This window comes from Loxodonta africana, chromosome 21 (genome assembly GCF_030014295.1).
Source record: "Loxodonta africana isolate mLoxAfr1 chromosome 21, mLoxAfr1.hap2, whole genome shotgun sequence".
NCBI classification, from domain to species: domain Eukaryota; kingdom Metazoa; phylum Chordata; class Mammalia; order Proboscidea; family Elephantidae; genus Loxodonta; species Loxodonta africana.
In genome coordinates, this window is record NC_087362.1 from 17,620,071 (window position 1) to 17,692,159 (window position 72,089).

At 42.5% G+C, this 72,089-nt stretch overlaps 1 protein-coding gene across 1 annotated transcript; it reads left to right on the top strand.

The window, feature by feature from the left end:
- The first annotated feature begins 6,183 nt into the window (after window positions 1-6,183).
- MFAP3L (microfibril associated protein 3 like) lies at window positions 6,184-59,535 on the top strand. The gene is made up of 4 exons (XM_064273576.1): window positions 6,184-6,257; window positions 16,306-16,454; window positions 38,768-39,193; window positions 53,080-59,535. Exons 3-4 carry the CDS (start codon window positions 38,896-38,898, stop codon window positions 54,009-54,011), a joined length of 1,230 nt encoding a protein of 409 aa, XP_064129646.1. The 5' UTR covers window positions 6,184-6,257; window positions 16,306-16,454; window positions 38,768-38,895; the 3' UTR covers window positions 54,012-59,535.
- The last annotated feature ends 12,554 nt before the right edge of the window (window positions 59,536-72,089 follow it).

Here is a 72,089-nt window from a genome sequence, read left to right on the forward strand (position 1 = left end):
ATGGTTTGTTGTTGTTGCTAGTTGTGACTTATGGATTGAATTGGGTCCCCCAAAATACGTGTTGTATATCCTAACCCGTATACCTGTGGTTGGGGCCCTGGTAGCTCAGCAGTTAAGAGTTTGGCTGCCAACCAAAAGGTAAGTAGTTTGAATCTACCAGCTGCTCCTTGGAAACCCTACGGGGGCAGTTCTACCCTGTCCTATAGGGTTGCTAGGAGTCAGAATCGACTCAACACCAACAGGTTTTTTTTTTATATATATATACCTGTGGTTATAATGTTATTTTGGAATAGGTTTTGTTCATTAAATTAATGAGACAGTATTAGTATAGGGTGTATCTTAAATCAATCTCTTTTGAGATATAAAAGAGCAGACCAAGCAAGCAATCAAGCCAGCAAGCACAGATGGATGAAGATAGATGTCACACCCCATGAGGTCTCCAAAGAACCAAGAAACAGAAGCTGAAAAGAAACAAGGACCTTCACCCAGAGCCAAGAGAAAATCTTCCCCTAGAGCCAGTGCCCTAAATTTGGACTTCTAGCCTCCTAAACTGTGACAAAATTAATTTCTGTCTGTTAAAGCCACCCACTTGTGGTATTCTGTTACAGAAGCACTAAATAACTAAAACAGTGACCTTATGCATAACAGAGAAAAACATTGCCCAGTCCTGTGCCGTCTTCATGACCATTGGTATGTTTGAGTCCATTGTTGCAGCTGTTGTGCCAATCCATCTCATTGAGGGCTTCTTCTGCCTTTGCTGGCCCTCCACTGTAGCTAACACAATGTCCTTCTCCAGTGATTGGTTCCTCCTGATGATGCATCCAAAGTAAGCTAGTCAAAGTCTCAGAATCCAAAGTCTCCGCCATCCTTCCAACAGTTTGGCTTGCATGCTGCTGTGATGCTGGAAGCTATGCCAAAACCCAAACCAAACCCGTTGCCGTTGAGTCAATTCCAACCCATCGTGACCCTATAGGACAGAGTAGAACTGCCCCATAGAGTTTCCAAGGAGCGCCTGGTAGATTCGAACTGCTGACCTTTTGGTTAGCACCCGTAGCACTTAACCACTGCGCCACCAGAGTTTCTGGAAGCTATGCCAGTAGTATTTAAATACCAACAGGTTCACTCATTGTGGACAGGATTCAGTGGAGCTTACAGACTAGGAAGCGAGGCCTGGTGATCTACTTCCCAAAATTAACTATGAAAATGCTATGAACCACAGACTATTGCCCAAACTACTTGGTACGAGTGCAGCATTAAAGAAGAAATCATCTTGGGGAGGTCAGAGGAGACTTCACAACTTATGTGGCCCGAGCTGGGTCTTGAAGATTTAAGACTTTACCAAGTGAGCAAGGAGAAATTAGAGACAGAACTTACAGGTGTGGGGGCATGGAGGTGTTAATTCACATGGCAAGTAGTTTGGATTGATTAGGATATGGAAGGAAACCCTGGTGGCGTAGTGGTTAAATGCTATGGCTGCTAACCAAAAGGTTGGCAGTTCGAATCCACCAGGTGCTCCTTGGAAACCCTATGGGGCAGTTCTACCCTGTCTGATAGGGACGTTATGAGTCAGAATCAACTCAACGGCAACGGGTTTTTTTTCGGTGGGTTAGGATATGGAATACAAGGGGGACACTTCTCTGATTGGGAAGATGATGTTGCGCAGTGTAGGTGGCGATGCAGGGGGAGGGTCCATAGTCAGAGATACAAAGGCAAAACGGACAGTGCCAAGTGACTACCTAGATGTTGGAGAAAACCAGATGAATGAGTCTAGGATACCATCCAGATTTGTACATAGGTGGCTGACAACATGGAGGTTCCCATAACCAAGCTAAGAAATACAGATAGAGGAGCAGCTGTTGCTCATGAGTTCTGTTTGGGACTAGTTGAGTCCACATTTCCTAAGGGATATACTAGTTAAGATAATGGGTCGATTATATATAAGGGGCTGAATTCAGAAAGATGAGGAGAGGAAGATATGGTTTGGGGAAAAATGATATTCTAAAAATTAACAACTACTATGGAAAAATGGAAAATCCTGGTGGCATAGTAGTTAAGTGCTATAGCTGCTAACCAAAAGGTTGGCAGTTCAAATCCACCAGGTGCTCCTTGGAAACTCTGGGGCAGTTCTACCCTGTCCTATAGGGTTGAAATCGACTGGACAGCAAGAGGTTTTTGGTTTTTATGGACAAATAGGTCCCTGGGAGCAAACAGTTTGCTCTTGGCTACTAACCAAAAGGTTGGCAGTTTGAACTTGCCCATCAGCACCATGAAGGGCAGAACAGGTGATCTGTTTCTATAAAGATTACAGCCAAGAAAATCCAGTGGAGCACAGTTTGACTCTGTAACACATGGGATCGCCATGACTCAACAGCAACAAGTTTGGTTTTTTGTTTTATGGACAAATAGTACAGCATACATACTGAGCAAACAGAACAGGTGCCTGGTCAACCAGAAAGTATTCCAGCAATAAACAACACAGCCATATGGGGGAACAGTGGCTGAATACCACCCTTGGTACTGACAATCATCAGAGTGAACAAGTGCTCTCAGGGAAAGCAGAAGAGAAGAGGCCACAGGAAGAGAACTTAGAGAAGGAGGGTGAGAAGGCATAGTCAGAAAGGTAGAACCTATAAAGTCTCCTATTGTAGAAGACTAAAGAGCAGAAAAGCTTTAGACAGCATGAGTGGCAATATGGGCTGTTGAAGAGAGTTTAACCATTCTTTCCCAGGCTAGAACTTTTGTGAGTGTGGATGTCTACAGGAACCTGGGTAAGTTCAAGAGCACTGCTCAAGAGGTACCAGCAATGACGGCTGAAGGCACCCCAGCCAGCACAAGTTTAGATTCTAGGGAAAGCACCTAAACAAACTTCTTCCCAGGAGTGACCTTTCACTAGAGACGATGTCTTCAACTATGCTGAAGCCGAACTGGGATGGGCAAAGGTTGAAATGAAGAGAACCCTTCCTGAGGGTATTCCCACATACCAAGCCTCAGGTGGGCAGCTGATCTAACTGCTCATCTTCCCCTTACTCAGAGAGAAAATAGACAACCATTCCGCTCATGTGCCTGGGCTCAATGAAAAGCTCTCTCTCAGTTCTTGAGTTTATTAATCTGAAGTCTATAAAAATCTTTCCCTGTAATCCTTCTCTTGGCGAAGAATATTGAGTATACCACGGACTGCCAAAAAAACGAACAAATCTGTCTTGGAAGAAGTACAACCAGAATGCTCCTTAGAAGCAAGGACTGTGAGACTTTGTCTCACGTACTTTGGACATGTTATCAAGACAGACTGTTACCAGAATAAGGTTCTTGCCTCTCACTGGTCAAGAATGAGCAGGTAAGGCACGTAGAGTTTTCCACACGAGCAAAGCTTTATTGAAGAGGCTTGCAAGCGGAGATGAGGAGGGCCTAAAGCAACACTAACCTTTGTCTCACAGAACAAAAGACTAGCCTGGGTTTTTAAAAGTTCTTCAGTGGGAAAAGATTCATGTTTATTCAGAGGCATAGGTGGGGATATGTTAACGATGTGCCCGCAGCAGCTTTCCAAGAAGGCCCCTGTCCCGGAGACCTCTGGGATTCGTAGCAGGACTTGGAATGGGGTGTCCTGCCTGCACAGTCTCCTGGCTGCTGCTGCAGCCCCTCACTGCCCCTGGTAGAAGGTCACACAGCCGTCACAGGTGGATGTTCTGTGCAAGTTCCTGGGGCTGGTTTTCTCCAGCTGCTCTTGAAAGACAGCTTTAAAGAAGTTTGCAGGCTATTTTCTGATACCTTGCCCCATTAGTCTGGGGAATGGCTTTGTTTCTGCACCCTGGCCCATTTCTTGTTACTTTGTTTGCAGATTTGCGGGGCCCTCTGTTCCCTGTCTTTACTACCAGTCCCTGGAGAAGGACGTCATGCTTGGTAAAGTACAGGGTCAGCAGAAAAGAGGAAGACCCTCAATGAGACTGATTGACACAGTGCCTGCAACAGTGGGTTCAAGCATAACCACCACTGTGAGCATGGTGCAGGACCTGGCAGTGTTTCGTTCTGTAGTACATAAGATCCCTATGAGTCCGAACGAACTCGATGGCACCTAACAACAACAATCCTTCTCCATTTCTGCAATCTTTGTAAAAGAGGATTAAAAGCAAGTCCCCCACACAAAGTGTTTCTAAGATAGCACGAGAGCATTTTTACAGGTCACGTGACGATTTAAAAAGGAAGGGGACCGGAAAAGAGTCTAAGAGTGAATGCAGAATTGCCCTAGAAAAAGGGGGAATATAATACTGCGGAATTATTTGAGAGTGAGCACAGAGTTCATCTTCTGTTGAGGAAAAAAAAAGGCTAAAATGTAGTGATCTAGTGCAAGTGTAGAGAATGTTTATTGAATACTTGAAAGACAGAAGGCTTAGGCTTCTTGAAAAAAAAAGGGCTGAGATTTCTTGGAACAAAACGTCCTATTATTCCAGGTGCCATAAAACTAATTTTAAAATATGGTTTCTAATTTCAGTCTCTAGGAAAAATCGGCTTTGATTCGTTTGTAAACCAGAATCCTCCACTGCAAAATGGCCCTCTGCATGAGTAACCTGTTCACGTGTGGAAGCTATCACGCACCTCTAGAGCCCTGCTTCCACCCCGCTCCAGACCTTCAACGTCGCGATGAGTTGGTGAGCACAGTTACATCAACCTTGGACAACCTGAAGCAGCCGCGTGTGGCAGCCTGGCACTGCCCGGAGCATGCTCAGTGGGGTCTTGACCCACTTTTACGGGTCGGAGCTCGGGGCGAGAGGTCGTGGACGCTACTTCGGTTAGTTTGCCATAGAAGGAGAGAAGGAGAAAAACTGGGAGTTGCTTAAAGCCTCCCCTCTCCTTGACAGCAATTCCTGACCAGGCGGCGGAATATGCCCAGTCTGGCTGCACGAGCCACTAGGAACGTCAGTCTGTAAAAATCCACTTTTCCGAGTTTTCAGAGCAACCAAGGGGGAAGAGGGAGGTGCTGGAGCGAGAGGGACGGGGCGGGGCACAGGGGGCGTGACCAGGGGCGTGGTTTGAGTGAGGGGCGGGGCGAAGGCAGGGGGCGCGGTCAGGGGCGGGGCGAGAGGAGGAGCCGATCCAGCCCCAGAAATTGACCAGCTCCCCGAAGTGTGAAAAAAGGCCGCTTTCAATATTTTTTTTTTTCATCGCAGAACGTGCTGCCAAACTTCTGCAGGTGCCTTTCTATAGTTTTAGAATAATCTTTTTTTTTCCTCTTTGTTTGTTAAAAGAGCAACATATCGTTCACTGAAGCCCTGGTGGTGTAGGGGTTTAGAGCTACGGCTGCTGACCAAACCGTTGGCGGTTCGAATCCACCAGCTGCTCCTTGGAAACCCTATGGGGCAGTTCTACTCTGTCCCATAGGGTCGCTAAGGAGTCGGGATAGACTGGATGGCAACGGGTTAACGGGTTATATTGTTCGTTAGAATTTGGAAACTACAAATAATCTAAAAAGAAAATAGCCCCCCCCCCCGGGGTTCCACCACGTAGAAGCAGCCAGTGAACGTACTTCTGTGTTTCCTTCCATCCCCTCTAGCTGTGGGCTTCACTTTAAAACGTCGTTTAGATTTAACACCGGCGTCCCGGGAACGGCCTGAGAAGCTTTTAATTGCAAGGCGGCTTGACAAGCTGCCTGGGAGACCGGGTAGGTTTGGGGTCGGAAGGTTGGCGAGAACTTTGTTTCCCGTCCCAGGGTGGGACCCTTAGAAGTCTTCTCCCGGGTGCCCTCGAAGGCGACGCTCAGAAAAGTTGCGGCAGCAGCCCCGCGAGCACCCTGCCTACCGACCCTCTGCAGCCACGCCGCCCGGGCAGGACGTCTGCGCCGAGCGCCCCGCCCACCCCGCCGGGAATACCTGGGCTGCTCGCGGCCCCGGCGGCGTGACGGACGGAGACCCCCTGCACCGGCCCCGCCCCGCCCCTGCGGACGATCCTGGCGCTCCTACTGGCTCGCCCTGGCCGCCCGCCCCGCCCCGCCCCGCCCTCGGCTGCCGCGAAAACCCGGTGGTAACTCCGGCCCGGGCCCCGCGCCTCCGCGCCGCCCGGCGGTCGCACTGGGCATGCTCGGCAGCGGCCGGCTCCAGCCCCGGTAGGTGGGAAGCTCCGCGCTCCCGGCCGCCCGTGGCGCAGCCCGCATCGCTGCGAGCACCCGCAGTAGCTGCTGTCGGGCCCCGAGCGCGGCGGTGCGGTAGCTCGCAGCTGGCCATGGCGAGGGGCGCACGGCAGCCACCTGAGTGGCGCGGCGGCGTCAGGTTAGCTGGGGCGCCCCATGAGCCAGGGCGGCGGGTCGCGGGCGGTGGGAGCCCGGCACCGAGCCGGCGGCCGAGTCTCTGCCGCCGGCGGTGCCTGGGCAGGGGCGGAGAGCTCTGGCCGCGGAACTTCGGGGCGTTGGGCTGGCAGAGGGGGCTGCGCGCTGGGAGGCGCCCGAGGTCCCTGCAGCGGTTCCTGGGGGGTCGCTGGATGCTGGGTGATCCGCGCGGGGCGGGACCCGGGCCGGTGGTTTGGGAATGGCTGCGTCCCGGGCTCGTGCCGTAACCTCTGGAAGGCGGAAAGCCTGTTGTCCCCCGCGCGCTGCGGGGGATCCTCCAGGTCTCCGGCGCGCCCGACGTTCCCCCACCCCCACCCCCTCGAGCAGCGGCGGGGGCCTTCGCTAACCTCCGATCGCTAGCATCCTCGTGCCTCAGTTTCCCTTGGGCAAGGGGAAGTGTCGCGGGGAGGATGTGCTGATGTGGGGGCCGAAGGCCGTGGGTGCGGGTGTAGCGTCGGGAGCCAGGAGGGCACCACGTCCTGATGCCGCAGGAGTGCTGAAAGCTGTGGTGCCGCGCGCCGCCGCCTCCAACTCCAGCTCTCAGAGTTTGTCGCATTTGACTCTATAGCAAGTTGACATCAAATTGCTTCCTGGCTTGGAACGGGAAAACATGCTTCATGGGCTTAAAAGACAAAGTAATTGCAGAGCCGATTTATTTTAATCCCCAGCATTAACCTGCCCCCTCCAAAAAAAAAAAAAAACTTGAGCTTGCATGCAAGTTGCAAGATTTAAAAAACAAGGTGGCAAAAAAGAAGAAATGTTTTCAAGATCATTATCTGCTCCCACTGTAGAAATTAACCTATTTAAGGTTGAATTGGTACTGTTTTTTAAGGGTACTTGAACAGAAAAGTTTGGCTTCTGTACCAAAAAAAAAAAAAAACCCTTGCCATCGAGTCGATTCCGACTCATAGCGATTGTATAGGACGGAGTAGAACTGCCCCATAGGGTTTAAGCAGTCTTTATTTTGTGTTATCTTAGTTTTATATTAAAAGCTTGGAAATCTAGCACTGCAGAAGCCTAATGTTTTTTGTAAAGTTTTCTCACTTTGTTTCTAGATGAAACACATTTTTTTCTCAGTTGCTACTATGTTGAACATAGTAAAATTGTTCAGGATGAAATGCAAGATGGAAGAAGATTGATTTTCAGAAGAGAATTTAAGTTAGAACAATGTAGTTCTACTGGCATTTTACTTACACAGAAAATTCAGTTTGTAGGTCCCACTGGGGTTTCTACTATGGATTCTACCTAAAACATTTAGCACTGCTACCACTGTTAGAATTATTGGATCTAATAGGGGCAAGAAAAACAATCTGTGTTCTAGTGGGAACTGGTTCTGTGTCTTACTGAAGCTAAATTCTTAAACGTCTGTTTCTGTAAGTACCACTTAGTGGGTTCAATTGTTTTATTTATTAAGCTTATTACAAAACTTCTTGTTTGCATTCTTAATAGAGCTTAATAAACGCATTGACTTTTCATTGGATTGTGAATAGCTTTTAATGTTTGTTCTTGCTTGTTAGCTCTAGCTCCAGTTCCAGATACATGGATGATTTCCCCAAGTGGCTTCTATCCTGTGGTCATATATAACTAAGATCTAATAATAGAAAAGGCTTGAAATGTCCAGACAACACGAACAACATGGTCACTATTTCTACAAATTAGACCTTATAACCTTCATTTTAGCCAGATAGTTTGGTTGGTAATCTTCATTGTTTCTAAATGTATTTTCAAATATGTTCACAGAAAAAAAATTGAACTTTGTAAAATCCAACACAAATGTTGGGAAATTGTCCTCCCCTCTTCTGTAGGGGAGGGAGTCCTGGTGGTGCAGTGGTTAAGAGCTTGGCTGCTAAACAAAATGCTGGCAGTGTAAATCCACCAGGTGCTCCTTGGAAACCCTGTGGGGCAGTTCTACTCTGTCCTGTAGGGTTGCTATGAGTTGGAATCAACTCAATGGCAATGGGTTCTTCTACACGGAAGCGGATGGTGTTAAATGCATCGAGTTTAAGATCTGCTGTGAGGTGCTGTACGTATGTACAACTTCTGTCTCTTGTGAAGACTGCAGTCCCAAGTGGAATTCCATCAAGCCTCTTCTCAGCTTTGAGTTCTTGACTTAGAGGAAGCAGCTAGGCCTGTTTCCCTTTTGTAATGTGAAGTTTAACGTAGACCAACAGGCCCCCCTCTGGATTAAAAAAAAACTGTTTTCTGAGTGTTAGGAAAAGACAGTGGAGTTTAACAAAAGCCATATTTAAACACCGCTCTTGATTTCAAGAAGTCCACATTCTTCTAGGAAACCCTGGCGGCATAATGGTTAAGTGCCACAGCTGCTAACCAAAAGGTCGGCAGTTTGACTCTGCTGGGCACTCTTTGGAATTTGGTTTGGTTTTTTCTTTTTTTGGCATTCTTCTAACTTAACCTAAAACTAACAAAACCAACAGGATTTAAGTTGCTAATGAAGAAAAAAGAATAGCAAAGTACACTTAATATTCAAATTGGGAAACAGGCAGTAATCTCCTTTGAACTTTCTGTTGGGTTTTTGTAGCTGAGTGGCTAGACACATATTTTTTAGTTTTATTTTCTTGTCTTTAGATTTATATACTGTATGGTGTTGTAAGTGACATGAGAAATTCATAGCAAGTTCTTACCTTTAAAAGTATATCTTCCCCCATTCACGTGATCTCGATTTATTCAGCTCCTCTCTTGGCTGGCCGTGTATTTGAGCCTATTTAAACACTGCTTAATTTGGACTGTTTAATTATTTATTGATCTGAGTGCAGGGACTCAGATACTGGAATAATACCAAATCAATATTGTGGCAGAGTTGCTTTTAACTTCCAACACAGCTGAGTCAGATTTGTGAGGCCCGTGTCACTTTTTTGGAATTCATAAATCATACACATAATGTCACTTCCCCAGCCTGACCAAGTGCATGGGCCAGGCGGTATGCGCTTTCCTAGCCGGGCTCAGAAGGGTGATGAAACTTTGTCAACGTTTTGTGATCCGTGGTGAATGACGTTAAAGTTAGAAATAGATGCAAACGGCTGGTTTTAAGGTTGCTGTATATAATGCAGAATCCCTGGTGGCGTAGTGGTTAAGTGCTGTGGCTGCTAACCAAAGGGTTGGCAGTTCAAGTCCGCCAGGTGCTCCTTGGGAACTCTATGGGGCAGTTCTACTCTGTCCTATAGGGTCGCTAGGAGTCGGAATCGACTCCACAGCACTGGGTTTGGTTTTTTTTTGGTTTGGTATATAATGTCTCCCTAGCTACTGCTGCTAACCAAAAGGTCTGCAGTTTGAATCCACCAGGCGCTCCTTGGAAACTCTGGGGCAGTTCTACTCTGTCCTGTAGGGTGGCAGTAAGTCGGAATCGACCCGACGGCAACAGGTTTGGTTTGGTTTTTGTTTCTATAATTGCTAGAGGATTAAGATGTTTGATTGATTATGTGATACTAACCACTTAAGAGCTGCCAGAAAGTTTCTTTAAGTTATACTCAAAGTAGAAGTCCTGTGAATTTATTGGTCTTGCCTCAGCCTCCACTTGAGGCCTGTACTTATTAAAATATCACATTCTTTTTTTTTCCCACGAACTTTAATGGTTAGGCCTCTGGGGCTGCAAAAATGAATAAGACAGAGTGACTCACGACCTAGTCAGAGAGATGTGCTTCAGGACAAAAAATTGGAGTACCAGGTAGTGCTGCGGGAGGGGGAGTCCTATGTACACTGGGCTGAGGAGACAGACAGGAAGGAGCCCCTGAGGCTGGAGGAGGAGGCAGTGGGCAGCCTCATGGAAGAGGTACCATTTCTGTGGGATTTTAACATGTGCCTGAGGAATGGGTAGGACTCGTCTCGGCAGTGAAGTGGATGCCCCAGCTCGAAGGAGCAGCATCATCGTGGTAGGCAGAATAGTAACACCCCCAAAGATGTCCACTTCTTAGTCCCTGGAAACCGAATATGTTACCTTACGTGGCAAAAGGGACTTTGTAGATGTGATCAAGTTGAGGATTTTGTGATGGGGAGATTGTCTGGGATCATGTAGGTGGGCGCAGTGTAACCACAACGACCCTTTTAAAAAGGTCAGTGTCAGAGTGATGTGATGTGAGAATGGTGTGGCTGGCCATTGCTGACCTTGAAGATGGGAGGGGGCCACAAGCCAAAGAATGCTGGCAGCCGCTAACCAAAACCAAACCAAACCCAGTGCCGTCGAGTCGATTCCAACTCATAGCGACCCTATAGGACAGAGCAGAACTGTCCCATAGAGTTTCCAAGGAGCCCCTGGCGGATTTGAACTGCTGACCCTTTGGTTAGCAGCCGTGGCACTTAACCACCACGCCACCAGGGTTTCCTGGCAGCCTCTAGAGGCTGGAAAAGGCAGGGAACCAGCTTCTCCTCTAGGGCCTCCAGAAGAAACTCAGCCTGCCAGCACTTTTTCAGCTCAATAGAATGTGTTGACTTTTACAGAACTGTAAATTTGTGTTGTTTCAAGCCACTCAGTTTATGGTAACTTGTGGCAGTGGCAATACAAAGTTAATACAACCATATATAAACATAGAATTTGGTGTTGAGGGCGTAGTTGGCAGGGGAAGGAGAAGAAGGATGAAGGGGTCCTTTCACTGTGATGAACTGGATGTTATACCAGTCATGCCAGGGAGCCCTGGTGGTGCAGTGGTTAAGCACTCTGCTAACCAAATGTTGGCAGTTCAAATCCACCAGCTGCTCCATGGGAAAAAGGCCCGGCGATCTGCTCCCATAAAGACTGCAGCCTAGGAAACACTATGGGACAGTCCTACTATGTCTAATAGGGTCACTAGGAGTCGGAATCGACTTGACAACACACAGCAACAGCAAAAGATATTATGCCAGAGAGCTTGGACTTTAGTCTATTGTAGGTAGACAATGAGAAAACAGATAAGGATTATTAAATGGGAACATGACCTGAATAGATTGCTGCCAGATTTATCTTTCTAAAAAGCAAAAAACCAAACCCACTGCCGTCAAGTCAATTCCAACTTATAGCGACTCTCTCTGTAGGACAGAGTAGAGCTGCCCCGTAGAGTTTCGAAGGAGCGCCTGGCGGATTCGAACTGCCAACCTTTTGGTTAGCAGCCGTACTACTTAACCACTATGCCACCAGGCTTTCCTCTAAAATGCAAAGTATAGCTAAACCCCAAGTTTCCTAGAGCAGTTTGACAAAGGGTGTCTAGTCAGAGGTGGTCAGCAAGTTAATTGTTGTGAGATGCTGTTGAGTCGATTCTGACTCATAGCGACCCTATGTACAACAGAGGTCTGGAATCTCTATTGTTACATGTTATAATTCAGTTCTCTGTCTTGATCTGACATGACAGCATTTGTATGTGTGTGTGAAATTAACATCTTAAGAAAACTTTTATTCACAATTAGAAGTAACACCAGGCAGTAGAAGGACCAAGAAAGTAAAACAGAAGGGCAGAGTCCCCGTTTGACTACTTTGATTCTGCTTGCTTGTTGTCTGCTTGCACGCCGTCTGCATACCATGCAGACATGAGCAGGGAGCTGGGACAGCTGAAATGTCCATTGGGAATGATGAGGTCTCACCTGGGCCAACTCTGACCGCTTGGCAGTGGCCGCTTGCAGTGCCTGGGGACTTCTACTGGCTCAGCCGAGAAAGTGCCACAATCAGTTAGCACTCTCTGGCAAGGGCTCTGTATTTGGTGAGATGGGAACTGCCATAATGCTAGATGGCCTAACTTCCTTGTTCAACTATAAGTAATACAGTTGTTATTTCCAGACGTTTCCATGTAGTTTGTTTTATGTGCAAGGCCCCAATACCTGTCTTGTAAGAGCTTAAGTCCGGTTAAGTTGACATCTCCGTGTGTCTGGAAAATGCAGACTGAAGAAATCTTCCACCTTGGTGTTAAAACAGTGGCTCTGTCTTGAAACTGAACTATATGTAAGAAAAAATGAGTAAGAGAAAAACCAACTTTTCAGACAGCCTGGCAGAGGAAGCCCTGGACTAGCAAAATCTGATATTTGAAATTCTGGAAACAAGAGCAGTAAGTCTTAAGATTTATCTTAATAAGTTAGACAAAACTGGATCTTATATCCACGTAGTATTGTTTCCCTTACATAACTTCATAAGATTTTTGTTGAAACTTCCTTATATACAATGCAATAATTATTTTTCCACTGTAAAGGACTAGCTCAGTGTCAACCATTCCCTCTTTCTTGAACCTTTTCTGCCTTGGCCTCTGGGATTCTGTACCTTTAGTTCTCCTTGTGCTCTTTGGACTCCTCTTTCTTAGTTTCTTTAAGAGTCTGTCGTCTCTTTTCCCTCAATTCTAGTCTTGGTGTTCTCAAGTTGCGGCCCACTGTGCTCTCCCTGGGGACGTATTTTTCTTCTTGACTGTGTCAGTGACGCACACACCAGTGTCTCCAAATCTGTATCTTTAGACCAACCTCCTTCAGGTCCATATTCCATCCACTCATTTAATTCATCAGTTCAGTCAGCAAATATTGAGAACCTGAGAGCTTACAGTCGAATGGAGGGCCAGATGTGCAGACAATTACAATGAAAATATGTGCTGTGGGTAAAGATAAAGGAGCCCTGGTGGTGCAGTGGTTAAGCACTTGGCTGCTAACCAAAAGGTCAGTGGTTTAAACCTACCACCTGCTCCTTGGGAGAAAGATGTGGCAGTCTGCTTCTGTAAAGATTACAACCTTGGTGTCTTGGTTATCTAGTGCTGCTTTAACAGAAATATCACAAGTGGATGGCTTTAACAAGGAGTAATTTATTTTCTCATAGTCTAGTAGGCTAGAAGTCCAAATTCAGGGCATCAACTCCAGAGGAAGGCTTTCTCTGTCAGCTCTGGAGGAAGGTCCTTGTCATCAATCTTCCCCTGGTCCAGGAGCTTCTCCACACAGGAACCCTGGGTCCAAAGGATGCACTCTGGTCCTGCTGCTGCTTTCTTGGTGGTATGAGATCCCCATGTCTCTTTGCTCACTTCTCTCTCTCATATCTCAAAAGAGATGGGCTTAAGACACAATCTAATCTTGTAGATCTCATCAGCATAACTGACACTAATCCATCTCATTAACATCAATCATAGTGATTAGATTTACATCACATAGGAAAGTCACATCAGATGACAAAATGGTGGACAATCACATAGTACTGGGAATCATGGCCTAGCCAAATTGGTACACATATTTTGGGGGGATGCAATTCAATGCATGACATTCCACTCTTTGGCCCCCCAAAATTCATGTCTTTGCCGCAAGTAAAATATATTCACCCCATCATATCATAGCAGAAGTCTTAAATCAACTCCAAGCCCAAAATCTAAAAATTCTTCCTCGTCTGTGAAATCTAGAATACAAGTTATCTACTTCCAAAGTACAATGGTAGAACAGACACAAGCTAGACATTTCCATTACAAATGGGAGAAATTGGAGGGAAAGAAGGGATAACAGGCACAAAGTAAGTCAGCAGAACACATTACATTAGCCGTCAAGGCCTTGAAAACAATCATCTGTTCTCTGAGACCATTATATAATGGCTGGCCCTGCCCTTCAGACTCTAGGTATTGGCCACACTCTCTGGATTGTTTGTGGAGTCCACCTTGGCCCTGGGCTTCAGCTCTGCCTTCTAGCCCACTGGAACGGCAGCTCTGGTTCTTCGACTTTAGGTGCACCATTGTCTTAGTCTATCTGAGTGGTGACTACACCCTTAGAAACAACAGAGGCCATGGCTCCACCCTTTGAGACCCCAGAGGTTGTGGCCATACCTCCTGTGTTCCTTGTTTCTTCAGCTTCTGCTTCTTGGTTCTTTGGCCTCTAGGTCCTCACTGCCCAAATCTGCCCTACTGGGGCAAGTGTTCCAGAGCTTTGTAGCTCTACCGCTAAGTGCCTGGAGGCACCTCACCTTACTAGTAAACTTCTGCTGGAAGGCACTCAGCTCTCTTGCTCCATGGGTCAGCAAGCCTAGCTCCTCCGATAAGTGCCCGGAGACACCCGACTCTGCCAGGAAGCCTCCTGCGCACAGGCAATGAACTCTCTCACTCTGTGGGCTGGCTGGCTCCGGCACTCTCTGGCGCTGGTCTCCTGGTTCTGCTGCTTCCAGTTCTCTTCTACTGTTGGTTCTCTGCTGCTGATTCTCACCATCTGCACCTTCTGTCTCCAGTGTAGCAGCTCTCTGTATTTCCTTTTGAGTCCTCTATCTATTCAGTTTCAAAACCGCTTCCACATTTTCGGTATCTGTTAGAGCAGCACCCCGCTCTCCTGGTACCAAGTTCTGTTTTGGCTATCTAGTGCTGCTTTGACAGAAGTACCACAAGTGGATGGCTTTAACAAAGAGAAATTTATTCTCCACAGTCTAGTAGGCTAGAAGTAAAAATTCAGGGTGTCAGCTCCGGGGGAAGGCTTTCTCTGTCAGGTCTGGAGGAAGGTCTTTGTCATCAATCTTCCCTTGATCTAGGAGCTTCTCCATGCAGGAACCCCAGGTGCAAAGGACACAACCTGCTCCCGGTGCTGCTTTCTTAGTGGTATGAGTTCCCCCTGTCTCTCTGCTCACTTCTCTCCTTTATATCTCAAAAGAGATTGGCTTAAGATACGATCTAATCTTGTAGATCTGATCAACACAACTGCCACTAGTCTATCTCATTAACATCATAGTGACAGAATTTATAATGTATAGGAAAATCACATCAGATGATAAAATGGTGGACAATCACTGAATACTGGGAGTCATGGCCTATCCAAATTGATAGACATATTTTCGGAGGACACAATTCAATCCATGACACTTGGAAACCCTATGAGGCAGTTCTGCTCTGTCCTATAGGGTTGCTATGAGTCGGAACCGACTTGACAGGAATGGTTTAGTTTTAGGTTGGGTAAAGATAAGTGAGAAAAGGGGTGTCTGGGGCTACCTGGGGAAGTCCAGGAGGGCTTCTTGGTGGAGACAACTTTCAAACCTAGATATGAAAGCTAAGTAGTGGTTTGCCAGATACGTAAGATAAGAAAGGCAGCAGAGCCAGAGGCACAGAGGTGCTGTGGAGAACAACAAGGAGTTTTAGGAAAAGATACATGATATCTGGGGGGGGGAGGGGGCCCCAGAAATTAGGAGATGTAAGTCCTGCTGAGGAACTTTGTTTTATACCATTGGCAAAAAGAAGACATGGAGTATGTTTTAGGTCAGGTCTTTTAGAGTCAGCTGACTTTAGCAACCGCATAGTGTGTGGATGGGAGGCAAGCAAGGCTAGAGGCAGATCAACCAGAAGGCAGCATCCTAGAGTGGTGCCAGTTAGAGATGATGTGAGCACATGAACCAGGGACTTGGTAGCGGGACATTTAGTACTGAGTTCTGGGTGGCATGAACAGTTAAGCACTGGACTACGAGCAGAAAGCTTGGTGGTTGGAACCTACTTAGGTGCTTCAGAAGACAGGCCTGGCAGTCTGCTTCCAAAAGGTCAAAACCTTGAAAACCCCGTGGAAGAGTTCTATCCGGCACACATGGGGTCTCCGTGAGTTGAAATCGACTCTAACCACAACATCATCACTAGGACAGGTCCCTGGGTGGCACAAACCCTAGAGGTTGATGGTTCCAACCTACCCAGCGGTGCCACTGAGGAAGGGCCTGGCGATCTGTTTCCATAAAGTGTACAGCCAAGAAAACTCCTTGGAATGTTCTGCTCTGTAGCAAATGGGGTCACCATGAGTCAGAATCGACTCGATGGCAATAGCTTTGGTCTTTTTGGTTGTTGCTAGGGCTCGGTGAATTAACTAAATCTGGGCAGGGAAGGAAAGGGGGGCGTTTTAGGCAATTCTTACATAATTGAATTACCTGTGTCAGGTGCTGCAGAAATTCTGAATGCAAGCCACCTTGTGGCATTGCAGGTTTCAAGCTGTTCTCAGGTGCTCTCCTGCTGAGGGCAGGACTTTGCAGCACCAGAAGGGACTTCAAGCAGGGGAGGAGCAGTAAGGCCCAAACACACAGAGAGTAAATCGAAACTTTATCATCGCAGGGCTCAGGCATTATAAGAAAGGCAGAGAAGAAAGAAGGAACTCATTCCCTGATGGTTCTCCAGCCTCTCAGTAGAAGCAGTTGGGCTTGCCAACGAGATGGCAAGAAAATTGGTGTCTGGGGAGTCTTTCCTAACCCTGGATTCAGAAGGTAAGTGATTCCAAAATTGGACTGCAGTTGACTTTTTGTAATCAGTGGGAAAGAGGAGGCTTGCTCAGCAGATATTTAAATATAATTCCAGGCCTTTCCTTCTACTGAGGATTTGAGATGGCTAATGGCAGGACTCGAGGGCAACGGGTATGGTAATGGCAGGAGAAGGAGAAGGGCAAGGTTTGCTCCTTGAGGAAGTAAATGGGTTAGAGTAAAGTACTCTGAAATTATCCATTGAGGGGCCCACCCACTTCAGACGGGGCTGGAGGCCACAGGCTGGGGCTAATTTGAATTATTTTCATCTGTTCATTTAAGCAGTATATCTCCTAGACAAGATGGGACATGTCTGTACTCATGTCTCTGCCTTCCTGTAGCCTCTTGAAACTAGTGAGGGCTCTGTAATATCTGTGGCAGTGGGGACCATGCCAAGGAGGCCAGCCAATTCTTCTCTTCCCCAGAGGCCAGGCTCCCCTATAAGGAAGTAGATTGATATATAATGACTGTGTTTTCTTACAAATGTAAAACTCGTTCTCCCTGGTCCTGGGCAGGGGATAGAATTTGAGTGAAGGTTGCATTAGTGTTTGGCTCCACCCACCTTCACCCAGGACTTCCTTGTGGGTATTTACGTGCCAGGATAGCCAACAGCTGCCAGTAGCTTGAACTGCTAGCAACCATTGAGTTTTCCAGCTTCTCAACGGCTATTGGTGATCTCATTCTGTAAATGTCTGTTTACCGTCTGAAGCCGAGCACTGGGCTATATCGCCCTACTGCCTGCTTTTGTCCCTTTCCCACCCTGTCCTCCTGTTGTTCTTGTTGGCAGTCCCAAGGTGAAAGGAAGGCTTTTTCGTTTTTTCTTGAAGATTTGGACAACCCTAGATTGCTTGATCTCTGATCGAGCCCAGTTCAAGTTAGACTTCCCAAAGGCAACCTGCTTTTCTCAATTTTAAAACGCTTTTGAGGAACTTGAAATTCATTTCCAGGAAAGATTAGAGGATCACCAATCCTTTGTCTTGTTGAGGGCTGAGCATTTCTTCCTGTATGTATGAACCCAGGTCCTGCAATGGGCCCTTGATCCCTTCTTGCCTTCTTAGGGCATCTCATCCCTACCTCCAGGTTATGGCCGTCTTCCCTTCTTTCACTTGGGTGTTAGTTTTTTTCTCTAAATAATGGACCATCTTCCCCAGAAGTCCTCTTCATCATTTCTGCTAAGAGGCCCAGGGTCCCAGAGTTCTTGACATGGACATGCACGGCAGATCCACGGAAGGAGCCTCACTAAAGCATTCCCACGTAGATTTGTATTTTTAATTGGCATGCCGAGTTTATTTCCACCCTTGCTTTTCTAAGCTAAGCTATCACTTCTGCTGGGAAAGCTTTCCAGTCCTCTTTACTCATCTTTCAGGACTTGGCCAACCCCAGGGAACATTCTGTGACCTTTCCAGCTTGCCCTTCTCTGAATTTCAGTGGCATTTACCTAGTTTAGTACCTAATTATATACCTTGTCTTGGATGCTGGTATCACCAAGATTCTGAAGTACGTTTAGGGTAAAGGTTTAGTCTTAAACTTGGTTAACCCCCACAGCAATTGTATTGAACAGGTAACAGTGGCCTCATAAATACTTTGAATTCAGTTTAACTGATGTGGCTGGCTCCTAATGGTTTTTATCACTTAGACAAATCTGACTGCCCAGCTGAGAAATCATTGTGAACACCTGGGAAGTGCACACACACAGCATAGCAGTACCCTTTCCCATCAAAGAAGAGAGAAAAGCAAAGCTCCTTCCTGTGAAAAAACCATTGAATCCATATTTCAGCTTTCCTCTCATGTTTTCATTAATATCATCTTTCATATTGTCACAATGGAGAACATCTAACTTTGGTGCAAGACTGACGTAAGGACGTGCATTAAAATCAGAAAGTTACTCAGATCCAACCACATTTTGAAAAGCATTGCTTTTATGTACAAAATTTCTAAATAACAGTTACCTGGACGTTTATGACAGTTTAGATATCGATGGCATTTAGAAAGTTTGCCCAGGCTGTGTCATTTCACGCATCGATAACTATATAAAGGTTACCTGAGCCCTGGGCCATAAGTCAGAAGACATGGGGTCCGCCAGGGTCCCTTGCACTCATGGGCTGGTGGCTTGGCCTCCCAGTCCTTCACCGTAATGTGCACAGAACCACGCAGACCCTCCATGTCAGAGGGTGGTGGTGAGGCTCGGATGTGATCATGCCTGGAGGGAGTTTTGTAAATGGTAAACGCTGGTGAATATAAGGAAGGTTATTGCCACTATCTTATTAAGAATTAAATCAAGTACAGTTGGAATTGCAGGATCTCTACTGATCTGTTTTTTCAGTAAAATCTAGTTTTCAGTGAAAGAGGCTATAAAAGCATGACCCATGTGGGATTCAGAAGTGTTCCTTAGGCAGCTCCACTTTATGATAATGGTGTGGGTAAAGGAGGAAAAAGCTTATTTAAATACCCTCTCCAGTTATCAAGCACATTTTTTTAAGTAGATGAAATTTTATTCCTGTGAAAGAAGAAACCGGGGGTGATCAGTTCCTGTGCTGTGAATATGAATGGCCTTAATCAAACAACCAGACAGACAGGGAGCGAGGGATTGTTCCTCATTTTGAATTATAAATTAAGTGGGTGATTGCTTTTCATTTCAACAGTAATAATAAAAAAAAAAAAAAAAAACCCATTGCCATTGAGTCGATTCCGACTCACAGAGACCCTGTAGGACAGAGTAGAACTGCCCCATAGAGTTTCTAAGGAGCACCTGGTAGATTCAAACTGCTACCCTTTTGGTTAGCAACCATATCTCTTAACCACTATGCCACCAGGGTTTCCCCAACAATAATAAGAATGTATATTTCAGGCATGATAAACATTACTTGCTTCAGGCAACAGCCCAGAGTTTTCCAACAGATCAGATTTCTGCAGCTTTTGCTTCCTCTTCCAGGTGACATTGAGTCCCTGCTCTCAAGAAAACCTGTTGCCCTCGAGTGGATTCTGACTCATAGCGACCCTATAGGACAGAGTAGAACTGCCCCGTAGAGTTTCCAAGGAGCGCCTGGTGGATTCGAACTGCCAACCTTTTGTTAGCAGCTGTAGCACCTAACCACTATACCACCAGGGTTTCTATGTCTAATTTAAAGGTATAAAAATACTGTAGAGTGTAGTGGTGCTTCACTGGTAGAATTCTCGCCTTCCATACAGGAGATTGGGGTTAAATTCCCTGCCAGTGCACCTCATGCAAGACCACCACCCTTCTGTCAGTGGTGCCATGTTGCCGTGATGCTGAACAGGTTTCAGTGGAGCTTCCAGACGAAGATAGACTAGGAAGAAAGGCCTGAGGATCTACTTCTGAAATTAAGCCAATGAAAGCCCTGTGGATCGCAGATGTCTGTCATTGTGCCTCGGTTTGCCATGGCAGCTAACAGGAACAACAAAAGTAATATAAATTCACTTGGTAGATATCGGAGTGCTTATTGTGAGCAAAACATTTTTCTAGATACTGGGGATATAACAGTGAACAATGGCAACAACAGAAGCCAAGCCCTCAGGCACTCACATTTAGTAGGGACAGACACAATACATAAATATATAGTAGTCAATGCTATGAAGGAAAAGGCAGGGTAAGGGGGGGAATGAAGAATGGCGGGGGGTGGTGACCACCAGATCAAGGAAGGTCTTGCTGAAAAGTTGATATTTGAACAGAGGCCTTAGCCAGGAAGTTTGGGAGTGAGCCTTGCAGGTATCTGGGGACTCATTCCAGACAGAGGGTATAGTAAACGCAAGGGTTCCGTGTGCCTGGTGTTTGCCAGGAGTATTGCCAGTAATTCCACTGTGGCTGGTGGGGAGTGAGGGAGAGGTAGAGAGGTTGGAAACAATGAAGTCTGCGAGGCAGCCAGGGGCCAAATCTCAGAGGCCATGTGTGGTAAGGCCGGCTTCAGCTTCTACACTGAGTCAGGTTAGAACTGCCGGACAATGTATGTTGCAACCATTGAAGAGTTTTGGTGTTTTAATTATCTTTGAGATATTCCCTGAGCACAAAGTGTTACTAATCAGAGGGGGGGAGGGAGGGAGGAAGGGAAGGGAAGCTAAGCATAGCAAAGCAAGGAGAAAAAAAAAAAAAATGAATGCTGCTGAGTCCTGGTGGTGTAGTGGTTAAGCTCTCAGCTGCTAACCAAAAGGTCAACTGTTTGAACCCACCAGCCACTCTGTGGGAGAAAGATGTGGCAGAATGCTTCTGTAAAGATTGACAGCCTTGGAAGCCCCATGGGGGCAGTTCGACTCTGTTCTATAGGGTCGCTATGAGTTGAAATCTACTCTACGGTTTGGCGGAGTTAAGCCCAGTCAACAAATATTTGAGCATCAACTGCATTTTGTTATGGTGAAATTTTGTTAATGATAAAAATTAATCCCCAAATTGCTCGTGTAGGCCTAGGGCTTCTCTGTAGTGAATTATCAAGTAAAATGAAGATTTCAGGACCCAAAGTGGGGCAGTGGTGTGCCTCCGTCAGCCTCTCAGTGGAACAGCAAAGATGCACACAGCCAGCGGTCCTTGGTCTGAAGAGGAAAGGTTAACCAAAACCAGTTGCCGTCAAGTCCAGCTCCTGCCGAACCCATGTGTGTCAGAGTAGAAATGTGCTCCGTAGGGTTTTCAGTGACTAATTTTTGGAAATAGATCACCAGGCCTTTCTTCCAGGGCACTTCTGACTAGAACTCCCAACCTTTCAGTTAGCAGCTGAGCCTGTTAACTATTTGTATTGTGCAGGGACTCCAGAGAAAGGTTAGGTCGGCGACACGGCCATGTGTGCTAGGTTAATCGTCTGTTAATCCAGGTAGCACGGTGAGAGCTGTGAGGCTTAGCCTTACTCCTGGAGTGGGGTTGAAGGGAGAAGCCCATAGGTGTAGCCACGAGGAACCTCCCACCCTGGCAGCCTCCCACCCGACCCTGCCAGCCCATCCTGCCTACATAGAAAGGAACCCTGCAGGAATCTGGGCTGGTTCATAGCTGCAGGTAGATAGCATCTGGAGGAGGGGACTTCCAAATGCTTTTGGAGCTCGGGTCAGTTTTCTCCTTCATGTTATTGTCCAGGATGTAAGGAACACACACAAGAAGTTGCATCCTTATGGAGAACAAGTTATCACGTGCAGTGCAGTCTCTGTGGGCCATCCTGTAAGTCACAGACGGTTTGGTGATCACAGTACTTTACTCTGGTGTGTTAACTGCAATGGGACTTTTATCTGTGCATGAACGACTCCCTTGCTCTTTCCCTCTTCTCTCCACCCCTCAGTATTTCTTCCCTTCGCCAGCCCCCCTCACCTCTGTGGTTGTCATGGTCATAGAATGGTAGAACTGGAAGGGACCTCAGTGTTGGGTCTACAGCTCAGAGGGATCAGCTGACTCCCAGAGATCACCTACTAGTGAACGGCAAAATTGAGGAAAGGACCTGGTATCCTCACTCCCAGCTTGGGTGTCTTAATCCTAAAATGCTAAACTGGTCCCCTCTTCGCCATCTCACCCCAGAACTTCTGTTCTTGAGAACTTCAGGGCCCCATCCCTTTTCTTATCCAGAGAACCGGATTCTACCCCTATACAGTCTCAGCTTCCAAGCTACAGGGTCTGTGCAGTGTCTGGATCAGCATGAATCCAATCCCCAAATGGGGAGATGGTTCCAGTCCTCCCATTCCCTCATTGCCATTCACCCCACAGCACTCACTCTCCCTTTGACTCTAGTCACCCGCACTAGGTCAGAGCTCACCAGTTAAAAGGAAACTGTCCTTCAGACTGCCATCTTGCCAGCCTCAAGTTTTGGTGAGTCTATATGACACCCCAACTTTCTGACCTGCTGGCCACCAGTTCAGGGCTGGTTTCCCCCATCCCTTCAAGATGGCAGCCGAAAGCTCGGGAGTCCACACAAAACCCTTACTTTCTGACCTGCTTGCTCCTGCTGCCCCTTTGGGTTTGATAATTCACTGGAACTACTCACCAAACTATTCACCAAACTCACAGAGCATGTACTGTATTCACTACTACAAAATTATTACAGCCGAAAAGTATACAGATGACAAGACACATAGGGCAAGGTCTGGGAGGATCCCCATTGGGAAGCTTTCATGTCCCAAGGGATACACTATCCTCCCTAGAGCACTTGCTCGCTCAACAACCAGGAAGCTCTCTGAGCCTTAGGATTCTGGGCTTTTATTGGCCAGTCCTACATGACAGGCTAAATCATGCCTCTTGAGGGCAGTTAATATCAACCTCCCAGGTGAGTCTTTTCTGGTCTGGCCAACCCCCATGTGCCAGCACAAATCCTCAGGTGTAGCCTGTGAGTTTCAGACCAAGGCACCCCAGTTACTCCAAGGGTTATTTCTCAGGAGCCAAGGGCAAAGGCCACCTTAAAGGGGTAACACTAGGTCCTTTACCCCCACAAGGTCCAATACCAGAGCCTGAGATCTGAGCAAATTGTTCATACTGGCTGCCACTTGGAACACAATGTTTTCTTATTACTCTGTGTCTCGGTGGGACGTTATACTATCCTACAGGTTCATAATGAGTTAAATAGTTTTATCATGGGCTGATATACCCTAAAATAGCCAACCACCATAAGATTTTGGTGGGGGGGGGGCGGGGGGAACTGCTCTCCCAATTCCAGAAAAGTGAGTTACATTGGGAAGCTATCTACATTCAAGTTGAGAAAAAAGAAAATTGAGAAAAGGCATTTTGTTACCAGGGCCTTACGAGTTTACAAAGTATAAGAACTTGCAGGGAAACAAACTTGTAATTGCTGCAGGATATGAATCGTATTAAGGAAAACGTGTTGAGAATATAGCTCTCAGATTTATAGACCAACGTGCTGTGCAGGCCACACAGAGGATGTGTGCTAGCCTCCTTCAGGCAGAGCACTGGCCATCCTACTTGTGGATGGGCAGCCTGGGGTCAGCACCTTAAAAAGACATCTCTCTGATACGTGGGATCCTCTGGCCATCTTTCCAGGGCAGAGAAGGATTCCGACTCAACTGATGTGTCCAGGCTTTCAGATGTCCATCTGCTCCTGCCTGGCTTCCCCTCCAGATGTAGGAGCTTATCTACTAAATACATCAAGAGTTTCTTGGGAAAAGAGCTTGAGGTAAAATAAAAACAAGAATTGGAAATTGATGGAAGTCATGCTGTAGATTAGCAGGTGGCATGACCATCCAATTGGACTAGAATGAAAATTTTAATCTCCCTCTCCAAATGAGTAGGGAGAATATTTTGAAAGGACACAATTTTTTTTAAGAGTAGAAAATGCTGGAAGAAATATTCTAGTGGCAGAAGCAGCTGGAGGTCTTCTGGACAAACTTGAGGCTAAAAGTGCAGTCTGATAATGACAGTGTCAAAGATTAAAGAAAAATCCCAAGACAGCATCCTAACCCTTTTATCTGTTTTGAGCATTAACCAGGCAGCATAAAGACACCATCTATCCCATCTGTATTCTATTCCCAGGTTAAGTGGATTCCCTCGACCACCAGATTTCTGAGGAAATGTCTCTCTGATCAATGAAGGATTTACATTAATTGGGCCAAAAACTATTTTAGGCTGTTTGTTTGGAATGAAAATTCAAAGAAAATTAAATACGTGCTCAGGCATCAATAAATGCTTCTAAAAATATACTTGGGATTAGAACAGCCTTCATTGTTTCATTGCAGGTCTCAACTGCTGGAACAGCTTAAAAATTGCTTTTATGGAACATAGAGTTTTAACATAATGCCAGACATGATGTGGGCATGAATAGTCACTTGCTTTTTATTCTGGCTCTCAGCCACAAAATTAATTGTGTGACCCTGGACAAAGCATCTCTCAGCCCCCTCCCTTCTCATCTTATGTAAAGAAAAACCTTTATAAAGAGACATTCAGGGTTTTTTTCAAGTTTAATATTCTAATTCTGTGGATAAATATATATAATAGACTTGTTTTTATCTTGTCTAATAGAAATCATATCTGTAAAGAAAAGCCGTTAACATAATTTTTTTTTCTCTTCTCTAGGGGGGTTTATGATTCTTTTTTTCTTTAAAATACTGTAATAACAGTTCCCTTCAGGACATCCTTTCTGATGATTGGGGTTAACTGACCCTTGTATTTAATAGGGTATCAGTAATATCACACCCTGCATATTAAAGCTATTTTTTTTAATGAGCTGATGACCCTGAGTAATTTAAACACTGTATTTCTGAGAGCTCTATTTTGTACCGTTCTTGCATTTAATTATATAAAACTTAACCATGTGGAAAAAAATGTAATGAAGATCCAGGAATGGTTTCTTAATACTAAGCATATTAAAAATGAAAGTGTTAAAAAGATGGCACCTCTAAGCCTGTAGTTCATTTTCGGGTTTGAAAAACAGTTTGAAACATTATATAATGATTAAAGGGACAATCCACCAAGAAGACATAACCCTAATAAATATCTAGGCACCCGATGACAGAGCTCCAGAATACATAAAACAAACTCCAACAGTGTTGAAAGAGAAATAGCTTGACAGTAGTAGTAGGAGACTTCAACAGACCATTCTTTGTAGAGGACTGAACATCTAGAAAGAAACTCAGCAAGATACAGAAGCTCTAAAGGCCACAATCAACCAACCTGACCGTATAGTCATATACAAGACACTGTACCCAACAGCAGCAAAGTACACATTCTTTTCCAACATACATGGAACATTCTCCAGAATAGACCACATTTTAGGTCACAAAGCAACCCGCAATAAAATCCAAAACATTGAAATAATACAAAGCATTCTCTCTGATCACAACACCATAAAAGTAGAAATTAATAACAGGAAGAACAAAGAAAAAAAATCAAATACATGGAAACTAGAGTAACACCTTGCTTAAAAACAACTGAATAATAGAAGAAACCAAAGAGGGAATCAAAAAATTCCTAGAATCAAATGAGAATGAAAACACATTGTTATAGATTTAATTGTGTCCCCCAAAAGTGTGCGTCACCTTGGCTAAGGTGTGATTTCCACTAATTGCGTGGTTGTCCTCCATTTTGTAATCTGATATGATTTTCCTATGTGTTGTAAATCCTAACCTCTATGATATTAATGAGGCAGGATTAAAGGCAGTTACGTTAATGAGGCAGGACACAATCTACAGGATTTGGTTGTATCTTGAGTCAATCTCTTTTGAGATATAAAAGAGAGAAGTAAACAGAGGAAAGGGACCTTCTACCATCAAGAAAGAAGAGCTGAGAGCAGAGCAGACACTTTGGACCTGGGGTCCCTGTACTGAGAAGCTCCTAGAACAGGGGAAGATTGATGACAAGGACCTTCCCCCAGAGCCAACAGAGAGAGGAAGCCTTCCCCTAGAGCTGGAGTCCTGAATTTGGACTTACACCCTCCTAAACTATGAGAGAATAAATTTGTTAAAACCGTCCACTTGTGGTGTTTCTGTTATAGCAGCAGTAGATAACTAAGACATACATCATACCAAAACCTTTGGAATACAGCAAAGGCAGTGCTCAGAGGTCAGTTTATAGCAATAAACACACACATTAAAAAAGAAAAACAGGCCAAAATCAAAACATTAGCCCTACAACTCAAACAAGTAGAAAAGAATAGCAAAAGAAGCCCACAGGCACCAGGAGAAAGGAAATGATAAAGATAAAAGCAGAAATGAATGAAATAGTGATCAGAAAAACAATAGAATCAACAAGACCAAAAGTTGATTCTTTGAAAAGATCAACAAAATTGCCACATCACTGACCAAACTGACAAAAGAAAAACAGGAGAGGAAGCAAATAACCTGTAAGAAATGACACAGGGACCATTAAAACAGACCCAACTAAAATAAAAAGAATCATAGTAGAATACTATGAAAAACTGTACTCTAACAAATTCAAGAACCTAGAGGAAATGGGCAAATTTCTAGAAGCACACTGCCTACTTAAACTAACACAAGCTGAGATAGAAAATCTGAATGGATCCATAAAGAGAAGAGATCAAAGAGATTGAAAAAGCCCTGGCCTGGACAGCTCAACAACAAAAAGAGAAATAATCCAAATAAGGATATGAACAGACACTTTACCAAAGAAGATGTTCAGGCGGCTAACAGACACATGAGGAAATGTTCCCAGTCACTGGCCGTTAGAAAAATGCAAATCAAAACTACATGGAGATATCTTCTCACTTCGACATTACTGGCACTAACCAAAAAGCAGAAAATAACAGAAGTTGGAGTAGTTATAGGGAGATTGGAACTCTTAAGCGCTGCTGGTGGGAATGTAAAATGATGCAACCACAATGGAAAACAATATTGCACCTTCTTAAAAAGCTAAAAGTAGATGTACCATACCATCCAGCAATTCCACTCCTAGGAATACAGCCTAGAGAAATAAAAACCATCCCATGAATAGGCATATGCACACCCATGTTCACTGCAGCATGATTCACAATAGCAAAAAGATGGAAACAACCTAAGTGCCCATCAGCAGATGAATAGATAAATTATAGTACATACACACAGTGGAATGCTACGCAACAATAAAGAACAATGACGAATCTGAGAAATGTAACGGATGAATCTGGAGGGCATTATGCTGAGTGAAATAAGTCAGTCATGAAAGGACAAATACTGTATGAGACCACCATTATAAAAACCCAAGAAAAAGTTTATACACACACACAAAATCTTTGATGGTTATGAGGGAGGGGAGGTTTGGAGAAGGGAAATTACTAATTAGGTAGTAGACAAATGTTAACTTAGGTGAAGGGAAAGACAACACAGTATAGGGGAAGTCAGCACAGCTTGACCAAGGCAAAGCCATAGAAGCTTCCTAGACTAATCCAAACACATTGAGAGACTAATTACTGGGGCTGAGGGCTGGGAACCATGGTTTTGGGGGACATCTAAGTCAATTGGCATAATATAGTTCATAAAGAAAGTGTTCTACATCCTACTTTGGTGAGTAGCGTCTGGGGTCTTAAAGGTTTGTGAGCAGCATCTAAAATACATCTATTAGTCCCATCACATTCAGAGCAAAAGACAATGAAGAAAACCAAAGACACAAGGAAATGGACCACATAAACCACAGCCTCCACCATTCTGAGCCCAGAAGAACTAGATGGTGCCCGGCTACCATCACCAACCGCTCTGATAGTGATCACAATAGAGGGTCCCAGACAGAGTGGGAGAAAAGTGTGGAACAAAATTCAAATTCACACACACACAAAAAAGACTTACTGGTCTGACAGAGACTGGAGGAACCCCCAAGACTATGGCCCCCACACACCCTGCTAACTCAGAACTGAAGCCACTCTCAAAATCTGCCTTTCAGCTAAAGATTAAAAAAAAAAAAGATTAGACAGGCTTATAAAACAAATAAAAGACACTTGAGAAATGTACCTCTTAGTTCAATCAAGTATATGAGACCAAGTGGGCAACACCTGCCCAAAAGGAATGATAGGAAGGCAGGAAGGGACAGAAACTGGACGAATGGACATGGGGAACCCCGGGTAGAACGGGAAAGGGGGAGAGTGCTGACACAATGTGGGGATGGCAGCCAGTGTCACAGAACAACCTGTGTATAAATTTTTGAATGAGAAACTAATTTGTGCTATAAACTTTAACCTAAAACACTATAAAATTAAACAAAAGATCAGTTTTTGAAAAATGTATTTTTTAACAAAAAAATTACCAAAGCATAAAATTTTATAGAGACCTTAACAATAGTGTAGCCGATACAGTAGTAATGAAACCTTATGTTCTAAACAAAAAAAAAACAACCCCATTGCTGTAGAGTCGATTTTGAGTCGTAGCGACCCTATAGGACAGAGTAGAACTGCCACAGGACTTCCAAGGAGCAGCCGGTGGATTTGAACTGCCAATCTTTTGGATAGCAGCTAAGCTCTTAACCGCTGTACCATCAGGGCTCCTTATGTTCTAGTTCCTCTAAATTTCTCAGTAAGCTTAAACATCTCGTCTGCTGGCCATTCACAGCAGTCCAAGTCAAGTTACATATTTTGTTCTACACGTTAAGTAGCTGGAAATTGCCTACCGCTACAAATAAATAAATGGCATAGCAAGAGTACTCCTTTTCCTTCTAGGGGCTGACGACTAATGAAACACCCCTAGTTCTTCCCATGGCATGCTTTCTTATAGCTATACATTTGTGATAGTTTATAAACTTAAATGTCATTACCACTGCCTGGCCTCACAGTATACTCCATCAGCCAGGAGTCCTTTCCTGAGTGAAGCTAAAAGGAGGGTTGAATAAAACAGGCAAGAGCTTTCATGGGCTCCCTTAGGCCACTGCTAGCAGACAGACCTTCATCTGACTGTGTCAGTGAGTTGGAAGTGCTGCCCAAGGGAGTTGTTAGTTGAAATTCTTAATCTAAGCAGTCATTCAATACATACGGAGCACCTAAGGGCTTCCAGTTACGGTGCCGTCATTGTTAGCAGCCGTGGAGTCCATCCTGACTCATGGCGACCCCACGTGTGCAGAGTAAAACTGCTCCATAGAGTTTTCAAGGCTGTGTGTAACCTTTGGAAGCAGATCATTAGGCTGGTCTTCTGAGGTGCCTCTGGGTAGGTTCGAACTGCCAACCTTTTGGCTAGTAGTCTAATGCTTAACCATTTGCACCACCCAGGGACCCCCGTTGCAGTGCTAGGTGTTGGTTTTGGCAAATGAAACACTCCTTTCCTCAGAGAGCTCTCAGACTAAGCATAGGCACCACTGTTTGGGAGGTGAGCTGTTGCCTCAGTCATTAAATCCTGTAAATTCTAATTCCTGTTCTCTCTTTTGAATCTTCCCACTTCTTTTTTCCCCCCACTGCTTTTGGTTCAGAAGTCTCTGGGTGGTGCAAACAGTCAAGCACTCAACTACTAACCCAAAAATTGGCAGTTCAAAGCCACCCAGAGGCAGCATGGAAGAAAGGTCTGCCAGTCTGCTTCTGAAAGTTCACAGCCTGGAAAACTTATGTAGTGCAGTTCTACCCTGTACATATGGGGTCACCGTGAGTCGGAATCAACTCAATGGCAACTGGTTTTTTTTTTTTAGTTTTTAAATCAGACCCTTGTTGGCCCTTTCTTTCCTGGATACTGCCGTAGGCTCCTTAACCACCTCTACACCATCAGTTAGGCTTAGGGTGATGTTTTAAAACACAAAACAACCATATCTCTTACTGTGAGTGCTCCCCATCCTTGGTGTTACATCTTAACCCCATCGTGATCTGGACCCAGCCTACCGTTCCCACCCTCTTCTGTCTCCTTTCTTCCACATGTCATCTAGAGGGCCCTGACAGTGTACCGTTGCCCCAGCTCTGCCAGCTTCTCTCTGATCACCGTTTTTTTGAAGATGCTCTTACACTTTTTGGGTCAGCTTCTTCTCCTCATCCACTTTAAAATTAAACCGAAGGACCATTTCTTCCAGAATGTCCTTCCTGGCCCTTCCAAGCCAGCTAGGTCTCTTCCCCTGTACCCCTATGGATCCTTGACCCCTCTCTGATGGAGCAGTTGTCACACAGTGTTGTAATTGTTGAGTTCCACCTCCCTCTCCCATGAGATTCGGGGATGCTCAGGAGTAAGAACCCTTACCTTGGCCCTGCTCACACCTGGCAGTGTGCCTGGCAGCAGGCAATTTGTCCATTTAATGTATATTGATTTAGATTGAATTGATCCCCTCTGGGTGCTTCTAAAAGTAGCCTAAAAAGATGCCCTTCCATGCTTTCATATAATGATTGCATTTTCCATCTCAGTGGGAGTTTACCTGTGTGTGATTAGAGACAACAAGAAGACCAAACAGACTCTAGAACATGTGTAGGGAAGAAAGGACAGGAAAGAAGACTAGATTCTCTTTCTGTAATAAAACTTTGGATGTTGAGATGAAACCTAGTTGATCTAGCACTTAAATGATTTGATTCTGGACTCTGGTAATTGCTACAGGAATAGTTTTCTTCCACAAACTTTCTGGCCTTTGAATTTGGATTTCCATATTCCATGTTCAGACATCACCTTAACTACCTACAAAACTTGTGGTATGTTGATCTTGAAAGAAGTTAGGGGAGAAAGAACAGACTAGTGAGAATTTTGTTGTCATTTTTCTAGAGAATTGCAAAAGAAAATCATTTTTAAATTTGGCATATAAAAAAAAGGCTTGGGTGGATATTTTTCATGACTTACAGGGGAAGGGAAATTGCAGACATGAATCCATAAACTAAAATGGCTTCAGCTGACTACCAGCTGTGAAAGTTAGCATTTGTGATTTAATGAACGTTTTAGGGCCTCTCTCCATTTTGTGTGAAGTTAGGATTTCCCCTCCTCGTCTCATGAGTAGAAAGCCATCAATGTGTCCTAAACTGAAGACAGCTTTTGTGCCTGCGATATCTATCATTCACGCACAAATAAAAATCCTGGTAACTCTCAGTAGATGTTGTGACAAAATCCAGTCATATAACTATACAAATTACTCATCACAGCTGATAGGAAAATACCAGCATTAACCCTGCCAAGGAGAGAAGAAAAAAACAATAACCCATATTCATTTAGTTCAAAACACCCTTAAACAAAAGAGGTCTTTTTCTCCAAGTTTAGAAATACATGGTCAGTAGTAATGTTTTGTTGTAAGTACAGAAACAAGAAATAAGACTCAGCAAATCATTTGATCAGACATTTATGGATACAATACAATTGTTGAGAGTTGGCAAGGGCTCATGTTTAAGGGAGAAATTTTGATGTTTGATAAGTATTTTTTCTTTTGTTTATGTATAGGAAATAAAGTATTATAGAAAAGGGTTTCCAAAGGCCAAGAGCAGACACATAAAGCTCAACAATTTGTCTATTGTAGCTTTTGTTAAACCCTTGTTTTGGAATCTGGGGGCTTTATTCTCGTATTTTGAAGGACTGCATTTTAAGCTGCTGGATTATCGTACTTGTGGTTTATTTCTTAGCGATGAAAATGCTTTTTTGCAATGTTATAGTGTTACTAATCAAATTTTTCCTGATGTTGTCTGTAAGATCCTGATCTGACAAGCTCAAAAAACTACATTTGTAGAATATTTCTCCTGTGTCCAAAGTCACATGGTGTCTTATGGTTTTCAGGCAGCTCATTGTGAGTTTCCTCTTAAGCAGTTGCCCTCGGATTCCATGTAAGTGTGGCTTCATATGGCAAGGACACAAGCATTGCCTTAGGTGCCCAGTACTGTGCCGAGTATTAAGAAGACCCTCCAGAACTATATGCCAGAGTCCCTGCCATCAAGGAGCTCTCTTTGTGATTGAGAAGAAATTTCCTCAACACAAAACTGAGAAAAATACAAGATGATATAGCAGGGGAAACCCTCGTGGCGTAGTGGTTAAGTGCTACAGCTGCTAACCAAAGGGTCGGCAGTTCGAATCCACCAGGTGGTCCTTGGAAACTCTATGGGGCAGTTCTACTCTGTGCTATAGGGTTGGTATGAGTTGGAATCGACTCGACGGCACTGGGTTTCGTTTGGTTTGGTTTTGATATAGCAGGGAAGAGTGGAGAGTGGTATCAGCTGTAAGTGCCATGGGAAGCTTAGAAGGGCTGGAATCTCTGACCAGTTGGACTCTCAGCCTAGGTCCTTGCAGGAAGGGAAGATGGAGGGGAGGGTGGATACTGAGTATAGGCAGTCAGCAGATATTGACTGTCACGCAGACTGGCCAGTACCCCTTCTACCTACCCACCCCAAGCCCATCATACCCTGAGCATATATTGACCTTATATCTCTCTCCCCAACTAAAGTGTAAGTGGATGGTGCCTATGACTTACTGAGCTTTTTAGTATGCCCTATGCCTGGCACCCTGGTGGCATAGTGGTTAAGTGCTACAGCTGCTAACCAAAGGGCCGGCAGTTCATATCTGCCAGGCGCTCCTTGGAAACTCTATGGGACAGTTCTGCTCTGTCTTACAGGGTAGCTATGAGTAGGAATTGACTCGACGGCAGTGAATTTTTTTTTTTTTTTTTTTGGATGCCTGGCACATACTAAATTCTTTTTTTTTAAAACATAAACTGAAAGGGCATGGTCTGAGATACAGTGAATTCTTACTTAAAAACTGTGAGTTCATTTACTTTTCATCAATTCTCTGCTTTATTTAAAAAAAATCTTTTTCATAATTTTAGAGTAAAAACCATTACAGCCTGTAAATTATGCATTGTTTTCTGTACCTTCATAACTTATCAAAAATGAGAAAGGATGGAAGTGAGAATGGGTGTGGAAATCTGTTTGCTAATAGAAAATCCAGCATTAACATGAGAATTCCTGCCTCTGTACATCTTAAGGTCGCTAAGGGAACTAGTCGCTGTTTCAGAATGGTTACTGTGTTTCTAGCCCAAAGCACCTACTGACATTATTAGATAAAATGTTGTTAGGTGCCATGGAGCGGGTTCCAACTCACGGCAACCCTATGTACAACAGAATGAAACCTGCCTGGTCCTGCGCCACCCTCACAATTGTTGCTATGCTTGAGCCCATTGTTGCAGCCACCATGTCAATCCATCTCATCAATGGTCTTCCTCTTTTTCACTGACCCTCAACTTTACCAAGCTTGATGTCCTTCTCCAGGGACTGATCCCTCCTGACAACATGTCCAAAGTATGTGAGACATAGTCTCACCATCCTTGCTTCTAAGGAGCATTCTGGTTCTACTTCTTCTAAGACACATTTGTTCGTTCTTGTGGTAGGCCATGGTATATTCAATATTCTTCGCCGACACCACAATTCAAAGGTGTCAGTTCTTCTTCAGTATTCTGTACTCATCATCCAGCTTTCACATGCATATGAGGCGACTGAAAACACCATGGCTTGGGTCAGGTGCACCTTAGTCTTCAAGGTGACATCTTTGCTTTTCAATGCTTTAAAGAGGTCTTTTGCAGCAGATTTGCCCAATGCAATGCATCTTTTGATTTCTTGACTACTGCTTCCACGGTGTTGATTGTGAATCCAGATAAAATGAAATCCTTGACAACTTCAATCTTTTTCCCCGTGTATAACAGAACGGCAGTATCCCTTCTCTTTATTTTGCTAACACAGTGAGTTTGAAAGTGGAAAACCAATGTGTCTGACCTTTGTCTGAAAAGCGCTCTTGGAGTAAGCATTTTAAGACTCAGCTTGATCTTCCATTTGTTGCATAATGGAATTTTTTCATAATTTTCCCAAATGATGAAAAAAACTTACAGTGTATTTACTGTACATATTTATTAGAACCTACCTCTCATTTTGTCCTGCCTCTGATTCTCCCCCAGGGTAACCAGGTGTCTGCTCTGGCCTAGGCATGAGGGAGTCAAAGAGGAGTGACCCCAGTTCTTTCCTTCAGGATACTCTGCAACATACGCCTTTTCATGCGTTCTCAGACTTGAGTCCCTGCAGAGATACTCAGTGCTGAAAATCATTTGTAATTGCTTCTGGTGGCGGGATAACATTCAATAAGATATTGAACAGAACCAAACACAAGTTATATGTTTTATATGATATAATTTAAAATCAAAACAGACTCAAGAGGCATAATTTCAGTAAAAGATATTTTATACTTCGCTGATATCATTTCTCAAGCAGGGCAGTGTGCAAGTGCTTATAGACAGTAGATCATGGCTCCTTGTGATTGTCCTGTATTTGGTAAATGCTTGACCAAGAACACATAGCCAGCAAAGGTGGTTAGATCCAGAATCCTGGCCCAGTCTGTCTAAAACCTGAGTCCATGTCCTTAACCACTATTCTGTATTGAATGTATCAGCTCTATATCTACTCCATTAAAAGGAAACCACACATTTTGCCAAGTAAAGAAAAACATTCACAAAGTCATAGCAGGTTATCTGTCATGCCGTTGCAGCCAGGGCTGTCTCCCTTAGCCACATGATTTCTGCTTGCTGAGTAATGCACTGGCCTTACTAGAGGCAGGAAAGCACTCGATTGCAGAGAGGAGTATGGAAGTCTATGACACTAAGAAAACTCTTTTCTTTCCCACTAAATAAATATATAACGTTACACTAATTTGTCATAATCTCTGCCTTTGGAGAGAGCCTCAATCATTCAGCAGACAATCCACTGAGCATCTAACGGGTCAACTCTAGACACCGCAGATACAAAGGTAAATGAGCACAGTTCTTTCCCTCAACAAGCTCATGGACCAGTGGAGTAAACAACTTATAAGTAAATTAAGGTATTTAAACACACACACACACACACACACACACATACACACCATTGCTGTCGAGTTGATTCTGACTCTTAGTGACCCTATCAGACAGAGTAGAACTGTCCCATAGGGTTTCCAAGGAGCAGCTGGTGGATTTGAACTGGTGACCTTTTGGTTAGTAGCCATAGTCCACTGTAGCTCTTAACTACTGTGCCATCAGGGCTCCAATGATGGCATTGGAGTGTGATATGTACTCTTGTGGAGGCCCGTAGGAAGCACAATAGGAACACAGCAGGGAGCACCTGAATCTACCTGAGAGGAAAGGGAGCAGTCAAGGAAGGCTTAACAGAAGAGGTGATTGAGTCACGTCTTAAAGAATGAGATGTTCACTAGGATAAAAAAAAAAAAAATGAGGAACAGTATTCTAGCCAAGAGAGAAGCCCATGCAGAGTAACATATTCATTAAAAAGCATGACTTGTGTGGGGGTTGAGGAGTAGCTGGAGGTCAGACTACATGGGGAGCAGCAAGGGATGAGACCAGCAAGTGAGTGAACTCCAAAGAACCACAAAGTCTGCTTCTAAAGCCCTCAGTCTGCCAGCATGTGAAGAGTATTTTCTACTTTCTCTTTTGTTATAGTGGATACGGTTTGTTTGTTTTTTTTAAGAAATTTTAAATATTTTTTTGAGCTGGCATTAACTTTTTTTTTTTGTACTTTAGATGAAGTTTGCAGAACAGACTAGATTCTTATTAAACAGTTAGTATATATTATTTTATGACATTGGTTACCAACCCCATGACATGTTGACACTCTACCCTTCTCTACCTTGGGCTCCCTATTACCAGCTTTCCTGTCCCCTTCTGCCTTCTTGTCTTTGCCCCTGGACTGGTGTGCCCCTTTAATTGCATTTTGTTTTATGGGCCTGTCTGACTTTTGGCTTAAGGGTTAACCTCAGGAGCGACTTCATTACTGAGCTAAAAGGGTGTCTGGAGACCATATTCCCAGTGGGGGTGGCAGGGGGGCTTCTCCAGTCTCTATCAGGCCAGCAAGTCTGGTCTTTTTTTGTGAGTTAGAATTTTGTTCTGCATTTTTCTCCAGCTCTACCCTCTATTGTGATCCCTGTCAGAGCAGTCAGTGGTGGTAGCCGGGCACCATCTAGTTGTGCTGGGCTAAATCTGGTGGAGTAGATGGGGTATTTTTGATTCCACAAAGGTCAACCAACTCCCAATTCTTTCACCAGCAGAATTTCTGTCCTACAGTGACTCCTTGCTCTCCTGCCTCATCAGGTTCCCTTCGTGTTTGGAATATTCCTATCAATATACAAACAACCTCTAATATCTAATTAAAAATAAATTAAGCCTTCTCTGGATCTCTTATCTCCTTCAGTTCTTAAGAAAAACTCCTTTCTCTTTGCTTCTTTGACTTGCCACATATCTAGTTTCTCTTCTACTTCATCGGTGGCTTCTTCTTGAGTTTCCTTTATTGGTTCCTCCTCCTTTGCCAAGTTGGGCCCTCTTTTCTCCTCTGGCCACAGGCTTCAAACACGTCACCACCACCAGCAGCCCAGGTGGTTTCATTTAGTGCCCATCTATGTAGATGACTTTCCAGTTCCTGTCCTCATTCCTTACCTTTCTCCCCTGCTCTGTGTTCATATATGTTATTTTCTACTTGATATTTCCATGGCAGCTAACCCTAAGATGACATTCTAAGGGGGATGAGGGAAATTGTTGAATTGAGGACTATACCCATGCATACCTGGGTAGACAGTGTGCCCTGAACTGAAGTAAAGGGTTCAGGAAATGTTGCATGTTTAATAGACAAGATAACGGGTTTGTTTTTGGAGTGTTAAATGTGAATCACCAGCAGAACATCCAGGAAGGATGTCCAGTAGGAAGTTGGTAACATCAGTCTGAAACTTAGGAAAGAGCTAAAGACATTGATGGGAGTTATTATGTTATAGGTGGTGTCTCGGTTATCCAGTGCTGCTGTAACAGAAATGCTACAAATGGATGGCTTTAATGCACAGATTTATTTTCTCACCGTTTAGGAGGCTAGAAGTACAAATTCCATGCACCAGCTCTAGGGGAAAGCTTTCTCTCTCTATTGGCTCTGGAGGAAGGTCCTTGTCTCTTCAGCTTCTGCTCCCTGGTTCTTTGGAGATCTCCATGTCTTGCCATCTATCTTACCTGCCTTCTCACTTGCTTAATTGTTTGTTAATATCTCAAAAGAGATTGACTTAAGATATACCCTAGATTAATCCTTTTCATTAACATAACAAAGACAGCCCATTCCCAAATGGGATTATAACCATTTATAATCCTATATAAACAGTTATAATCCTAACCTCTATAACAGGCATAGAGGTTAGGATTTACAACACATATTTTGGAGGGACACAGTTCAATCCATAACAGGTGGTAATCCAAGGCATCAGAATGGAACGTTAGGCAGAGCTTGTGGATGAAAAGAGAAGAGGGTTGTGATGGAACTCGAGGGGTTAACTCACATTTAAGGAGGGGGAAGAAGAGGAGGAACTAGTAAAGAGTAATGAGAGCAAAGGGGAGGGTAGGAGCAAATATGGAAGCCATGGAAAGAGAGAGCTTTGAGACATGCCAGTTAATGGCGACTGTCACAGAGACTTGGTAAGAGGAGGAGTAAAAACTTGACAACTAGAAGTCACTCATTGGTGACCTAAGCAAGAGTTTCATTAAAGAGTAGGCAAAATACAGAATGTAGTATTTTGAGGAGTAAATGGCCGATGAAAAAGTTAGAATAGGATAGAGTAAGCTTTCCAAAAAAGTGGGAAGAAGTATAGAAGGAATTCATGCCTGCAAGCCTGAAGGAGAAAGGTCTGTTTTTGAGAAAGAGGGGACTACAATGGGCTACGGTTCTTGATTAGAAAGTTGAAGATGTGTAGAGGCATTATAGAAAGACCATACTGAACCATCAGAGCCCTGATACACAGATTGCCAGATGTCACTGAGGGCTAGGCTAGGGTTAGAGATCATTTATGTATTTCAGCAATAATTACATGGTTATGTGATTCTCTTAGTAGAAACCCTGGTGGTGCAGTGGTTAAGAGCTTGGTGCTCCAGCCTCCAGGGTATAGGAGCCAGGACAACAAATGATCAACTTGATCAAGGTTATAGACTGGCAGAGTAATTGTGGCAGAAAAACAAGGGGCAAGGATGTTGGGGATTGGGCCCAGACTAAGTAGCAGTGAAGCATGCAGATAGGGTTTGGAAAGAGAGGCAGACAGAGACTAAGAGAAACAGAAGGGCTGGAAAGCCCAGAAAGGCCGAATAAGGGAAGTGAGAGATGTGGAAGAATGGTAGGTTGCAGTTAAAGATGGTTTATGTAGAACTTCAGAATTTAGAATTTCGAGAGGTAAAAGGGCTAGGTGTGGCTGTAGGATTAGAGGATGACATGGAGTATGGAGGGCTAGGTGAAGGTTAGGTATTTGAACACAGAAGTGCAGTCACCTGTAAGGTCACCACATGCAATCTTGATGTTCCCCAGCCTCAGAGAGGCAGATGAAGATTGAAACCAGGTAATTCAGTGAGTGATCAAGCATTGATAGGTAACAGTAGCACAGAGCAGAGAGAGAGATGATGGTGAACCCAAAAGGACCATGGGTTATTGTGCGAGATGGAGGAAGGAGCACCCTGGAAGCCAAAATGGGGATTTAGGAGAATGCCAGCCTGACTCTGGTGGAGCTCTTCTAAATGCCAGCAGAGCCCAAGCTGTGACCCCTGAAATACACTGGAAGTCACGCTTATTGGAAGAGGTTAGGGAACTTCCCAGGTGAACAATCAGGTCATTCCACATGAAGACAGGTGATGGGATGAAAAAAAGACCTTGTAATATGAAACGAAGGGAGCCCGGATTGGTTTTTGAACTCCACTAAGAAATGTGAAACACATTTAATGTAAGAAAGAAATATATTTTTTCCTGTAAAGAACTGTATGTTTCAATTATTAAAAATCAGAAAATTATATAATTATGATTTCTGTGAGAAATGTAACTTAATGCTTGGAACTGCTGAATTTGTTCTTTGTTTTAAAATTACTTAGGTTTGTATTTTTGCTAAACTGCTAAGATTTTATAAATAACATCTTTAAAGTGTGATTGCTAATATTTATCTGGCTGTATGTTTTTGTTTTTTAACAGGTTCTTAATCAAGTACCAACTCTGCGAATCCAGGACAGGTTTGTCCCATGGCCCCTGAACAGTCTGTTGTCTAATAGAAGATTCCGTTGGCAAACCATCTCTATTGCCTTACAGAGAAAGCAAAGAAGATGGATCGACTGAAGAGCCATCTGACTGTGTGCTTTTTACCTTCTGTGCCCTTTTTAATCCTAGTATCCACTCTAGCAACTGCTAAGAATGTGACCAACAGCACTTTAAATGGCACTGATGTGGTCTTGGGATCTGTACCCATAATCCTTGCTACAGTGGACCATGTGATAGTCAAGGAAGGGAACAGTGCCTTGATTAATTGTAGTGTTTATGGCATCCCTGGCCCACAATTCAAGTGGTACAATTCCGTTGGCAAGCTGCTGAAAGGAGAAGAGGATGAGAAGGAGAGAGGAGGAGGTAGGCTTTAAAATTGTATCAAATGTTGTAAAATATAACTGTGGCCTTTGGAGCCAGCATCTTTCACTAGGCACCCTTAATGCTAGTTGTTCTTATCCTTCTCAGTTTTAAAGATCTCTTTTTGTCTTGATTTTCTAAGGCAGGAGAGAGGAATATATATCTTTAAGGACTCAATAATGAATTCAACCTTTTTTTTTTTTTTTTACTCATTGGGCTCAGAAGACAAAGATCGAACATTATGTCTTAAAATTTTGTGGTATGTGTACAAACCGTTATGGGGACAAATGTAAAATGGGCTTTGACTAAGTGTATGTACCAGCTACAAAGGGGTTTTGTTTTACTTAATGGAAATAGCTTGAATAAGGAATTGTTTATAGTTAAATGTCAGTTGAATTCATTGACTACGGATTTAAAGGCCACACTTCTTAAAAGTCTCTGTGGAAGTTCTCAGTCGGGATGCTTCTGTACCCCTGGAGACCTGACTGAAGTTCCCCGACTACTGTAGCTGAGGCCAGGAAGGGAGGAGGAGGAGGCAGTGCCAAGAAATAACACGTGGCAATAGAATGCTTGGTTTTCAGTGAGTGAGTTGCTGGTGTTAGGCAGTGACCTCCTGGCCAAAAAGTGTAAAGCGCCTAGCTTACTTCAGGAAAGACTCCAGCTGCAGAGAGGACTGGGCCATCATGAATCGGTACCTACCACTGAACACATTTCTTGTTTTAGATGTGAGAAGTGATTGTCTGGAAACCCAAGCCTGATCTGATTGTGGTCTGAAGGAGCTAATGTACTTTCCTAAGCACTTAATGTGTGGTGAAGTACGGAATTGGAGATGGGGGAATAACAAGACCATTGTCCTGAGGTAGCAGGTTATGAGTTTCTATCGCCTTTTCATTCATATTGTTCTCCCCTTCCACAACCCTTTAGCCTATGAATGATCCCCAGAAGAGTTTCTGCTCCAGGAAAACCCACATTTTTCATCTCTTTTCCTCATTTTATCTTAATTGCTCGGGAAGGGAATAGAGGCTAACGCCTTGTGTCTCCTTGGGAGCTAAGTGAATGGAGTGTTAAGGCCATTACACACTTCTGGCTCACAGCTGTGCTTCTAGTGGCCAAGGCTGCTAGGAGTCTAACTTCTATGTGGGGTTTTACTGTAGTGTTGTCACTTGTGTAGGCTTTTGGTTGTAACCGGGCTACTTCTTCCCTGTAGTCAAAATATTATATATTATTCATGCTAACCTATTAGAGGGAAACTCTTTCCCTACAAAGTACAATTATGGTACTGTACAATTTTTAGATTAGAAGGAACCTTAGAGAAAATGTAGTCCAAATCCCTCTTTTGCTGAAATTTGCCCAAGGTTCTGCTGTTACTAAGTCACAGAGTTACAACTAGAACCTTTACTACAGACAATAGAAGAATAAGGGCACACCACCCCTAGCCCACAACTGGTTTCCATTCCTATAGCTCCTTCTTCCCCGACTCCAAGTCAAGAGGAAGTGACATCACACTCGTAAAGGGTGGGTAGTAACCATGGCAACGTATACACACTCAGGTCAGGCCCCTGCACCTCCTCAGGTCTTCAGCAGGGCTGGGCCACTGCTAGGGATGTCAGGGTCACAACTGAGGTGAACGCGGACTCCAGGCCTGAATCTACTTTCACATGGACCCTGAAGCCAAGGTTATCCCTGGGTATTAAAAAGTCAGGGCTGGGGCCCTGAATCCTTGAGTCTTAGAGAGTAGGAAAACCATGGGAACAGCGTAGTGCTGGGGCCTGAGCATTTTGAGTATTGTCCCAAAGTGTAGTGCCTTACTGCTTCAAAGAGATACATGTGCTGTCTTAACTGAAAAATGCATTATAACTGTCGGCTTAATCTTGGCGAGTACAATTTGGACCTTGCCCTCTTCATCTGTCTATTGAGGTCGTTAAGTTAGATGACAGCCAGTCAGTCAGAAGCCTTTGGCACAGAGAGCTGTTCCCTTAGAACTCAGGACTCCATCGCATTTGTAGCCAGCAGCCTTGCTGATGAATCAATTAGCTATTTTAAAATCTCTGAAGATGTACTTTAGATTTTAAAAAGAACTCATGATATTAGTACTGGATGTTCCAGTTCAGTATAATAATAGTAATTTCAGGGGATAATTACCATGGGATAGTATACAGAGCACTGTACCTAACAGCTAAGCAAGACATGGAAAACAGCAAAAACAAGAATTTTAGTGCTGGAATGGCCTTTTGGAGAAGCCCTAGGCTAGCCTTCTTCATTTCTGATAGGGAATGCCCATATTATAACCATGGACACAAACTTCCATTTTCAGGAAGATAGGCTAGAAGTTTTAATGTAGTGGTGTTTAATGTATAACTCAACAAGGAGGTGATCGAATACAGGATGAAAAAAAGTATATTGATATCTCTTACCAGGAGAGGCTGGAACTACTTTTAAGACCAAACTAACAACATTGCTATAATTTTCAATAACCACTGCCATTTCCTAAGCCCCTATACCAAGTTACATGTATTATTTCTAATCCTTATAGTAAGAATGATAGTTAGGTATTATTAATCCTCACATATACAGGAGAGAAAACTGAAAAGGATATTCCATAGCCAGAGTGGGCTGAGCTGGTATTTAAGTCCCTGAGTAGCACACATGCTTAAGCACTTGACTACTAGCCAAAGGCTGGATGTTTGAAACCACTCAGAGGTGCCTTGGAAGAAGGTCTGGCGATCTGCTTTCAAAGGCCACAGGCTTGAGAACACTGTAAAACCCCATACCCGTGTTGCTGTCAAGTCGATTCCGACTCATAGTGACCCCATAGAGTGGTTCTCTGCACACATGGGGTCACCATGAGTCAGAGTCAACTCAACCGCAACTAAGAACAATATGCCTGACTAGCATCTCCTTATCCTTCAGGTCTTGCTGTAACCGCCCTTTCCTGGGAGAAGCCTTCTGTGACCACATGCCCTCCAGACTAGGATGGTTCCCAGTGGTGTCTCCTCCCATTGAACACTATGCCTGACTAGCATCTCCTTATCCTTCAGGTCTTGCCATAACCTCCCTTTCCTGGGAGAAGCCTTCTGGGACCACATGCCCTCCAGACTAGGATGGTTCCCAGTGGTATCTCCTCCCATTGAACACTTAGCACAGAAGTAAATACCTGTGTTGTCTCGGATTAGTGCCTGCCTTCCTCATTGGATGCTAAGGATAGGGAACTTGTTCTTCTTGTTCACTCCTGTCTCTCCAGTGCTTAGTACAGTGTGTCTGAGACATAGCAGGTGCTCTTTAAATGTTTGTTGAGTGGCTTAAACCAAATAGTTCCCTTTTCAGATATACTTATTTGCTCTACAGATATTTATTGACAACCTGTTGAGACAAGCACTTTGGTGGTTGCCAGTGGATATAAAGGCAAACAAGAAGGGTCTGTGCCTATGATCGAATGGCAAAGACAGATAAGGAAACACAGTTTATGACAATCAGCAGGCAAAAAATGTTGAGGAACATCTAACCTAGACTGGGTGAATGAGGGAGGAATTCTTAGATGGAAAGTCACTGTAACCATCAACCTCAAAGTTAGATCATATATACAGTGTATACATGGCTAGACAGTGTATACATTCCCAGTTATCTCGTGAGTTACTCTGGAAGGAGACTACTACCATTCAGTTTGTGATTAGCTTGGAAAGGAACAATTTCATTTCTCGTTCAGGCTGAAAAAGTGAGATAGCTATTATTCATGCCAGCCCCGCTGGTCCTAGAAAGAATGGGGTTATTTCCTGTCATTGGCAGGAGCAGTAGCTGCTGGTTTGCTTTGCTTCCCCAGTGCTTGTCACTTCAATTCCACATGGCCAGAAGAGGCTAATGTGCAATCTATTTCTAGGGGAAGACTTTTTTGGCGGGGAGAGGGGGTGGTAATTCACCAAAGGACATGTTTGAGGTATCCCACTAACTATTACAGAACTAACCCAGAATTCAAAGAACATCAATAACCACATATAGCCATGAAATTTACTGTTTTCAGTTTGTTAGAGGTGTGTAGACATGTATATAAACCTGTTGCCATGGAGTCGATTCCGACTCATAGCAACCCTATAGGACAGAGTAGAGCTGCCTCATAGGGTTTCCAAGGAACCCAAAAACGCCTGGTGAATTTGAAGTGCCGACCTTTTGGTTAGCAGCTGTAGCTCTTAACCACTGTGCCACCAGGGTTACATGTATATAGTTGCCAGAAAGTATTATGAGAAAGTCCCAGTTATTTCAGGCACTAATTACCCAGTATGTGTTTGCTGTGGCTTCCTACTCTGGTTTCAAACCATTTAAATGCACGTTAGCACCTCTATCCGATGATAAGTAGCAAGCATTTCAAGAAAGTCAGCTGATATGGGCCCTTGGAAACACTTCTGGCTTGTTGAAGACTGAGTTTGAAAATGTTTACAGTTAGCTCTTGAATTGTTCTGTGAATTCCAGTTTTCCATGCTCCTGTCACCAAACACAGAGAAGCTAAGTGAATTATACAAAGTTCACGATTGTCACCACATCTACTCGAGTTTTGTGGAATTCATTGTTATAAATTTTGCATTTAGTTTACATTGCTTTATGGTTTTTTCTCTAAGTTTGCTAAATTCTCTGGATAGTTTGTGAAATGCCTTTTAACTGCTTCTGTGAGGGACAACAAGAAGCTATGGCAGCCAAGTTTTAAAACCATAGTGTGTCATCTCCATGCCTAGTACATCATCTATAAGGAGATCAGTTTCCACAGCATTGAGTGTAGGTTATCCTTTACCTCTGAGATCAGTGTGAAGTAGCATATTAACCTGTGAAGATACTGTACCGAGTACGCTTTTAGTACATTAAATATTTGAGATTAAAAAATCAGTTCATCAAAAGGCATTAAACAAAACTTATGTAATTATGAATGTATTATTGGAAATTCGAAAGAATCTCACTATAGCCATCTTTGAGCCAGCTTCTTAACTTTTCTGAGACATCATTTTCTTACCTGTAAATGGGGATAATCCTTTTTTTACTACTAGGTGGGGTTGTGAGTAATGAATAAAGTAACCTGTTAACTCATTGAACTCATTGCCATCGAGTCGATTCTGACTCATAGTGACCCTATAGGACAGAGTAGAGCTGCCCTATAGGGTTTCCAAGGAGCAGCTGGTGGATTCAAACTGCTGACCTTTTGGTTAGCAGCCTTAACTCTTACCTACGGCATCACCAGGGCTCCAATGCATAAAGTATTGTATATTAAATGCTTAGCATAGTACCTGGAACATACCTGGAACATACCAACCTCTCAGTGAATGGCAACTGCTATTATTGTTGTTATTGTTAATATTGAACTATATTCTCACAATAATAGATTCCAAATATGTAAATCCCTGTATAATGCACTATGTTGTATAAAAGAAGGAGGTAGTATTTTACTGTTTATCTCAATTTCTCAACCTTTTAAAAACTCAATAAGTACACATCATATTTTTCTGCAAATATTGCCAACAGAGCCCTCCCCCTGAGGTATTTTTGTAAGCACTGCTATGCCAATTTTTTTTTGCATGCGTTGCTGTTAAAAAAAAAAAAAATTAACATAGTGGTGCTTAGGAAGATACATGGGGGGGGCTCAGTTGGCAAACGTAGAAAGCATACGCTATTTGCATAAAAATACAGTGTGTGTGTGTGTGTGTGTGTGTGTGTGTGTGTGTTTATATATATACCTATATAGGTATATGGAAACCCTGGTGGTGTAGTGGTTAAGTGCTACAGCTGCTAACCAAGAGGTCGGCAGTTCAAATCCACCAGGTGCTCCTTGGAAACTCTATGGGGCAACTCTACTCTGTCCTATAGGGTCTCTATGAGTCGGACTTGACTCGATGGCAGTGGGTTTTTTTTTTTTAATATATATATAAAACCCAAATATGTATATATATATGTGTGTATGTGTGTGTACATATATACACACACAAAAAACCAAAACCAACTCATTGCCATCAAATTGATTCCAGTTCATGGCAGCACTATGCATTATTTAAAAGATACATATTTAAAGGATATATCCTTTAAATGTTATTTGAAATTTCCCAGTGGTGTTGTGACTACTATAACAGCAAGTTTAGAATGCTCTCGTCAGTCAGCAGTCTTCCCTTTCTCAGCACATCACTTCTGGGTACAGAAGGCCTGTTGGTGTCCAGTGTGCTTCTACCTCTGAAGAAAGCACTGTCTGTGGAAATTACAAAGTATGTACAGAATGAACTTTGCCTCTGCCTAACCCAGTGGTTTTCAACCGGGACCTATTTTCCTTTCAGGAGACATCTGGCAAAGTCTGGAGTGTTTTTCGTTGTTCCAGCCTGTGGGGAGGAGCTGTGTGCTACTGGCATCCAGTGGTTCTAGAGGCCAGGGATGCTGCTAGACATCGTGCAGTGCACAGGACAGCCCACCACTACAAAGAAGTATGCAGCCCATAATCACAGTGGTGCCAAGGTCGAGACACGTTGGTCTGACCCGAAGGAGCGCTCCTCAGCTCACCAAAGAATCATTCCAAAGTAGCTTTTTGAGTCAGTTGTTTGAACCCATAATGTATTTTCCCATAAAAGTGGTTTAATATATGAAGTTATTGTTGTTAGGTGCCATCTAGTTGGTTCTGGCTCATAGTGACGCTATAAGACAGAGTAAAACTGCCACATAGGGTTTTCAAGGAGCAGCTGGTGGATTTGAACTGCTGACCTTTTGGTTAGCAGCCAAGCTCTTAACCACTACACCACCAGGGCTCCTAATGTATGATATTTAGGCTCGTTTTCTAAATTGAGCCATATCATGAGTCAGTGTAAGCTGACTGTTTATAGTGTTTTTTAATGAGTTATGTTCCAAATGCTGAATGTGAGGCCAGATAGCTTCAGCCTTAGCAGTGGAAAGACCTTTTTCAGATCCATCTCAGATAAGAGCTGAGATTCCCAAAATGGAAGTTATTTACATGAATCGGGTGTAGAGTGGTCCTGTCTTGGAAGACCATCTGTAGCTATGCTCAGAAAAGACTACTGCTAGCCAGCGTGGAATTCCATGCGTGGCAGTTTCTTTAAAGTTAAGATTACCAGGTTACATTAGCCGAAGGGTCAGATGTTTCCTATTTGCTACGAAATAAAAAGACAGCGGGTTCTTTTCAGATTCTATTTAATACCTGCAAGCAGAGCGTAACTGCAGAATCTGAACAGCAAAGCCCTCCCACCGCCCTTCCTGATCTGAAAGCTGAGCTAAGCCTGTGTTATCCCAGGCCACCTTTGCTCCCCATGATATAGGAAATAGCTTATTAGAGAGGCCCTAGTACTCTGAAAAAAAAAAAAAAAATTTTTTTTTTTTTAGTACTCTGAGAAGATGTGTCCGGGAGGGTTGGGGCGAGTGGAGCAGGGAGCGGGGTGGAATGTGGCACCAGAAGCTTTGCCCTTGCAGCCTGCGGCGTTCATAACCTGGCTCCTTGGGTGGCTTCAGAGAGCCGTCATCTGCTACGGAAGCTCCGTAACAGGTGCAGACATGCAGTGGTGAATTCATTTTTGAATTATGTTTTATAAAAAGGCATGGATCCTTTCTTTCTGTAGCCTATATTTCACATATTGGAAAATATGCACCACATTTATAGACACGAACAAACACACGCACACGTTTTGTTCTTATTTGAAGAACGCCCGTTCGGTGTGTTACTCATTCAAGTAAATGTTGTATTTCATTTATGTTTGTATTAGCATTTACTGGCATTCTTGCCACCTGAAAAGTTTTATTTAGGTAGGTTTCAAGAAAACAAAATTCTTGTAGAGTGAACTTTGTTTGGAAAGCATGGGTGTGTGAAATTAAGAACCGAAAGTAAAGAGGGTTGTGAATAGAGTTTTAATTTTTTCGTGTGCTTTAGATGAAGGTTTATAGAATAAATTAGTTTCTCATTAAACAGTTAATACACATTGTTTTGTGACATTGGTTGCCAACCCCGTGACATGTCAACACTCTCCCCTTCTGGACCTTGGGTTCCCCATTATCAGCTTTCCTGTCCCCTCCTACCTTCTCATCCTTGCCCCAGGGCTGGCGTGCCCCTTTAGTCTTGTTTTGTTTTATGGGCCTGTCTGATCTTTGGCTGAAGGGTGAATCTCAGGAGTGATTTCAGTACTGAGTTGAAAGGATGTCCAGGAGCCATACTCTCAGGGTTTCTCCAGTAGAGTTTTAATCTTTTTTTAATGCTCACTGGGGACATAGACAAACCATCAGCTTGTTTGGAAACACACGTTCACAGAAAGATGTCTCTAAGGAAAAAGAAATCCTTTTCTTCTAAGTAAATTGAGGGAAATTCTCAGAGCTTAGTATTTAAGTATAATGTTAATTTTTAATGCTCTGTAATCGTCAGGAAAAGCTGGCAAGATTTAGGATTTCAGTAGACAGGGTGTTTGGAGAAAAGCTATAATTACAGCATCTTTAAGGCTTTGCTCTCACTTTTCCTTGTGGCCCTTCAGTTCCAGAATTACTGATGCTACCCATTTCAACACAGCGGTAATTGGGTCAGATGCCATTTGTATGAGCAGTAGTTCTGATCTATATAGGGGGTCTCCATTGAGTCCCAAGAGACCCTGTAGCACAGAATTCCTTGGTATTTACAGTTTACCTGAAATCAGATGATACTGTTGATCTACTTCTCTAATTGCTAGATGGTCTGCCTGACGCTGTCCACTGAAATGACACGTTGTGCTGTGCCATGTGCCCTGCCCCCATGGTGAACACAGTGGTACAAGGTAGCCACCTTCCTGGGGTGGGACCAAGGCTATGGCTCATCCCGGAGAAGGCTGGCAGGAAGGAAAGCTCTGGAGCTGTATCACTGGAGAGAAAAACTTCTGAAAACCTTTGCCCTCATTTTTTAAACTCTCAGATTCACTGGCATCTGCTTCTGGACTTTGAGTTCTTCTCCACCGATTCAGTCAAGGATCAGAGAAGACTTTCTCAGGGAGTGAGGTGTCTTAACTGGGTTAAGAATGTGCTGGGTGGGGGACGTGGAATGTGATAGGGTGGGGGAGCTTTCCAGGCAGGCAGAGAGGAAGTTTATGGGAAGGTCCTGAGGCAGGAGTGAGCCTGGCACCTCTGAGAAATGAAATATGGCAAATCCGTCAAAAGAAAAGTCATATAAGTTGAAATTCTATATTAGTGGGGCTCCAGTTCTCCCACAGGATGAGTGTGAAGCTCTTGAATATTTGGAGGGCTGCCTGTAATCTGGCCCTACACTCTTCTCAAGCCCTGACTCCATTCAAGCCTTCTTGGTTTCCTTCCGCCACACACAGGGTGTTCCCCTTTGCTCATATGCTCCCTCCCTTCCAACTTCCCTCTCTGGCCTTAAAGTGCCTTTCTCTTGACTCCCATTCCTCTCCCACCACCTGCACCTCCCTACTCGACCTGGCTTAGCACTGCCCTTGTCTAAGAAGTCCTCCCACTCTGTCCTGCACACCCCACTGCCACATCCCATCCCGTCACATCTGCCACATGTTACTGTCACCCTCTCTTGGAGTCGGGCTTCCTCTTTGGGCGGGAAGTTTTATGCAGCCCCGGATCATGTGTCACTCATCTTTGTGTTCTCAAAGTCTAGCATGGGGTCTGAAACGTAGACAACTTATTCCAGAATATTTGTTGACTGAGTGTACAAGGTAAAAGCAGATCGCCCTTCTAAAAACGTCAGCTTTGTTGTGCAGCATGGCACATACACTGGGGTACAGCTAAGAAAGGACATCTGCTAGCTTTTCTCTTTGTAAAGGAGAGGTTGTCACCACAGGGGTCCTGTTTGTGTGAGGGAGATTTGCACGTGAGATGATCGTGCCTGGGGTTTCTTGGGGAAGACCGCGGCAGGTTTCCGGACCATCTCCAGTCTCCAGTAGAAATGCAGCGCCCTTCTCAGACTGCGTGTGTTAGTGTTTTAGCCTAAAGCCTTCAGGTGTGACCACCTTACAGGACGGGAGAGGGAGGGGAAGAGAGAGGAAGGGCATGGGGGGTACGATCCGGGCAAGGCCCAAGAAGTGAGGACGAGCATGGGGAGTGTTAGGTGAACATTTGACACGTGATCTTCCATATTATATCCAGAAGGTCGTGGTTAAACCAGAATGCCCTGCCTCTTTTATTTCCTCCAAAACCGTTGCTTGTGGGAGAGCTGACTTGGTCTCAGCCACTGACATTTCAGATGTTCATTTGTGCTGAAGTGATACAGTGTGATGAAAACTCAGCGCACAACTTTGATATTCCCACTCAATTATAGTTTAAAACACACAGGAAGAGCCCTCATATACCTCCTGCATTTGGGCAGCCCTGAAGGTTTCCTGTGACAGTTGTCGTGGGTGTTTTCATTTCTTTAACTTCCTGACGGCTAAACTCAGGACTCTTCCAGGAGGAGTCACGGGATGAGGTGTCTATAGACCGAGGTGAATGGTGGCACGCAGAACAGAGTGTTCTCACGCTCTCCTGGCTGGATGGGGCCTGTGGAGAGTCTTCTGAGCCCTGGTCAAAAGCTCATGTGGGAAGACCCCCAAAATGGAATTGGCGTCAACTTCATTGTTCTCAGGGCTGCGTGTGGTAGTAGACCATGCAGAAAAAAAAATTTTTTTTTTTCAATAGTTAATGGTCAAGCCGAGGCTGAGAAGAAATATTTGGAGCCTGAGTTTCCGGAAAGGAATGAGTGTGTCAGCCTTTAATACAGAAAATACAGAGGAACAGAATCTCCAGGGGCAGAATCTCAGCTCCTCCAACTTTATGGTTTTTGGAAGTGTGTGTGTGTTTTGGCTTCCAAAGACTTGCTTTGCGGTCTGGTAATAGAAAAACCAAGGTTACATTTTCATTTTACCATAACACACCTGAGAGGGGGCCTACCTGGCATTCGTATTACCTTAATCCATGAAATAATTATGATCTTTGTCTCAAGAGGAATCTAGAAAGGGACTGAAAGCTAAAAAAATGTCTCAGTGTCCTTGTCCTAGATTGGAAACAGGATATTGCTGGCAGAGAGAGATGTGATCTCAGTCATTTAACTGGGGCATTACAGCTCATATTATAGGTAATTACTCAACTGTGCTAGGATCATAAAATAGGTGTATGTATGCATATTTGTGGTGTATTAGAGTTAAGGAGTTGAGTCCCTGAGTGGCACAAAGGGTTAAGTGCTGGACTGCTAACCGAAAGGTTGGCGGTTCAGACCCACCCAGAGGCATCTCAGAAGAAAGGCCTGAAGAACTGCATGCAAAAGATCACAGCCTAGAAAAGCCTATGGAACCATTCTACTCTGCACACACAGCGTTGCCAAGAGTTGGAATGGACTCAGCGGCAACTAACAACAACAGGAGTTCAATAAAAGCCATCACTTCAAAGATACATGGCTGGGCTCTGAACTCTTAAGAGCAAATGAACTTAATTGTTGGATGAAGTATATAAAAGGTGTTAGTCTAAGAAGACACTGTCCAGGGCTCCCAGTAATATGATATAATAGTAATATGCGCCCCAATAATAAGTAAACTGCTGAACATCTCACAAGTTTCCCTGAACAAGTCACAAATGTCACCTAATCAGGTTGCGTTTGATCTTAAACTATGCCCCTTTTAACAGTGTGACAGGAAACTTTGAAGGTGGCCAAATTGTCACCTAAATTGAACCGCTTGATTCCAGAATGGATAAGTGCATGTCAGTAGACAATTAAAAGCATGCCTGAAGAAAACTGTAAAGTTCAAGTTCAGATCTATTTTAAATATTCAATAAAGTATTGGTTCATTGTAATTGGTATGTTAGGATTTTAGTTTTCTGTAACATTTCCTACTAAAATTATTATGCAGGTGTAGGAATAAAGCTATCTGTATTATCACCAGACGCCTGGCTTAGTTTAGTATTTGCTTCTACTTGTCTTCTCTACCCAGGTGCTTCCTATATTCTTGCATTTACCCATAATTTTTCCACAAAAGGGGCAGGAGTGGGAATAGATTGACCTTAGCCACTCTCCATGCAAATAAACCCACCACCTTAAACCATTACCCTTCTCTACCCATTTCCTGCTGTGTTTTCGAATAAGCGATCAAAGGTAAAAATGAGAAACTACTACAGGTATTGTCTAATTCTCTGGAACCCAGTACCTTCCATATATAATACATTTTCAATCAACTAGTTTTTGTTTTGTTTTTTTTTTTCTGTGCTTGCTGTAGTCTACTTTTATGAAACATACAAATTTAAAGAAGATAAACTGATAAAGCAGTTTCCCTGGCCGCAGGTCATTGTGTATTCGGATAATTCTGTAGCTGAAGTATCACAATGGTCATGTTCAGGGAATGAGAGGGATGGGAGGCTAGCCCATGCCTCGTCTGAGTGAGAGAAAATCTCACAGGCCCCATGCCAGGTTTGTCTGCGTACACATTCACGAGAGGCTGAGAATTCACTCCATTTTCCAAACCAGTGTTTTGTGCTCTAGGGGGAAGTACACTGGCTGAATTGTTAGAAGAGGGTTACTCAGGGACACCAGGAACTACTCTTCACAGATGTTCTTTCAGAAGCAAAGTAATGCGACAGCATCTCCAGAGAGAAACCCTGCCAAATTCACCACATCTAGCAAATGCCAGGAATTGTAGGGCCCTAGAAGGTACCTCATTGCTCTGTCTAGCTTCCTCTGTCATGCTCCAAGGAGCAGAGGATGCTGGAGTAAAGAAGGCCCTGTGTTGCCTCATTATACAGCCCATTGAGACATGAGATCCCCCCCCCCAAAAAACAAAAACAAAAAAAGAAACACGTTGCTTTCAGGAAATATTAGACTAAAAGGAGCAGAAACAAGTTAAAATACTGTTCAATAATTAGATCCTACAAGGATTTCTGTGTTAAATTGCCCTATCAGGAGCTAGGGCTTAGGAGACTAGACTGGTTTTATAAAGAATTATCTGCCTGCTCAGTAGAACCTCCAAGAAACTTGACCTAGGCCCTCCTTCTCTGTGGGACAGACTGGGGAGGTTATAGGATTTCAGAAAGCCTCATGCCCAAGACCCAAAGTTAAACTTAGAATCATGTTTCATAAAGGTCCTCTGACCTGTGGGTACACAGACAGACTAAGAATTAATCCAAACTAAACAGTTTCACCAGATTTAGATCCTTATTCCCTAGTGTGTAGCTTTAAGTAATATAGACAATTCATTGTTGATTCTCAAAATTAATAACCCAAGTTATGTTTTAATTAACTGAGGTCACTCAAGGATAACTTTTATCTCAAAAATGAAGAAGCCAGATAAACAATTAGAATTTAATGACTGACTGCAGATTTTAAGTTAATTCTAAAATACGTTATATTCTGAGAGGCTGTAAACTTTTTTAACCCTGGTGAACATATATTCAGGAGAGTCATGCTCATAAGCCCACTAGAATATCCGATGCTACAGTTAAGGCTAACACAGTGCTTTCCAAATTGTTTATTTTTTACTAGGATGTGGGGAGTTCCTGGGTGGCGCAAACAGTTAAGCGTTCGACTACTAACTGGAAGGTTGGTGGTTCAGACCTACCCAGGGGTGCATTGTGCAATATAGTTTGATGGTTAAGAGTGTACAGATACTTGAGCTTGAGTTTATCTTCCAACTCTACTACTTCTAAACTGGTGACTTTGGGAAGATTGTTTAACCTAATTGTGCCTCAGTTTCCTCACCCTGTATTAATACCCACCCACAGAGTCGTGGTGAAGGTTAAATGAGTGAATATACACATAAAGCACTTAGATGCGGTCTGGCACGCAGTAAGCAGTTGAGTAAATGTTCATTGTTACTGGTAGCAGTACTGTGGTAGTCGTAGATGGTGTTAGGAATATAGAACAGCTTGTAGTAAGTACAGTGGGAGTTGTATGTCCTTGGTTGAATCCTCTCCTCTCCCTCTGACAGGAAAATGGCAGATGCACGACAGCGGCCTCCTGAACATCACCAAGGTGTCGTTTTCAGACCGAGGTAAATACACATGTGTCGCTTCTAACATCTACGGCACTGTGAACAACACAGTGACCCTGAGAGTCATCTTCACCTCCGGAGACATGGGCGTCTACTACATGATCGTCTGCCTTGTGGCCTTCACCATCGTCATGATCCTCAACATCACCCGCCTGTGCATGATGAGCAGCCACCTGAAGAAGACTGAGAAAGCCATCAACGAGTTCTTTAGGACAGAAGGTGCAGAGAAGCTGCAAAAGGCATTCGAGATCGCCAAGCGGATCCCCATCATCACCTCAGCCAAAACGTTAGAGCTCGCCAAAGTCACCCAGTTCAAAACCATGGAATTTGCCCGCTATATTGAAGAGCTGGCTAGGAGTGTGCCTCTGCCTCCTCTCATTATGAACTGCAGGACGATTATGGAGGAAATCATGGAAGTGGTTGGGCTGGAGGAGCAGGGGCAGAATTTTGTGAGACATACTCCGGAAGGCCAGGAGACCCCCGACAGGGATGAGGTTTACACAATCCCAAACTCTCTGAAGCGCAGCGACTCTCCCACCGCCGACTCAGACGCCTCATCCCTACACGAACAGCCTCAGCAGATTGCCATCAAGGTGTCTGTCCACCCACAATCCAAAAAAGATCACGTGGATGACCAAGAGGGTGTGCAGTTTGAAGTGAAAGATGAAGAGGAAACCGAACCATCAGCCGAACATTCCCCAGAAACTGCAGAACCTTCCACAGATATAACATCTACAGAGCTAACGTCTGAAGAACCAACACCTGTTGAGGTACTGGATAGAGTATTGCCACCAGCTCACCTGGAAACTACAGAGCCAGCAGTGGTGCATGACAGAAACACCTGCATTATTTATGAAAGCCATGTCTAATCACAACTCTGAAAAGCTATGCATATCAAGAAAATCAGGGGCTGCTCCTTGTAATAACAGTTGTAGTACGTACTTGCCGCTAAGCCTTACCAGGAGACTCTCGTCCACTAGGCAGGAGTGATGCCATCTTAAAAGGGGAAACACCTGTGTGCAGTTTACGTGACTGGAATTTCCCCAGTAGTGAAGGGTATGAGAAACATCAGGGTACAGGATTGATAATGCTGACAAAAGATGTCTGTTCATGTAACACGAATCATACAGGCTATTCTCTGCCAAATTCCTTAGTTGGTGATGCCTTTTTGCAAAGAGTACACTACTGTAAGATATTCTGAGTTCAAGAGCCCTGTCCAGTGCACACTGCATTGCTTTCCTTTTAAAAATGATTAAGTCTCCTACAATAGCAAATGCACGTTCGTGGGTTCGTCGCACTTTCTTCTCAGTTTTCCTTACTTTCACTGTTCCCTTGTATTGGAGTAGCTGTTATATTAATATTAATTGCCTTTTCTGGCTTAGTCATCTTTGTCATTTTTGTCCTTATTTTGCCCTAGAACATTTACCTCAGAGGCTTTGGTATCAGTCACCACTACCAGGGCTGATACCTGCAAGTCATTTGTAATGTTCCAAAATAGTTACTAGGCTCATTTTGTTTGTTTGTTTGTTTATTTGTTTCCCAGGCCTATTTTGATACATTGCTTTTTTTGTTTCCAATGAAGCTGCTATTGTGAAACTGAGAGAAAAAAAAAATTTTTTTTTTTTTTGGCCCAGGAAATAGCACTTTAATAGCCAAATAAAAATGCGTTTACTTGTCCAGTTCTGGGAGCCTTTGGTGAGTTCAGCTGAGGTGTGGAGGTTTGTGGTAAAAGGCTCCATACACCACCTATATTACACATGAAAACTGCTGTTTACATTTAAGTAACATCATCCTCCAAACAAAGACTTATTCTTTACCTGGAAAATGTGTTGCTTCCAAAGACAGAAGTGTCTGATGAGTTCCAGTAAGTTACAGAATACTGGCTTCCCAGAAGGGCTTGCAGGAACCAGTATGCCCCTGAGCAACTCAGACGTGATTTGGGACAGCAGATATAAGGATGTGTGAAGTCGTATACCCAGGTCCCCTTTTGTGAACTGTGAAGCCAACTTGTTGGTCCTTAAAGGGGAGCGTAAAGGCATAGAGAACTGTACCATCAAATTTCATGCCGAAATTATTGAATTATTATTCAGGCCCACAAGAAAGCAGCTATATGCAAGGCAGCATGATGATATAGCGAGAAGACAAAACTACTCATCCAGAGGCTTAATACCTTCCACAGCTGTGCCAGTAATCAGCTGCCTGGCTTTGGGCAAGTCTGGGCCTCAGTTTCCTCATCCATAAGAGAGGGCAGACTGGATGAGCGCTGAGCACCATTTAAACGATCTCGCGCTCTCACAGAACCAAACTGTTGTATCATTCTTGCTCTCTTTCGCAGTTACTTGGAAGACGTTCATCCCTGGGTTTGCCTAATGTTCTCATGCTGCATTACTTATTAAAATAGAACACATCCATTTCAAAAAATCATGGCATTTTAAACAAGTGGGTTACCCTCCCCCACCCCCCAAAAAACTATCAGGACCACTTCCATTAAGGGATTTAATGGTGGCAAGAATGAGGGACATTTCATTTTCATTTATGAGCAGGAGATACAATAACTGTGAAGTAGTCCTCAGGTTCTCAGGGTCACGGCCACAGGGAGGGACAGATCATGATGGAGGTTATGCAGGGCACTTTGGTGATAAGGAAGTAGATCCAGATGTGTACTCCTCACTCAGTCACTGTCGGGGTGAGTGACCTGGGACAACTATTTTTTCCCTCCCTGGGGTTTAATCTTTGTCATCTGTAAAATATGCAGGTTGTACCTGATGGGCCAGAAGATCTCTTCTAGCTCAGACATTTAGAGTTTTATGGAAAGCTTAGAGAGCTGACGGCGAAGTGGTTAAGAGCTCAGCTGTTAACCAAAGGGTAGGCAGTTCAAATCCACCAGGTGCTCCTTGGAAACCCTGTGGGGCAGTTCTACTCTGTCCTATAGGGTTGCCATGAGTCAGAATCGACTCAACGGCAATGGGTTTGGTTTGGTTTGGGTTTGGGAAGCTTGTAATCTCCCACGGTGGCCCCCATTGAGACAAGCCCTTTTGGGAGCAAAAATGGGTACAAGACTGGATGTGTTTGCTGTCCAAACATTACAGCAAATGTATCTGGCTCTGTAACTTAGTGGGACTGGGCTTTACTGCAGAGGTAACCTTATAGATAACTGGTGTGACAGGTCCCTGGGTGGTACAAATGGTTTGCACACAGTTACCACCCTGGTGGAACAGTGGTTAAGAGCTTGGCTGCTAACCAAAAGGCTGGCAGTTCAAATCCACCAGCTGCTCCTTGAAAACCTTATAGGGCAATTCTGCTCTGTCCTATGAGGTCGCTATGGGTTGGAACCGACTCAGTGGCAATGGTTTTTTGTTTTTGTTTTTGTGATAGGCAATCTTACAGGCATGGAATTTGATTAGACCTTTCTTGACAGGGAATGAACTGTTGGGATCAGTTAGAAATGTCTTGGATGGTCACTTAAAGAAATTAGTAGTGAGCAATCAAGAGAAACTGCAAATCCTGTCTGAATTCTCTGGACCACGATTGCATGTATTTGGGTTGCAGGAAGTTTTATCTCCAGGTCTTGGAATATAAATGTTTTCCAATTGTGATGGAGGTCAACAAAATCTCACCATGGATCTATACGTCCAAAGCAGCAGCAGGGACTTACGAGGCTTGTTTGGCCATACTGTGTGTAGTTTTCCCCGTTTTGTTGAGTTCTCATTCCACCCAAACCCATGTGCAGAGTTCCCAGAAAAGAAGTGCATGTAGGCATTCGTTCTGTCTAGACATTGATTAGGGAGCAATACTAAGCTAAAACTGGCATATTTTTTACGAAGCAGAAGCAGAAATACATGACCAAAGAATGTTTCCAGATTGGTTTTCGCTTCTGTAGACTGGGGTGGGAGGAAAGGGCACACATAGATTCTCAAAGTATTTTCTCCTTAAGGCATCAAAATGCTTTTGATATAGTAATAGCCAGCTGAAAGGGAGATTGTCTTATAAAGGGGATTTCTCTTTCCAGAAATTCTACACTCTTCCTTTCCATCTGATAGCTTTTTTTAAAAAAAAAAAAAAAACAAGGGAGGCCCTCCTGCCGCATATGAAATGCAGAAGACATCGTGACTTTCAGCTGAATTTTCAAAAGACACGGTGAACTGTTAAGCTTCGTAGAAATCATAGAAGTATGACTGTAGCTGTGTGTGTCCGTGTGTGAGAGAGAGAGAGAGAGAGAGACTTAATTTGGACAGTTTTAAAACCTTAACACTAATCCCAAACTATGCCCTTTGGGTTCTATGAAGTCATTCTTAAAATGAAACCATTTCTGGTTTCTGAGTCATCCCATTCATATCTCTAGTGATTTTTTTTTCCTTGATGTTCTGAAAATGATTCAGCTGTGTGTGTATATTTGATTCACTTATATTAACTGTAAGCTCGGATGGTATTTATTCTAAATGGAAAAACACAGAATTTTATACTGAAAATCTATGTAATTTATAATGGTTTCATTTTATATATTATATTTTCATATCTTTAGGGCACATCTACTACTATTCTCATCTTTTTGTATATCATACTTGGCAAAAAGAAATACTAATACTTGACTAAGGAGCCCTGGTGGCACAGTGGTTAAAACGCTTGGCTGCTAATTAAAAGGTCTGCAATTTGAACCCACCAGCCGCTCCACGGAAGAAAGACATGGCAGTCTGCTTCCGTAAAGATTAGCAGCCTTGGAAACCCTATGGGGCAGTTTTCCTCTGCCTATAGGGTCGCTCTGAGTCAGAAATGACTCGACGGCAGTGGGGGAATACTTGACGAAAATCTCTAGGAACCAAATGTGGTCTGTAACATATAGAAATTTCTAAAAATACCTGAATGTTATCATTCATCGCAAGCATTGTTGTGCTGTCGTTACATCTGTAACGGTTTGTCTCAGATGTTTATGGGCATTCCTTTTTCAAGACTAAGACTAAATTTCAAGGCCTGACATCCCACACTGTGGATTCTGGAATCCTCTTTCCTTCATTATGGTTTTATTTGTTTCATTTTGAATTGTAGAAGTTTGCAAACTTCCCTTTGAAGGGCAAATGTGAGACATCAAGAAAGCAACTTTATGGAAAGACTGAATTTCACTGGCTTTGTACATTATTTTCAAGGACTGAAAACATGCTTGAATTGTTATTTGTTGGTGATCTAGGATCTGTACCTGGCTCTTTAGCACACTCTAAGAAGAAAATGTAAGGTACGAAGAATATTTGCATGTTCTGGACAGGAACGCTCTGCATGTTCTGCAGCCCACACGAACCAGCTTACCTGCAGACACGCCAGTCTCAGCCACTGGAGAAGACATGTTAGGAAGGCACATCGGACGCTTCTCATCACATGTATTGAAATACAGGTCGCATCAGTGCTCAGTGCTGAAACTCTTAATTGGCAGTCCCTGCCATCCCGTTAACTAAGGGTAGTTTTCTCAGTACTTCGTTTGGTAAAAAGAAAATGGCACCTTTGGCTTATCTTTCAAAGACTGTCTTTTCTCAGCACAGCTCAGCTACTGTCCTGTACCTGGCTTCACACATCCCTTTGGCAATCCTTTAAGATATAAACCCTGTTTCTATTCTTGACACTAATTTAAACTATTGATTATCTTTAAATACCTACCAAATCTCATCATATATTCACACATCTTTTGAGCATCTGTTATCCTCAAGATATTAATCACTTTTACTTTAGTATTCATTTAAATATTCTTCAGTAGATCACAGAGTTTACTTCCCTAATGGCTTTGTATGGTTACCACAGTGATTAGCCAGGTTTGGATTAAACAAATCAGTGATGGGGAAAAAAAACAAATACAACACAATTGCTTATTATATTTTCCAAAGGATCAAGTGTTCATCTGTTATGCAAGAAAATATTACATGAGGGTGATAATGGTATTTAATGAGATTTTTTAGAGACGGAGTTTATAAAGGGGCAAATACTAAGAATGTCACGATTGAAATTGAAGCTAGAGAATATGAAAACAGAAAGCAAATAATTCTAAGAATATTCTAGCGTAAATTATTTTTTATTTGACTAATAGTAGTAAAAGCTTTCAAATGTGTCTCTCAGATACCATGAAGCTGCTAACTGTGAGTTAGGGGCAAAGAAAACCCTTGCTTTTATGCTTGGTTTGCTGTATTTCAGTAATTCTGGGTGTCCTTTGTTAAAACTGGAAAATAAAATGAAAACATTTATCTGGGAAGAAATGTCAAACTGATGATTTTTGTGAACTATAAACTGTTCACTTTTTAAAAATAATTTAAAGATGTAAACAAATGCCTAATATTTAAGTTGATGTTACAGCCAAAAAAAAGTGATCCATCTTGTACTTTTAATTGTTGCTTTAATAAAGGGTTTGCGCAGGTGCGTGGAGTGTGTGCTGTGTCCCACCTGAAGGGCATGCAATTGTGGCCTGATTTACCTTTTCCAGCAACATGGAACCTGAAGTCAGTTCTTGTCCCTGCATAGTGTATCTGTGGTATTAAGAGGAAAACGAAATAATTTTTATGTAAAACTACAAAACCTTTTCCAAATCCAGCAGGCTTAACTCCCTCCTGACAAATTTTATGGCAATTTATTTTTATCTATATCGAGAAATAATTTTTTAGTGCATAACATCAAGCTTGCTGTAGAGAATCCAAAAGACCAGGGAACTCACATACCAGAACATTCCACAGGGAGAAACACTAGTAGCAGAATTGCTATGAAGCACGTTACCCAAACCCAGTGCCGTGAAACACGTTAAAAACGTTAGAGGACTCCAAATCCAAGTCAAGTCCAAGAATGTGCTTAGTAGGTTTCTTTGGTAATAGGAAACTGAAAGCTGAATTCTTCTTAGGTAGGATGAGATATGGGAAGTGTCAATGAACCAAGAGAAAAATACTTTCAAATGGAAAAGTAAAGACAAACGAAAAAGGCAGAAAGTCAGTGTTTTACTGTAGAGTAGAAGAAGCAAATAAAACAGCTGAGTGAGTTATACAATAAACTCTACATATAATCATCCATAGGTTCCCTCAAACAAAGAAGGGTTTAAAAGAAACACGTTCACATTAATGGAAAAATTAGCACTTTTGTCGTCATAAAAAAGGGAAGTTTCATCCTGACTGGGAAATGTTGGCTGGTCCAGATTATCAAGATACGGAACAAACAGTGCTAATTTGTTTTTTTGTTGTAGGTTTTGGAATGCCATGTTCTGCATGGGCCTTAATCAAGGAGCTAGGTAAGGCTTAATGTTAGTTTGAGTGTTATCGAAGAAGTGAATTGTCTCACAGTTGGAAAATAAGTGCCAGGGTATCTGGTTTACAAATCTTTTCTACACTATCCCTAATAAATAGTAGTTCAACTCTGCTTGAAAATATCTGATAAAGAAGAGATCATCACCTCACGCAGTAGTATATCCTGTTGTTGATGGATTTTAAGTACTAAGTCAAAACCTTAAAAGTGCTACCCAACTGGTCCTTGTTGGGCCAGCTGGAGCTGAAAGCATGAGTACATCCTGCCACAGGAACGTTATCTTCTTCACTGTCAATGCAAAACTGAAATTATGACAGTACTCCCGATATACTACTATGTTAATTGTATGCCATGTGGTGCACACCCTTTTGCATAAGCGATGTCTGCTAACAGGAATGTCGGGACAGAAGTTGGGTGCATCAGCTATTTCCCCTGCCCTGAGATGCCCTGAGCCTATAAAACCAAACCAAACCTGTTGCCATCGAGTCAATTCCAACTTGTAGCAACCCAATAGGACAGAGTAAAACAGCCCCATATGGTCTCCAAGGAGCGGCTGGTGGATTTGAACTGCTGACCTCTTGGTTAGCAACTGAGCTCTGAACCACTGTGCACCAGGGCTCCATAGTGCATTAAGTAGATGACTAAATGAATGAAAGCATAGGTTTATTGCCTCAGTAGACTACCCTGTTTTTGAAGACCATTAGAATCGACATCCTGGACATAGGTAATTTTAAATAGTAATTGAATTATAGAAAAATTATAGCTGACATAAATTGCATTTACCCTATTAGGTAAAATGAAGACACCAAGGGTAGGATAACAATTTCCCTGTGATATTAAATAACTTTAAAAATATATATGAATGAAGGTTGATACAGAATATGTATTTTTCAAAACCAAATTTCTCACTACCCCTGTATTTTCTACCTCCAGCCCAGTGTTCATTGGGGTTACATGGGGTCACCATGAGTTGGAATCCACTCAGTGACAACAAACAACAGCCCAATGTTCATTGAAAAGGCAAGTTATTTTGGTGAGCACTTGGAACTGACTAAACAGAGCAGACTTTATTAAAACTGACTCATGTTTTAAAGTTGATTATGAAATAGGAATCCCAGTAGACATAAAAAAAAAAAAATTATCTGAGCATAGAACTCTAACAAAATTAGGGGGCTTTTTGTTGTTCACTGTAAGAACTGTACAGCACCTATTTCCTCAACATTTCTTTTTTGACTCATATAAAGCTGATGTGTATTAAAAACCCCATTGCCACTGAGTCAATTCTGACTCATAGCGACTATATAGGACAGACTAGAACTGCCTCATAGAGTTTCCAGGGAGTGGCTGCTAGATTCGAACTGCCAACCTTTTTTAACAGCCATAGCTCTTAACCACCAAGCCACTAGAGACCCCTAAAGTGATCAGTGCCTCTGGTTTTAAGCAAAAGAAGGCCTGATTCTTATGTGTGCTTGTGCTACAGATTTCTAGACATTCGGTGATGTGAACAAAGTTTGTCTCAAAGCTTTAAGAGGATTCATAATCCTAAGCATCAAGATTTTTACCTATAATGAAAAAAAGACAAATTTACCTGAAGGTGGTAAAGTTACTCTGTAACAGCTCTACACATTGCGGTCATTGTTGAGTGTTGTTTTTTATTCTATTGCCTGCTAACATTACCTCAGCTACCTGCACAATATAAAATACTGTGGCCATAGAATGGATTCCGTGAGAAAATTCATCTGCCATGTAGTAGACACTTTTATCAGCTTAATATAAAACAGGTAAATTTTAATGTTGGTCATGTCTGAAACTATTTTAAACTGAAACATTACCAAAAACTGTGACTGAGTGTTATATTTGTAAGAATTTCTTCATATAATGAAGAAAAAAATTTGAGAGCTTTAAGATACCTCAGAAGAATGTAATTGCTTGGTCTTACACTATTTTGTAGGAATAAAGTGAAATGACAATGAATATGGAGAATCTGTGATTCTTAATTTTTTTTAATGCTCAAAATACAAGTTTCAGTATCAACTCACCCTAAATTCTTTGTCTTCACAATAATTTTTGAGATACGTTGATATTTTTGAAACCCTGCCAGATCCTGAAGAAATGCCAAATTTAAAAACTATATTATTCTTGGATCTTGCTATTGCATATTACTTTTTCTCATTCCAGAATAGATTTGAGGTGATAGAGTTAAATATATTTTTATATTCTAAGAATTCTTTGAAGTTTAGGGAGTTTGCAAAAACCAAACCAAAATTAGAATAGATACTAAAGGGAGTCCTCTGGTTAGAAAATCAATAATACCAGATAACAACCCATGACTAGAACACAAGATAGAGCAACCAGATATCAACCCAAATATGGTAGTCACAAAAATAAATCAAAGCTAAACACTCAAAACAGATTAACAGAGATATCATTATGTAAAAGATGACAACATTAAAATGAAAAAGAGAGACTAAAAAAATGTAGTTATACTCATTCTATAAAGCCACCATATCCCTGATACCAAAACCAGGTAAAGACATCACAAAAAAAGAAAATTACAGACCTATATCCCTCATGAACATAGATGCAAAAATCCTCAACAAAATTCTAGCCAATAGAATTCAACAACATATCAAAAAAATAATCCACCATGACCAAGTGGGCTTTATACCAGGTATGCAAGGCTGGTTTAATATTAGAAAAACCATTCATGTAATCCACCATATAAATAAAACAAAAGACAAAAACCACACGATCTTATCAATTGATGCAGAAAAGGCATTTGACAAATGCCAACAAATGTCCAACACCCATTTATGATAAAAACTCTCACCAAAATAGGATTTGAAGGAAAATTCCTCAACATAATAAAGGGCATCTATACAAAGCCAACAGCCAACATCACTCTAAATGGAGAGAGCCTGAAAGCATTTCCCTTGAGAACGGGAACCAGACAAGGATGCCCTTTATCACCGCTCTTATTCAACATTGTGCTAGAGGTCCTAGCCAGAGCAATTAGGCTAGACAAAGAAATAAAGGGCATCCAGATTGGCAAGGAGGAAGTAAAATTATCTCTATTGACAGATGACATGATCTTATACACAGAAAACCCTAAGGAATCCTCCAGAAAACTACTGAAACTAATAGAAGAGTTTGGCAGAGTCTCAGGTTATAAGATAAACATACAAAAATCACTTGGATTCCTCTACATCAACAAAAAGAACATCAAAGAGGAAATCAGCAAATCAATACCATTCACAGTAGCCCCCAAGAAGATAAAATACTTAGGAATAAATCTTACCAAAGATGTAAAAGACCTATACAAAGAAAACTACAAAGTACTACTACAAGAAACTAAAAAGGACCTACTTAAGTGGAAAAACATACCTTGCTCATGGATAGGAAGACTTAACATAGTAAAAATGTCTATTCTACCAAAAGCCATCTATACATACAATGCACTTCCGATCCAAATTCCAATGTCATTTTTTAATGTGATGGAGAAACAAATCACCAACTTCATATGGAAGGGAAAGAAGCCTCGGATAAGCAAAGCATTACTGAAAAAGAAGAAGAAAGTGGGAGGCCTCACTCTACCTGATTTTAGAACCTATTATACAGCCACAGTAGTCAAAACAGCCTGGTACTGGTACAACAACAGGCACATAGACCAATGGAACAGAATTGAAAACCCAGATATAAATCCATCCACATATGAGCAGCTGATATTTGACAAAAGCCCAGTGTCAGTTAACTGGGGAAAAGATAGTCTTTTTAACAAATGGTGCTGGCATAACTGGATATTCATTTGCAAAAAAATGAAACAGGACCCATACCTCACATCATGCATAAAAACTAACTCCAAATGGATCAAAGACCTAAACTTAAAGACTAAAACGATAAAGATCATGGAAGAAAAAATAGGGACGTTAGGAGCCCTAATACAAGGCATAAACAGAATACAAAACATTACCAAAAATGACGAAGAGAAACCAGATAACTGGGAGCTCCTAAAAATCAAACACCTATGCTCATCTAAAGACTTCACCAAAAGAGTAAAAAGACCACCTACAGACTGGGAAAGAATTTTCAGCCATGACATCTCTGACCAGCGCCTGATCTCTAAAATCTATATGATTCTGTCAAAACTCAACCACAAAAAGACAAACAACCCAATCAAGAAGTGGGCAAAGGATATGAACACGCACTTCACTAAAGAAGATATTCAGGCAGCTAACAGATACATGAGAAAATGCTCTCGATCATTAGCCATTAGAGAAATACAAATTAAAACTACGATGAGATTCCATCTCACTCCAACAAGGCTGGCATTAATCCAAAAAACACAAAATAATAAATGTTGGAGAGGCTGTGGAGAGATTGGAATTCTTATACACTGCTGGTGGGAATGTCAAATGGTACAACCACTTTGGAAATCTATCTGGCGTTATCTTAAACAGTTAGAAATAGAACTACCATACAACCCAGAAATCCCACTCCTCAGAATATACCCTAGAGAAATAAGAGCCTTCACACAAACAGATATATGCCCACCCATGTTTATTGCAGCTCTGTTTACAATAGCAAAAAGCTGGAAGCAACCAAGGTGTCCATCAACGGATGAATGGTTAAATAAATTGTGGTATATTCACACAATGGAATACTACGCATCAATAAAGAACAGTGATGAATCTGTGAAACATTTCATAGCATGGAGGAACCTGGAAGGCATTATGCTGAGTGAAATTAGTCAGAAGCAAAAGGACAAATATTGTATAAGACCACTATTATAAGATCTTGAGAAATAGTATAAACTGAGAAGAACACATACTTTTGTGGTTATGAGGGGGGGAGGGAGGGAGGGTGGGAGAGGGTTTTTTACTGATTAGTTAGTAGATAAGAACTACTTTAGGTGAAGGCAAGGACAATACTCAATACATGGAAGGTCAGATCAACTGGACTGGACCAAAAGCAAAGAAGTTCCCGGGATAAACTGAATGCTTCAAAGGTCAGCGGAGCAAGGGCGGGGGTTTGGGGTCTATGGTTTAAGGGGACTTCTAAGTCAATTGGCAAAATAATTCTATTATGAAAACATTCTGCATCCCACTTTGAAATGTGGCGTCTGGGGTCTTAAATGCTAACAAGCAGCCATCTAAGATGCATCAACTGGTCTCAACCCACCTGGATCAAAGGGAAATGAAGAACACCAAGGTCACACGATAACTAAGAGCCCAAGAGACAGAAAGGGCCACATGAACCAGAGACTTACATCATCCTGAGACCAGAAGAATTAGTTGGTGCCCAGCCACAACCGATGACTGCCCTGACAGGGAGCACAACAGAGAACCCCTGAGGGAGGAGGAGATCAGTGGGATGCAGACCCCAAATTCTCACAAAAAGACCATACTTAATGGTCTGACTGAGACTAGAGGAATCCCAGCGGTCATGGTCCCCAGACCTTTTGTTGGCCCAGGACAGGAACCATTCCCGAAGACAACTCATCTGACATGGAAGCGACTGGACAGTAGTTAGGAGAGAGATGCTAATGAAGAGTGAGCTAATTTGTATCAGGTGGACACTTGAGACTGTGTTGGCATCTCCTGTCTGGAGCGGGGATGGAAGGGTAGAGAGGGTTAGAAGCTGGCAAAATTGTCAAGAAAGGAGAGACTGGAAGGGCTGACTCATTAGGGGGAGAGCAAGTGGGAGTATGGAGTAAGGTGTATATAAACTTGTATGTGACAGACTGACTTGATTTGTAAACGTTCACTTGAAGCTCAATAAAAATTAAAAAAAAATGTAGTTATAGATCTTTCATATGGAGACGAAGTCAAGGCAATATAAAGAAATAAAAGATTGGTTTAAACTTAGAAAAATAGGGATAAATATTAAGATAACCACAAAAGAAACTAACAATCCTACATATCAAAATAAAAAATAAGAAAAACATAAAAAGACTCAGCAAATACAAAACAACAATGAAAAAGAGGAAAAGAAAATATATTAAAAAAAAATGATTCAGCACAGAAAATTAAGTGGAACAAAAAACCTGTCAACAACACACAAAAAAGACATCAGAATGACAGCACTAAACTCAGAAAAAAAAAAAAAGATTCTTCTTTTTCTTTTTTTTAACCTATCAATAATTATGCTGAATGTAAATGGACTAAATGCACCAATAAAGTGACAGAGAGTGGCAGAATGGATAAAGAAAACATGATCCGTCTATATGCTGCTGCTTATAAGACACACATCTTAGACTCAAAGACACAAACTAAAACTTAAACGATGGAAAAAAATATATCAAGCAACCAACAATCAAAAAAGAGCGCAAGTGGCAACAGCAATCTCCAACAAAACAGACTTTAAAGTAAAATCCACCACAAGGATAAGAAAGGATGCTATATAATGATTAAAGGGCCAATACACCGGGAGGACATAACCATAATAAATGTTTACGCACCCAACAACAGAGTTCCAAAATACATTAAAAAAAAAAAAAAAGCTCTAACAGCATTGAGAAGAGAGATAGCTCCATAATAATAGTAGAAGACTTCAACACACCACTTTCGGTGAAGGACAGGACATCCAGAAAGAAGCTCAATAAAGACACGGAAGATCTGAATGCCACAATCGACCAACTTGACCTCATAGATGTATACAGAATGTTCCACCCACCAGCAGCCAACTATACTTTCTTTTCCAATGCGCATGGAATATTTTCCAGAATAGAGCACATATTAGGTCATAAAGCAACACTGAACAGAATCCAAAGCATTGAAATATTACAAAACATCTTTTCTGAGCATAAGGCCATAAAAGTAGAAATCAGTAACAGAAAAAGCAAGGGAAAAAAAAAAAATCAAACACATGGAAATTGAACACCTTGCTCAAAAACTACTGGTTTATAGAAGAAAGTAAAGATGGTATAAAGAAATTCATAGAATCAAATGAGTATGGAAACACATCCTACCAGAACCTTTGGGACACAGCAAAAGCAGTGTTTAGAGGTCAACTTTTAGCAAAAAATGCAAACACTGCAAAATATAAAAGGGCCAAGATCAAAACATTAACCCTACACCTCAGACAAATTGAAAGAGCAGCAAAAGAAGCCCTCGGGCACCAGAAGAAAGCAAATAATAAAAATTAGAGCAGAATTAAATGAAACAGAGAATAGAAAAACAATTAAAAGAGTTAACAAGACCAAAAGCTGTTTTTTTGAAAAGATTAACAAAGTCAATAAACCATTGGCCAAACTGACAAAAGAAAAAGAGGAGAGGAAGCAAATAACCCAAATAAGAAATGAGATGGGCGGTATCACAACAGACCCAACTGAAATTAAAAGAATCATAACAGAATACTATGAAAAACTGTACTCTAACAAATATGAAAACCTAGAGGAGATGGACAAATTTCTAGAAACACACTACCTACCTAAACTAACACAGACAGAGGTAGAACTACAGAAACCTATAACAAAAGAAGAGACTGAGAAGGTAATTTAGACACTCCCAACAAAGAAAAGCCCCGGCCCTGATGGCTTCAGTGGAGAAATCTACCAAGTTTTCAGAGAAGAGTTAACACCACCACTACTAAAGGTATTTCAGAACATAGAAAAGGATGGAATACTCCCAAACTCATTCTATGAAGCCCGCATATCCCTGATACCAAAACCAAATAAAGATACAACAAAAAAAGAAAATTACAGACCAATATCTCTTATGAACTTAGACACTAAAATCCTCAACAAAATTCCAGCCAACAGAATTCAACATATCAAAAAAATTCATCACAACCAACCGAGATTCATACCAGGTATGCAGGGATGGCTCAACATTAGAAAAGCAATCAATGTAATCCATCATATAAATAAAACAAAAGACAAGAACAACATGATATTATCAATTGACGCAGAAAAGACATTTGACACAGTTAACACCCATTCAGGATTGAAAATCTCAGCAAAATAGGAATAGAAGGGGAATTCCTCAACATAATAAAGTGAGTTTATACAAAGCCAAGAGCCAACATCGTCTTAAATGGAGAGAGCCTGAAAGCATTCCCCTTGAGAATGGGAACCAGACAAGGATACCCTTTATCACCACTCTTATTCAACATTGTGCTGGAGGTCCTAGCCAGAGCAATTAGGGTAGAAAAAGAAATAAAGCACATCCAGATTGGTAAAGAAGAAGTAAAAGTGTCTCTATTTGCAGATGATATGATCTTATACACAGAAAACCCTAAAGGATCCACAAGAAAACTACTGCAACTAATAGAAGAGTTCAGCAAAGTATCAGCATACAAGATAAACAAAAATCAGTTGGATTCGTCTACACTAACAAAGATTACGTCAAAGAGGAAATCACCAAATCAATGCCATTTACAATAGCCCCCAAGGAGATTAAAAAACTTAGAAATAAATCTAACCAGAGACGTAAAAGACCCATAAAAGAAAACTACAAGACGCTACTGCAAGAAACTAAAAGAGACCTACAAAAGTGGAAAAATATACCTTGCTCATGGATAGGAAGACTCAACATTGTGAAAATGTCTATTCTACCCAAGGCAATCTATAGATACAATGCAATCTCCATCCAAATTCCAATGCCTTTTTTAATGAGGTGAAGAAACAAATCACCAACTTCATTTGGAAAGGAAAAGAGGCCCTGGGTAAGTAAAGCATTACTGAAGAAGAAGAAAAAAGTGGGAAGCCTCACACTACCTGATTTTAGAACCTATTATACCACCACAGTAGTCAAGACAGTCTGGTTTATGTACAGTAACAGACACATAGACCAATGGAACAGAATTGAGAATCCAGACATAAATCTATCCACATAGGTGGAGCTGATATTTGACAAAGGCCCAAAGTTTGTTAAATGGGGAAAAAAACAGTCTCCTTAACAAATGGTGCTAGCATAACTGGATATCCCTCTGCAAAAAAAAGAAACAAGACCCATACCTCACACCATGCACAAAAACTAACTCAAAATGGATCAAAGGCCTAAATATAAAATCTAAAAGGATAAAGATCATGGACGAAAAAATAGGGACAATGCTAGGTGCCCTAATACATGGCAAAAACAGTATACAAAACATTACTAACAATGCACAAACACCAGAAGAGAAACTAGATAACTGGGAGCTCCTAAAAATCAAACATTTATGCTCATCCAAAGACTTCACCAAAAGAGTAAAAAGACAACCTATGACCTGGGAAAAAAATTTTGGCTATGACAAATCTAATTAGGGTCTAATCTCTAAAATCTACAAGATACTGCAAAACCTCAACAACAAAAAGACAAATAACCTAAGTAAAAAATGGGCAAAGGATCTGAACAGACACTTCACCAAAGAAAACATTCAGGCAGCTAACAGATATATGAGGAAATGCTCATGATCATTACCTATTAGAGAAATGCAAATCAAAACTACAATGAGATACTATCTCACTCCAACGAGGCTATCATTAATCCAAAAAAAACACAAAATAATACATGTTGGAGAGGTTGTGAAGGGACTGGAACACTTTTACACTGCTGGTGGGAGTGTAAAATGGTACAACCACTTTGGAAATCAACTTGGTGCTTCCTTAGCAAGCTAGCAATAGAGGTACCATGGGATCCAGCAGTCCCACTCCTTGAAATATATCCTAGAGAAATAAGAGCCCTCACACAAACAGATATAAGCACATCCATGTTCACTGCAGCACTGTTTACAATAGCAAAAAGATGAAAACAACCAAGGTGCCCATCAAGGAATGAATGGATAAACAAATTATGGTATATTCACACAATGGAATACTATGCAACGATAAAGAACAATGATGAATCCTTGAAACATCTCATAACATGGAGGAATCTGGAAGGCATTATGCTGAGTGAAATTAGTCAGCTGCAAAAGGACATATATGAGACCACTATTAAACGAACTCAATAAAAGGTTTAAACACAGAAGAAAACATTCTTTGGTGGTTACGATGGTGGGGAGGGAGGGAGATGGGTATTCACTAACCAGATAGTAAAAAAAAAAAATTTATTTGTTTATTTTTTTTAGATAGTAGACAAGAATTATTCTAGGTAAAGAGAAGGACAACACACAGTACAGGGGGATTCAGCACAGCTGGACTAAACCAAAAGCTAAAAAGTTTCCTGAATACAACCAAGCACTTCAAGGGACAGAGTAGCAGGGGCGGGGGCCTGGGGACCATGGTTTCAGGGGACATCTAGGTCAATGGGCATAACAAAGTTTATTAAGAAAATGTTCTGCATCCCACCTCGGTGAGTGGTGTCTGGGGTCTTAAAAGCTAGCAAGCAGCTGTCTAAGAGGTATCAACTGGTCCCAACCCACCTGGACCCAAGGAGAATGAAGAACACCAAAGACACAATGAAAATATGAGCCCAAGAGGCAGAAAAGGCCACATAAACCAGAGACTCCAACCTGAGACTGGAAAAACTAGATGGTGCCCAGCTACTACCAATAACTGCCCAGACAGGGAACACAACAGAGACTCCCTGATAGAGCAGGAGAAAAGTGGGGTGCAGAACTCAAATTCTAGTAAAAAGACCAGGCTTAATGGTCTGACTGAGACTAGAGGGACCCCAGAAGACATGGCCCCTGGACTCTCTATTAGCTCAAAACTGAAACCGTTTCCAAAGCCAACTCTTCAGACAGAGATTAGACTGGATTATAAGACGAAATCATGCTAGTGAGGAGTCAGCTTCTTAGCTCAAGTAGCTATATGAGACTAACTGGGCAGCTCCTGTCCGGAGGTGAGATGAGAAAGCAGAGGGGGACAGGAGCTGGCTGAATGGACATGGGAAATACGGAGTGGAGAGGAGGCGTGTGCTGTCACATTATAGGGAGAGTAGCTAGGGTCACTGAACAATGTGTGTGTAAGTTTTTGAATGAGAAACTGACTTGCATTGTAAACTTCCACTTAAAGCACAATAAAAAAAAGTCAAAAAAATAAAGTTAAAAAAAAAAAGAATTATTTGAAATTGATAATCCCTGTTGCATATAAATTCAGTAAATCTCAGTAACCAGACAACTTTATCAATTGAATATTCCACTCCCAGTTGTGTTTGAATAAATGAGAGATTTACAGTATGATTATAAAAGCAGATCACTGGCTACTCTATATATTTTTTTCTCACCTGTAGTTTAAAGTGGGACACTATGCTATAAGAATAAAACACGGTTATGCTTGCTCACAAACAGAATGCATAGTGGAGGGCAGGATGTGAGAACAAATCAAATAGGCAACCAATTTTCCTCCAAGTCCTCACAGATGGGTTTGGATTTTCCTTTTTAAACTTTTTTCATTGTGAGATTTTTAAAACACCTCAATTTAATAATCAATACAGATATAGAATTATAAGCCATCAGACTTTTTTCCTTCTTCATTACATATTTACATTCACCAGCATAGGAAAATTCTAATATAGTCATGATTTTCTTGTTTGTGTGAGATCGAAAAACAGGATGGCTGTGCTTTATGGCACCTAATTTCAATTTGGTCCGTTATCCAAACATGAAATTCTCATTCTGGTTGAAAGCAAAAATGTATATGTACCCACTGTGATGGGTGAATCTTGACTACTGTGGTGAACTTAGGGTTTCCTTGTATGATGCACATGTGAATTTTATCTAAGTACTCTGAGCCTGGATCATATAACACATTTTTAATTAGA

Excerpts from the sequence above, each read along its gene's own strand:
- MFAP3L (XM_064273576.1), top strand. The coding sequence starts at position 38,896 with ATGGATCGACTGAAGAGCCATCTGACTGTGTGCTTTTTACCTTCTGTG. Across the intron at positions 39,194-53,079 it reads TGAGAAGGAGAGAGGAGGAG|GAAAATGGCAGATGCACGAC; the intron begins GTAGGCTTTAAA and ends TCCCTCTGACAG.